General features: G+C 45.5%; 10 protein-coding genes across 15 annotated transcripts; 7 read left to right on the top strand and 3 right to left on the bottom strand.

Annotated features, from left to right (window-relative positions):
* The first annotated feature begins 1,284 nt into the window (after positions 1 to 1,284).
* Positions 1,285 to 31,242, top strand: LOC6586410 (protein trachealess). The gene is made up of 12 exons (XM_044009774.1): positions 1,285 to 2,021; positions 11,407 to 11,439; positions 11,622 to 11,669; positions 23,664 to 23,899; positions 26,458 to 26,525; positions 26,659 to 26,968; positions 27,107 to 27,228; positions 27,505 to 27,582; positions 28,723 to 28,916; positions 28,996 to 29,102; positions 29,164 to 29,311; positions 29,482 to 31,242. The coding sequence occupies exons 1-12, from the start codon at positions 1,702 to 1,704 to the stop codon at positions 30,938 to 30,940; spliced, it is 3,123 nt and encodes a 1,040-aa protein (XP_043865709.1). The 5' UTR covers positions 1,285 to 1,701; the 3' UTR covers positions 30,941 to 31,242.
* A 1,905-nt stretch (positions 31,243 to 33,147) lies between these two features.
* Positions 33,148 to 33,585, bottom strand: LOC6586411 (translation machinery-associated protein 7 homolog). Its single transcript, XM_002011988.4, has one exon. It carries the CDS (start codon positions 33,404 to 33,406, stop codon positions 33,233 to 33,235), a length of 174 nt encoding a protein of 57 aa, XP_002012024.1. The 5' UTR covers positions 33,407 to 33,585; the 3' UTR covers positions 33,148 to 33,232.
* A 106-nt stretch (positions 33,586 to 33,691) lies between these two features.
* Positions 33,692 to 44,381, top strand: LOC6586412 (tyrosine-protein phosphatase 1). The gene is made up of 10 exons (XM_015160335.3): positions 33,692 to 34,107; positions 39,205 to 39,583; positions 40,467 to 40,574; positions 40,654 to 40,746; positions 40,808 to 40,949; positions 41,035 to 41,899; positions 41,984 to 42,663; positions 42,722 to 43,340; positions 43,405 to 43,582; positions 43,653 to 44,381. Exons 2-10 carry the CDS (start codon positions 39,434 to 39,436, stop codon positions 43,740 to 43,742), a joined length of 2,925 nt encoding a protein of 974 aa, XP_015015821.1. The 5' UTR covers positions 33,692 to 34,107; positions 39,205 to 39,433; the 3' UTR covers positions 43,743 to 44,381.
* A 103-nt stretch (positions 44,382 to 44,484) lies between these two features.
* LOC6586413 (RING-box protein 1B) lies at positions 44,485 to 45,107 on the top strand. Its single transcript, XM_002011990.4, has one exon. It carries the CDS (start codon positions 44,645 to 44,647, stop codon positions 45,035 to 45,037), a length of 393 nt encoding a protein of 130 aa, XP_002012026.1. The 5' UTR covers positions 44,485 to 44,644; the 3' UTR covers positions 45,038 to 45,107.
* On the bottom strand, positions 45,043 to 47,839 carry LOC6586414 (cell division cycle 5-like protein). The gene is made up of 4 exons (XM_002011991.4): positions 47,693 to 47,839; positions 47,369 to 47,634; positions 45,870 to 47,314; positions 45,043 to 45,807 (listed from the first exon to the last, which is right to left on the bottom strand). Exons 1-4 carry the CDS (start codon positions 47,735 to 47,737, stop codon positions 45,110 to 45,112), a joined length of 2,454 nt encoding a protein of 817 aa, XP_002012027.1. The 5' UTR covers positions 47,738 to 47,839; the 3' UTR covers positions 45,043 to 45,109.
* A 484-nt stretch (positions 47,840 to 48,323) lies between these two features.
* Positions 48,324 to 52,359, top strand: LOC6586415. The gene is made up of 5 exons (XM_002011992.4): positions 48,324 to 48,510; positions 48,579 to 49,086; positions 49,145 to 51,429; positions 51,488 to 51,685; positions 51,751 to 52,359. The coding sequence occupies exons 1-5, from the start codon at positions 48,454 to 48,456 to the stop codon at positions 51,928 to 51,930; spliced, it is 3,228 nt and encodes a 1,075-aa protein (XP_002012028.1). The 5' UTR covers positions 48,324 to 48,453; the 3' UTR covers positions 51,931 to 52,359.
* Positions 52,360 to 52,648: 289 nt separating this feature from the next.
* On the bottom strand, positions 52,649 to 53,085 carry LOC6586416 (kappaPI-actitoxin-Avd3c). Its single transcript, XM_002011993.4, has 2 exons — positions 52,976 to 53,085; positions 52,649 to 52,913 (listed from the first exon to the last, which is right to left on the bottom strand). The coding sequence occupies exons 1-2, from the start codon at positions 53,058 to 53,060 to the stop codon at positions 52,708 to 52,710; spliced, it is 291 nt and encodes a 96-aa protein (XP_002012029.1). The 5' UTR covers positions 53,061 to 53,085; the 3' UTR covers positions 52,649 to 52,707.
* Positions 53,086 to 54,133: 1,048 nt separating this feature from the next.
* On the top strand, positions 54,134 to 54,841 carry LOC122757545. Its single transcript, XM_044009937.1, has one exon. The coding sequence runs from the start codon at positions 54,486 to 54,488 to the stop codon at positions 54,822 to 54,824; it is 339 nt and encodes a 112-aa protein (XP_043865872.1). The 5' UTR covers positions 54,134 to 54,485; the 3' UTR covers positions 54,825 to 54,841.
* A 418-nt stretch (positions 54,842 to 55,259) lies between these two features.
* LOC6586417 (odorant receptor 85c) lies at positions 55,260 to 56,699 on the top strand. The gene is made up of 3 exons (XM_032733295.2): positions 55,260 to 55,523; positions 55,594 to 55,798; positions 55,878 to 56,699. The coding sequence occupies exons 1-3, from the start codon at positions 55,294 to 55,296 to the stop codon at positions 56,091 to 56,093; spliced, it is 651 nt and encodes a 216-aa protein (XP_032589186.2). The 5' UTR covers positions 55,260 to 55,293; the 3' UTR covers positions 56,094 to 56,699.
* Positions 56,700 to 58,362: 1,663 nt separating this feature from the next.
* On the top strand, positions 58,363 to 62,169 carry LOC6586418 (G-protein coupled receptor Mth). 6 transcript variants are annotated; one of them, XM_015160338.3, is made up of 10 exons: positions 58,363 to 58,553; positions 59,276 to 59,843; positions 59,911 to 60,070; positions 60,227 to 60,409; positions 60,471 to 60,737; positions 60,812 to 60,894; positions 61,051 to 61,139; positions 61,204 to 61,398; positions 61,496 to 61,598; positions 61,913 to 62,005. In XM_015160338.3, the coding sequence occupies exons 2-9, from the start codon at positions 59,352 to 59,354 to the stop codon at positions 61,596 to 61,598; spliced, it is 1,572 nt and encodes a 523-aa protein (XP_015015824.1). In that variant the 5' UTR covers positions 58,363 to 58,553; positions 59,276 to 59,351; the 3' UTR covers positions 61,913 to 62,005. The 6 variants fall into 6 exon arrangements, with proteins under 6 accessions (XP_015015824.1, XP_043865871.1, XP_015015825.1 ...); XM_044009936.1 differs by having other exon boundaries at positions 61,916 to 61,993; XM_015160337.3 differs by having other exon boundaries at positions 58,366 to 58,468.
* Positions 62,170 to 68,295: the final 6,126 nt, after the last annotated feature.

Below are 68,295 nucleotides of genomic sequence, written 5' to 3' on the forward strand. Positions count from 1 at the left end.
AAGCTCACATACATTACTCGAGCTGAAATTCCCACATTCCCCAATTCACATGCCCCAATCCAGTATATATATAAGACCACTTACATTACTTCAGCTGAAATCCTAGACTGCCCCATGCTGAGCCGTAAACATTTCATAGCCGCAATAACAAAAGTGGCGCAAAAGCTCGCAAAGTCTCGGCCAATATTTTTATTAAGATATTGAACAATTGAACAAAGTTGCCATTAAATATCAATGCAATTCGCACGCCAGCTACAGCAACAGCAACAGCAACAACAACAGCAAACAACAGCAACAATTGCCATTGCCCAGGCACAAATGACTCCCTCAGTAGGTTTGCTTATCGCACGGAACACAACTCAATGTTGTTCCGAGCAGCGAAATCTCCAGAGGATGCCGCCAGCAGCAGCAGCAGCAGCGATTACCTGAGAGACTACAGAAAGAGAGAGAGAGTGAGAGAGAACGCATATGTGTAGAAAGCGGGAGGCAAGAGGTGAGAAGCTGCGAAGACGATTAAGCTGATGTTGTTGTTGTTGTTGCTGTTGTTTTTGCTGTTGTTTCGTATGGCCATAAACATGTGGCAAGTGTTGTTTTTGTTGGTGCTTTGGGGCCGCCGCTCAGCAACTGTTGTTGCTGTTGCTGATGCTGCTGCTGTTGCTGCTGTTGTTGTTGTTGTTGTTGTCGGGAGAGTGTCTGCCGATTTGTGCAACACTTTGATGGCAAAAACAGCAAAAGCGCAAAAACAATAAACAAAGCCAAAAAGGCAGTCAAGAGTGTCTCTGTGTGTGTGTGTGTGTCTGTGTGTGGATGCTGTTGCTGTTGCTGCTGCTGCTGCTGCCGCTGTCGACTTCGACGCAGCGGGGCCCGCCTGCGATTGCTCTCCAAAGCAGTTGGCTGCGCTCACTGGGGGCTCCACTCACACATGCACACACACACACACACACAGAGCAAAAAACCTGCTCCACCACCATTTGCAGCATGCAGCAGCAGCAGCAGCAGCAACAGCAGCAGCAGCAGCAGCAATAGTTGCAGCTGAGATGATGATGCTCATGATGATGATGTTGATGAAGAGAGGCTCAGAGACTGTGGCAGAGGCAGAGGCAGAGGCAGCCAACCACCAGCCAGCCAGCCAGCCAGCGAGTGAGCAAACGTCCAAGCGACCCAGCGACCATGTTTCCTGATGCGAGGCGATAGTTTATCGCCAATTTTCGTGCCGTGCAGAGGTGAACGCGGACCAAAAACGTGCGAAAGCCCAACGGAGCCGAGCTGGCAGCTGAGAGCGCGCGCTTATCCTTGCCAACGTCCACATTTATATCCCGTCCGCTTAGCCGTCGGATGTCCTTTAGCTATTTCGCTGCGATTTACTGCAAGTGTATTGTTGTTTGTGTGTGTGTGTGTGTCTACTCAGTGTATCGGCTTATCAGTGTGTGTGTGCGTGTTTGTTTTTGGCGAATTCGCCGTCGGTTCGGCTGCTCGTACGTAATTCCTTCGCCGTCGCCGTTGCCGTCGCCGCGGCCATGCGCGTTAACGGTAAATAATGGCCGCCATCTTGGCGTGCCACAGAGTGCGACATCAAATCAAAGATAAATAAAAGCTATATACCCACACACACGCACACTCGCTCGTACGCTCACAAATACATATATAGATAGATAGCTATATACATATATAGTATATCGAACGAGAGATTTATATAGTGCCATGGAGCACCATGGCAGCGGATTTGTCGCCTCGCCGTGGGCCGCGGTGCTCGGCCACCACTCGATGGCCTCCGACGCGGGCTTTGCGGCTGCAGCGGCTGCGGCGCATGTCCAGAATGTGGCGGCGGCCCATCACACGCATCCGATGCACGGCCATCCGCACTCGCATCCGCACTCGCATCCGCACCCACACCATCATCACTCGCATCCGCATCCACACACGCATTCGCACCATCATCATCATCATCTGGCGGCGGCGGCGGCAGCAGGAGGCGGCATGCCCATGGATTTGCATGTGCCCCAGGGATTTCCCTACTATAGGTAAATAACGGCGCAACATGGATACGCTATATACACTCACACACACACACACACACTTATATATATGGAGGTGTTTGTCGCCTGTTCTTTGTCTTGGGGGCGTTGCCATATTCAAATTATCCTGCCAATGAAATTTACCTGCATTGCACATGGCAAATGACGCCACTTAATGTCTATTCCATACGAACACATATATAATGGATGCTCTATATAATAACTCCCCAACTGCAGCCAAGTGCGCGCCAGCTGAGAGAGAGACAAATGAGCGCAAATTGCAATTAGATGAGCGTCAAATTGATGAGGGTAGCTGGCAAAGGCAACGACTGCGTGAAATACACCTGTGAGAAGTTTACTTAGCTGGGAGTGTTTACAGCCTGGGAGAGGGCAGACATGCGGAGTATGGGCTATAACTTGTATATGGGTATATAAATATATGCAATAATATGAATTAATTATTTTTGACATGAGGTTGATCGGAGCAGTGCTCGATCTATTGGGATAGTCATAAATACATTGATCGACGAAGAGAAATTTCCTCAAGCTTTCCCAATTAGTGGCTCAGCTAATGATCAATAGTTTCACAGACTCGAGTATTGGCGGAGTATTTTCTAGCTATAGCTTAAACCTTTCTCAATTTCATTAAGGTTAGGAGACGATTGAATAGACTGGAATCGATAGTAAGTTTAGTAAGCAACAAAAGTGGGCAAGATTTCTGATGTTCATGTCTCGATGTTAGAGGAAAGAAGGAAGGAGTCTTCATGATTAATAAAGGAGGTCTATTCCTCCTACTGTTCTGCCTTGCTTGGTAATTCAAGGGCTTCATTTTGACTGATAAGGCACTCTTCTTCTTATACATACATTCTTTGGCATATAACAAGTCAATAGACTAACCTTGCCTAATCTCAAGTCTAAGCTTAGCAGACTTTTGCGTACTCCCACATGCAGGGTATCTTCAAGTCAGTCATACTCTGCCAATCAGCCAGTCGAATCGATCAGTTTTGCAGTTTATAAATCATTTTAATTAACTCGAAGCATTCACTCAGCCTAACTGGCTGACGATATCGTGACTCTCCACTTATTTCACCCACAAACAATTCGCTCGAGAGCCACTCACGGCAATTGAGGCAACCACTAAGTGAACCACCCAATTCGAGCCACAAGAAATGAGCCCAAAAGAGATTTTCATTAAAAAAGTTGCCCAAAAATCATTTGGTTGCTGAGTTAACTTGGCTAAGCAGGAGGCGTTCGGGCAGGTCCGTTACAGAGGTGCCAACAAGGCTGAGACTCATAATTAAACTAATTGAATTTACGTGACAATAACACTTTCCACAACAGAACGGGACAGACGGAAAGAGAGTGGGTAGGGGGAGGGGGAGGGAGAGGGAGAGAGGCGGTTATTACTGGAGTGAGCGATTGTCACGATATGAGAAATCGAGCTGAGCTTTAGCAGCTGGTTCACAAGGTTCAAGCTAAGGTAATGCATGGTTATTTTCAATATCGAAAAATGAAATCGGCATCAAAGAACCTTTTGCCGCTAACAGAGAGAGAGAGAGAGAGAGAGAGAGAGAGAGGGAGACAGAGAGGGAGAGCTGATATTCCCACAACAATATGGCGTTGGCAATGTAATTCATGAACTGTGATTGGTGGCGCGTCCATTAACTCTTAAGCCCAGTGCCCAGAGAGCCGAAACGAAGCTGCACAACTCGACGAGATGAAAGACAGGGCAGACAATGTTGGCTACCAGTCGAACAGACGGACGGACGGGGGGACAGAGAGACAGAGAGACAGGGAGGGAGAGAGAGGCCAGCACTGGCTTGTAGTCCGTCCCCAACACACGGACAATCAGCGTCTATCAGCATTTTTCAATTATATCGGAATAGCGTTATCCGTGGCTGGATCGCGTCAGAACGCATAATTACTATAATCACCTGAGTTATTACCTTGGCGAATATTGGCGAAGACATACGAAAAGCAGCCAAAGTCATATTAAAAGCAACAAGCGCTCGACGGTCCACGGTCCACGGTCCACGGTCCACGGTCCAGGGTCCACGGCAGAGGGTCGAGGGGGGTAACAGAAATCTAAACTGTGATTGTTGTAGCTGCAGCCGCTCCCCACCTGTCCCCCTCCGGGGGGCTGCAGCGCCTGGCTCAATTTCAGCGCGAGTTTGGGCTTTTGGTCTTCTTTTCCCATTATTTTCATTTGGCTCTGTTGCTGTTGTATTTTCCTCCTTTTGCGCAATTCGTTAAAGCTGCACATTAAAAATTACACTCAGCGAAATGCAGGGCAACTGCCACAGCCACAGATATATTCATAAATATATAGATTTATATATATGTATATGTTCTAACTGGAAAATTGCTGCTACGTTTGTTTTTCATTAAAGCCGACTCCTCTTCGTGGCGGCAGCACGAACCGCATTTTCATTCCGCAAAGCGATCCGCACAATTTTCCACGGCGTTGCCCCCAAAAAAAGGCAGAAGAGATGAAAAAACTGCTTGGTCAGCGTCTTTGCGGTTTCGAGGTCGCCTTGCCACTAGACCCCACCACGGACCCCTCCCCAGATCCCCCACCCCCCAAGAGACCCCTCCTAACTGTAGTGAAAAACCATCATTTCCACAATTTATATTTCGAACGTGATTGGTGGAGCTGCAACTCATCCAGCAGTGGCAGCGGGGGGTCGGCGGGGCCATGGCATTGCGGCCATTAAGAAATTGCAGCAAAGCATAAAGAGCAAAATGAAACCGAACAAAAGAAACAACTCAACGCGAGAAAATGAAATAAAATGCGGCAGATTATGATTGCGATTATGTTGGAAGCTCGCGAAATGAGGTTTCCCGAGAGTGCAAAGGGGGCCACGGAGAGGGCATATTTATACACACATACAGATATATATATAGATATCTTTACATGGGAACAGCAGCAGCAATGGCCATCAACCTTACGGAGGGTCTGACCTTATGCACAGCGTAGCAAATCCATTCAGTGCAAGGAATTAAAAACCTATTTGTGAGCAAATATGCTTGAGGATCGGAGTTCCTTGAGCCAGAGAGAGACTAAAGGAAACTAAGGTGTTTATATTCAAAGGGAGCTCGCCTAGAAGAAATGCTGCCTGAGACCGTCTTGTCGTTATCAGAGATCCCTTTGCCAACTGTCTCTGCATTGCAATAACAGTCCAACAGATTTCACTCAGATTGCCTTCTTTCTTCCTTACTTTGAGTTAGGGATCAATCTCTCTCAATGCAACTTCTGGCTCCCGAGTCCCAACAAGTCCTTAAGCCTTAGTCTACGCCACTCGCTCTTTCGCCCTTTGTTAGCTCCTGCCGATCGCTGGCTGTAAGCCTTTGCTCAAAGGTGTTATGCTAGCCCCACCCCAAATGCATTACCCGCTACACTTGCAAAACTTCAAGTGCACAGCGACTCAGTTGCTCAGGGGCTCCAAGCTGGGGCACAGCCCACGTCACATTCAATTAAATTATGTAAATGAAGCGCAAGAGTTGCCCAAGATGCTGAGGAAGGCGAAGGCGAGAGCTGAAATTGACTTTGCCGCCAAAAGACCAAAGTCAAAGCCGAAAACGAGGCGGCAGAAAGAGAAGGCGGTAGAGGTAGAGGTGGCGGCAGAGGTGGAGGCAGAGGTAGGGGCAAGAGGCAAGAGTAGAGGCAGAGGTATGAGCACTCCACCCACTCCGCCAGAGGCTGGCAAAGGCTCGTCTTGCAGGTTGAACGCCAAGTGGAGTAAATTACAGCCTCAGCTTCGAGTGTTGTAGTTGTTGTTGTTGTTGTTGTTGGTGTTTGTGCTGCATGGCGGTTGTTGCTTGATGAGCTTGATGTTCACACAGCCGCCAGGCATAAAGCTATTACACGGGCACACACAGCCGAAAGAGATGGAGATGGAGATGAAGTGGGGAGGGGGAGATGGAGATGGAGATGGGGAGTCTGATGTCCTTGCTGCCGGCGAATTCAAAGTGAGCCAACAATTTCATCAACGCCAAGCGATGACGATGCCAACAACTGGCAAACAGAGCTGCCAAACCCCCTAGCCAGCAGCTCCTACTGCTGCTCCTCTTCCTCATTGTTGTTGTTGTTGTTGTTGTAGCTGTGGTTGTTGTCTTCTGGTAGCGCGTAAAATTAATTGAAATTCATGCCATGTTACAATAACAATGATTAAACGGCACACACACACACACAACACATGAGCCAATGCCAGTGCCAGGGCTGGCCCTTGGCTGCCTTTCGCACCACCTCCCACCTCCCACCACTTTACCAGCTCAGGTGCGACCAGCTGGCGAACAGTTGCAGTTTTTCTAACTGCAAACGGGGCCCAACGCACACACCCAGAGTGCAAAAGTACAAATCCCTGCTTGGAATACCAAATGCCTTGTGCTGTGATTAGCTCTGATTCATAAATCGATTGAACGCACAGCAGACAGACAAACAGAGAGAGAGAGAGAGAGAGAGAGAGAGAGAGAGAGGGGAGATATAGAGAGAGACTTACATCTGTCTGCTGCATCCTGGCCTTTGTCTGCCTTCAAAAGTCTCAGCAGCGATCAAATAATTGAGATAAATTTTGAGTACCGAAAAACAAGCCGCAAGTTTGAGGGAAAACAAGCTAAAAACGGAGCTCTGCATGGAAGGATGCGAACTTGGAATACTCTCAAGTCTTAGGGCTTAGCCAGATATCAGAAGGCAGCTGTAAAGGGGACACTTCAGCAATCATTCAATCAATAGCAATCAGCAAAAGCAGATGTAGATGCGGTAGACGAAGTCAGTCTCAATCATCAATCGGTAAATCGAATGATGGAAGTGAAATCTGATCCATCTTCAGTGTTTCAATCTAGCATTTATGTTATAGTATATATGTTGTTCAGTATCAATCAGCGTCAATCATCAATCAAGCTCTGTGTCAAAAGATACAAGGAAGCCCCATCGACTCCTGCTCAGCTAGGGTATCCGCTGAAGCAGAGTTGTGGGCAGAGCTTTACACTTTTCGTAAAACTTTGCCAACTTATAAATATGTATGAGAAGTTTCGAAATTGTTGGAATCCCTGCCGACAAGGCACAAAAAATAAAATAAAATAAAATAAGAAAAGAAGCACAACAAGAAGAACAACGCAAGGTCGGTAAGAAGACAGGCGGTCGATCGGCCGATCGGTCGATGATCGTTGAGAGTCGATCAGTCGAACAGTTCGTCAGTCAACAGACTTCGACTTCAAAAAGACCAAACGACCCACAGAGACAGCGGCAGAGCTGGAGGGGGAGACGGGCAGGAGCAGAGCCCTCCTTGCAGGAAGAGGCAACGGCAAAGGCAATCATTGATCAGCGGAATTTAGAGCGAAAATTTGATATTAAGGCCAAGAGATCGAACAGAAACGCAAGAAAAAACATCAACAACAACAAAAATTACTTTAAAGAGGAAGCAGCAAAATAATATATATGAGAGAGATAAAAAAATCAAGCACAGCCCAAGAAATTGTTAAAATAAAATTAAGCAGAAATAAACGCCCCGATATGAGCGCAGACTGTGACGAAGCCTCAATTTATTGTAGCTCTGCACAGCGCAAGATCTTCAATCTGCCACTTAGCACTTGCCCTCTCCCTCTCCCCCCCTCTCTCTCTCTCTCTGTTGACTATTCCCCAACTATTTTCAACTTTAATATAAATAATCGAGCACGGCTACCGCAGCCACAAAGTGGCTACGCGACATTACGACAGATCGCTGGCATCTCCAACTCTTTTGGGCACAATCAATAGTGCTAGATACAGCCAGGCGAGAGAGTGAGAGAGGAGGGGGTAGGTGGAGGTGGAGACGCGCGTGCTGATCAGTGTCCGACCGCAAATCGCTTTGGGCGCTTTGACAGCATCATTCAAAATTAAATGCGAGCTGTTGATCTGACTAGAAGACGATACGAGCAGCTGACAGTGGAGCAAATCGAAAGAAGTTGTAATAGAATTTAGATGTTGCAGTAAATGGGGGATTCACTTGAAAACTGCAGTAAAACATACGATATAGAGCGTATAGGGATATCATATGGTGTAAATGGAGTGAGTCCCCATTATAAGTATATTACATATACTAGAACTGCACGCAGAGGCCAGAAATACTATAGATATATACGACACGACATCTACAGCATCTCTGGTATCTCATACAACTGCTCTATTTAGGCATATGTAAAGCCTCTTTCAGGTATACCCACGCCCATTCCCCAGTGTATCAGAGGATGTCGTCTCTTCTCATAAAGACATTCTCGAAATATGAAACGGACTGGGCTGTCATCGTCTGTCTAGACGGACGCGCAGAGCACGGACAACAACTACTGGAATTGCTTTTTAAGTATGTAGAAACATTTCAGTAATCGCCTGTCCCCATCGGCGAGTGCATAAATGGGAGATGCCAAATGGGGAGGGGGCGGCCGCAGTGTTTGGGGGCGAGCGTCCAGTTAATTGGCCGCAGCATTTCGTAGCCTAGTTAAATGTGGAGATTACACACCTTATTATTATGAAATATGTTCCATAATTATGGGCACTTTCAGCAGGGCCAGCAGAGCCAGCAGAGCCAGCGAAGTCTGGGCCAACCTCTTAATAGTCACTCGCCGATAGGCCTTATGTAATTTGAGTTGTGTCCCTTCCACTTGGTGCAGCCCTCCGGGCAGCGCCATATATTGACAATGCGGCGTCTCTCGGCTTGGCGACAACGTCGCGACATTGCCAGAGCTGTCGATGAAGACGACGACGACGACGGCGACGTCGATGATGTTGACTCGTCTACAGATGCTCTACCGACCCCCCTTCTGCACTCTCTGATCGTTCTCTCTCTCCCGCTCGCTCGCCCTCACTCTGTTTGACTGACTCCTGTTTTGCTCATGCCAATTTATTTATGGTGCGGTACAAGTTTTTACGCACTCAAGTGCTCTGAGACTAATTGGGCACGAAACGCAATCAAAGTGACGACGACGACGTCGAGGCGGAGGAGGAGGAGGAGGAGGCAGAGACTCGCAGGCCTCGCCAGGAGACAGAGCCACGGACCGAGCTCTAAGTAAAACAAGCTAAAACAACAACAGCAGCAACAACAACAGCAACAACAACAACAACATCGCCTGGTTGCGAAACTCTCGTTCCTCGTATCGATTGACTTGAACTTTATAACGCTGATGAGGCTTTGATTTGTTGCCCAGGCCCTCGGCTCGGCCAACTGTTTAGCCACATACTCAATGCACTCCAGCTCCAGCTCCTGCTCCTTCTCCTGCTCCTGGCTTGTACTTGTGGCAAAATAGTTGGGCCATGTTCTACACAATTATCTGTTATTATCGAGACTTTTCAGTGGCTGCTCTGCACTTGGTTTTTTGTTGGCGACAATGACATCTCTTTGTTAGCGCTACTCCTGCTACTCCTGCTGCCTCCCCCTCGAGCTGTGGAGCTAGCGTTTAGGCCAATTCTTAAAAATAGCTGCCTCTAGAGATGCAATTGCAGCTATGCAATCGATCGATCGACCGATCGATCTCAGGATCTCTAAATCTCTTGAGCTGCTGAGCTGTTGAGGGAGAACACGTGTCTCTAGCAGCCATGGGTAAAGCGCTGCAGTTGACATTGTTTGACATGGTTTGAGACATTGGGGAAGAGGAAGCAGAGAGCTGTGCTTGCGGAGAGGCGACAAGAAGGCTAGCAAAGGCCTGTGATGCTATTTAGTAATGTTTGCTTATTGCAAAGAATCATTCTTTTATAGCTGTCTTATAGATGAAGATGAACACAATAAGTGAGAAAGAAGAAGTCTAACTGAATACTTTAGCTTGAATCCGTTGAATTTTGTTAGATTTTGGTTTTCCATTTCCTGTCAGGACTTACAGCTGTCTTATTAGCTTCCCTTCCAATGCCATATATATAGATGGATTGACAGACAGATAGGGAGGCATCTACAAAACTAGAGTGTATCTGTATATATGAATATATCCCGCTTTATGGCGGACCGATGAACAGAGGCATTGACAGCTTCAGACTCACGAATATATCTGAGTTATCTATGCCTCTGTTCATCTGCCTGTCTATATATCTAGTCATATATATTCCTCTCTAACTGTCTGAGCTGAGTCGATATAGCTATGTCCGTCTGTCCGTCTGTCCGTTCGGCAATCTTTCAGGAAATATTGCCCTATGGAAGGCAATTAGTTCATAATTGTTTCTGCTTATAGAACTTGACCTACGCCTCAAACTTGACCTAAGCCGAATACAGAGCCGACCAAGAGGATATACATAGAATACCAAAAGGGGGAAAACTTATGATTATTATTACAATTTGGATAATTGCCGTGGCGCGTCGCGGATCGAACCGTCGAATCTCTGTCGAACCTTCGCAGGAATCGAACTGTGCCAACGCTCGATGCGATCCATTCGAGGGTCAGGCCACAATTCGCTCAAGAGACAAGAAAAAAACGGGACAAGTTGAGAGGATCGCAATATTTTAGGAACTTGTGCCACACTCGATTCGTATTTTTTTCCATTTTCTGCTTTTTGGCTTTTGTGTTTTTGTGGGGCAATGATTTACGAGCTGTTCGCTGCTATGACGAAAATCGTCTGGCGCTGAGCCAGACAGAGAGAGTGACAGAGTGAGAGGGAGAGAGGGAAAGAGAGGAATATAGAGTGGGGCACAAATCAATAAATTTTATTTTTGGCCTGCTGCACTTGATTATAAAGCGCGGCTCTGATAATGCGCAGCTCTTTGCCAGAGCTGTGATCGCAATTTGCCGCTGATTGTTGTTTATTAGACGATTTCGATTTCCTGTTGACCTTGCCGATGGCCAAGCCAGCGGCTGAGAAATTGAGAAACTATTAAGAAGAAGCCATCGACTTTCGATTTCAGGGATAGTGAGGGAATTATATCTGACTCCTCTAGGTTTTTTGTTTTGCCAACTAATTTTTAAGTTAGTGAAAGTAAGCTAAGAGATAAGTGAATGTTGAGAGAGAGAGAGAGAGAGAGTGGGAGAGAGGGAAAGGGCGAGGGATTGATATATCGATATAGAACTGGGAAGAGACAGAAAGACCTTCAAAACGAGAGAATGCGAGAAAGATTGTAGAGAGAGAGAGAGAGAGAGAGAGAGAGAGATGACAGACACTGAGAGTAAGCAATTTAGGATTTTTACGAGACTGCAAAATGAGGTAGATAGAGGGAGGAAGAGTGCATTCTTTGACTGGGAATCGTATTATAAACTTGACAATTCCTTTGTAGTGCCGACTTTAGGCTAGAGAACTCTAAGCACAGCTCAGAGAGGTTTGTTAAGATCGCAACGAGATCTAAACTTGTTTTCACCTTTCTTTTAAAGATTTTCCAGAAGCCCGACCATGCCTACTTAGAGAGTTTAATGTGTTTTTCTCCTTTTCCTCTGTGCATTTCAGATATCGCGAGGATGCGCTTTGCTGGGGCGACAGGTGAGTTTTCTGCCACGCCGCGGGCCACATTTATCGGCTAATTTAATTTATTTAGAAAATGTCAACTTTTTCCCAACGCGCTCACTAATCGAATATTCAACGTTTCTGTTTCTGTGTCTGTTTCTGTATCTCTATGCTCCGTCTCTCTCTCACACACTATCTTCCTCTTTCTATGTTCGCAGAAAGTCCATGGAGGAGATCGGCGCTGCACAGTCCTCGGTGAATGCGCGGTAAGTGTTAATGTTACCGTAAACGATTCTCCAAGTCTCTGCCCCTACCTCTGCCCCCTGGCCAACCCCCTCCCCTCGCTGCCCTTGCCGACCAGACTCCTCGCTCAGCAGCGCCACTTGGCGACGCATTTGTTAGCATAAAATTATTGAATGCCAGCCAGAAGACGTCGCCAACATCGCCGCCAACGGACGTCAAAGGCGCATGTCGCATCTATGAGATACTCAAACTCGGACTGAGACTCGTCGTACTCCGACTCGGGCTTGCATCAGCAGCTTAGCGGGAACCGTTGCTGTCAGCATTAACGTGTTGATCTCCCAGCTGCAGGTGCGCCAGCTATGCGGCGCAGCTTGTGAACACTTCGCATCGAGGAGAAACTTCATAAAATCAGTGAGGAATCTCTATATGAGAAATCATTCAGAATGTCAAAAGCCATTTTCAGAGAGATTTTCTTAGCTTGCAAAAAAAAACCTTTATACATTCTATAAATTCCTAACCTATATGAGTTATAACTCTATAAAGTTAAAGCTAAGGCCTTGGACTCATATATATTTTTATAAGATCCGGGTATTATCTTTTAGGTTACACCAAGTATATCTTCGTAATACTAAGATTGACTATAGTCGTGTTATATGCAATCCGAAGTGCTGTCAGCCAATATTGTTTGCCTCTCTCCAGCTCACATATAAATTGTCAGCCAAATCGCTCGAGGATTTCACAATCTGTGGAGCGCCTGCCTAGCTATGGTAGGGTATTATGATGGCGAATAGACGGCAGCGCTCGCTTTGCTGCTGCTGTCAGTCGACGCTGCCGCTGCCGCAACTGCTGCTGCTGCTGCTGTTTGTCTGTTGTCTTGTTCTCGTTGTTATGACATTTTACATTTTTAATGGGAATTCTCACATAAAAAGTACAAATATCAGACTAATTGGATTTATCTCGAGGCTGTCGCGCGTTGTCACACTCTTTTTGCCGTGGATGGCTAGTTGCCGGAAGATGTTGCACGCATCAAACGACTCAGCTCGACTCCCGTCTGCAGGTTTCTAGCCGGGCTGCCAGCTCGCTGGCAATTAGCACAGCTCTGAGCGGGCGGGACCAGGAGCTGGGCACCCAGTCGGAGGCATTCCCAATTCCAGCCCCAAAGCCACATTTCCAATGAATCGATCAGCAACAACAGCAACAATGACAACGACAATGAACAGCGAACAGCGAACAGCGAACAACGAGCGATGACAACAATGCCGCAATGAGGCAAAGTTGCATTGCTTAAATTGATTTCTGCAATTAATCGAACAACGCAAATGACAACTGAAAGTCGAGGGCAGAGCACAGCGAACAAAAATAAAAACAAAACTTTTACCCCCCCTCTCCACGCTTCTCTGCAGTACTCGAATCTGCACTTCACTCCGAAGGGGGGAGGGCGCGAGTGGCCTTTGCTTCCTTAAACTGTGCTGTTGCTGCTCCTGCTCATCCTTCGATTTCGCTTCGCTTTTGCGTCGAGCTGTCACGGTCATGAAGCTGGCTCTGGGCTATTGACTCTGCGCCCACACTGATTCGCAAGCTGATTTTTATTGGAAAACTAAAAGTCATTCTCAGGAATTATAAATACCTATGATGATGCCAATACTGAAGCTGCTGATAATGAGAATGAGAATGGAAAAAGAGTTAAAATGATAATGAGACCCAATAATGATAATGATAATGTCAAAAAAAGATAGTGACAATGGGAATGTCAAAGATAATGACGTCAACTGCAATAGTAATGTCAATGATAATGGGAATCTTCAATATAACATGAATAGTAGGTACAATGATAATGATAATGATAGTTTGTCTGATCACTCTTAAGTTACAAGATACTAAATTCCCTCCCTCTATTGAAGTAATAGAGCTATTATGATATTCCCCAGATTAACTTGATCTGGTTTTCTTCAATTCAGTATTGCCTTACCCAATAGACTGGCTTCTATTTCTCTCTGTAAGATCTCTCGCTCTCCTTTCACTCCACTTCCTTCCACTTCAGTCTCATGCCCCTCATTTTTTGTCAACTCTTTTTCGATCGACTTCAGCCCAGTGTGCGGCCGCAATTGACAGGGCCCGCTGCTCATCATCAGCGCCAACGCCGTGGGCATTGCCAGGCTGAGCGCGCTCTGCTGCACTAGATCTTTGCAGAGCTCCGCTGGCTTTCGGTAGGTGCAAGAATATTAATTATTAATTCCGATCACAACTGCGCACTTTGTGTCGCCGCTGTCGACGGCGCTGCGACGGTTCGGCATGCGAATTATTTGCTAAATACCAGAAAAGTGAACGAGAAATGAACAGATCGGAGCACAGCAGAGACTGAAGTAGGAGAGGGAGAGGGAGAGGGGGGATCTCAGATGTGGATCACTTGTTGACTTTAGTTTATTTTTGGCTTGAAAAAAAAAGGCAAACATAATTTATGGCTCGGCTAACGGGGAGTTTGACAAAAAGGCAACAACAGAGTCAATGATCGCTGATCAGCATTCGATTGATCAATCCATCAGCTAATACATTGCATATAATACAGATATAAAATAGCAATTAGAGGTGATTACTCTGTTTTTTGAGAATATCATAAAGTGAGGAATGCGATCAATTGACGTTTGACTGGAAAAAAAATACAAAATAAAGATATTAGAGCAAGAATTTTAATGATCAATAAATGTTTCTCTTTATTTATGTACTTGTTTGTTAAAGTGATCGTATAATTTGGGTACATTTGTGTATATTGTTAATTATGATTTGATACTCGACGAATCCTCGTCAAAGAGCAAGCCACATTCTGAGCATTTGCCTTGATCGTCGGACTCACAATCTTCAAATGATCTTCGCAGTTCATCAAATCAGAGATCGCAGAATCGTATTTAATATTAAGTAAATATATGTACTCATAGTTAGATTTATAACAGAACTCATCCTCCACAAGGGCTGAGCTCACTGCTGCTTGCACTTCAAGCGATTCATCTTGGCAAACTTCTCATCATAATCAGAAGCAATATATAATGTATATAGATTTATAGCAACTCAGATCTAGATTTATAGCAACTCTGATGCTACCCAAGACCAGGTCTCCAACGCTGCTCCGATCCTTCCACTTCAGCTAATTCATTTCAAGTGATCTTCAAGATCTCGTCGCAGTTCATCATTTTGTTAAATAAAAAAATTATTACGCCCCAGAGGCAAAGATTTTGTGGTAGATCAGAGGGGCTCACACACATCCATATATATATATTTATATATATATTTCATCGGAAGCACGCACAGTGTGATTAAAATCTGACTCTCAGCTCCCGAGCTGAGCACTGTCTCCAATTTCCCATCTCTCCCTCTCTCTCTCTCTCTCTCTTTCTCTCACTCACTCGATCTCTTTTTATTGCTTAATTGTTTGTTTGGGTTTGTGTTTTGTTTTCTGCTTCGTTACGTTTTTGTTTTTGTGAATTATGAATCGTTTTGTGTTTCGATTGTGTAACAGGGCCCAAGAACAGTTATGCTACCTTTCACAGCGCCATAAAATCCTCGCCTGCCAGATCCTACACGCTGATAGCGCGCATTTCTCTGCTACTCGAAGTCACAGAAGTAAAAAAAAAAAAACAAAACAAAAACGAATCATCTCGTTGCGTTATTTTATCACCTGTGTCACTTTTATTGCTTGCTCCTGGGGGACGAGCATCTTGACAGATCAGCGATCGCGCTTAGTTTATTGCTTCCTCTAAGCCACTGGGTCCTCAGCTGCAACTGCAAGTGGAACTCAACTGGAACTGGAACTGGAACTAGAACGGCTGACTGCATCCTTTGACTACTCGAGTATTGACTGAACCATTCTTTTCGATGGGCTTATCGGTGTTCAATTAATAGGTGCGAGCTGAGTGTAAAACTTGAACTGAACTTTAATCTACGACAGAACTGTCTTCTGTTCGATTCATCATTTGGGAATGCATTGTTTATCGATGGGCTTAAGGCTATATAATTATCGATTGGTCAAGTTAGCTCTAGCTGAAACTGTTTTCACAACAGCCTTTTCACTTCGATTCTCAATTAATCGACGCTTGCCTAATCGATAACTTTGGCACCTCAACTTTGCTCTAAAACTATTCACATACATCACATTAACAGAATTTGATACGGTTATTCATTACATCGTCTGTCGAGTGATCAACGATCGATAACTTTATCGATCACGCCCCATACAAGTATGGAAAAAGCCGCGTTCTTCGTTTGTTTTTGTTTTGATTTTCGCAAAAGCGAAGCAAAATCAAAACAATGCGCCGTCGATACGCTGCCCCGTTGGCTATTTGAAATGGATGCCTCGTGTGTCCGAGAAAACGTGATGGATAACTGGCGAGTGGCGCCTCTCTTGACCAATCCACTTGGCTTGACGCTCTTCCTGTGTGCGACTGTGCCGACTGCCGACTGATTAGAGGGAAGCACTTGCATACGTGCCACGGCCACAGCGTCGAACCGGCCGGCCCCATTCATAAAGTCATGCAACAATTGGCTCCTGACTGGCATACACATTTCTCTCTCTCCCTCTCTCTCTCTCTCTCTCTCGCTCTCGTGTGTGTGCGATATATATTTTTGAAAAACCAAAACAGCAACTGAAACCGAAACCGAAACCAAAACCGAAACCGAAACCAAAATGAAAAACTCAAACTCATGTCCAATAGGTCCATCAACAGCCGCAGCACGCACTCGGGCAAGCACGCACCTTTATATATGGCCATGCCACCGGCTCACTCACCAGCTCTTACTCAGCCACTCGCTCGGCTCCAAAGTGGGGGCACGCATCGCTGCACGTCCACGTCCACGTCCACGTCCATGGCCATTGTCCTCGAGGCGTCCGCACGCATCAATTTCCGACCTACAACAGCAGAGCAGAGCAGCAGCAGCCGCAGCAGCAGCAGCTCCAATTGACAATTGTCTGGATGTTCTTTTGGTCTGGCCGCTGTCTGCACGTGGATTTTGGAAGCGGAAACGCAGCCACGTTCACGATTCGATTTTTATGGCGAGCGGGCTGAATTCGTGGGCGAGGCAGAGTTTTAGTTCCTCATTCATTGTCTACGCCTTCACCCAAACACAAGCACACACACACACACGCACGCATAGAGCCACCCCCCACCTGCCCCCTCGCTTCAAGTGCAGCGCCACTTGGCACGTTTCCTTTTTAAAATTCACAATTGCCGCTAGCGACGCGTAATTGTGGGAGAATTCGCTACGCCAACTTGTCTGCCATTGACTCCATCTCACTCTCACTCTCCCCCACTGGCGCCCCTCTCCGTCTCGCGCTCGCAAGAAATCGATCACGTTTCTACACATGTTTCACTTACGTTACGTTGCGCTTACGTAACGAGGATGTGGGAATAGAGCCAGACAGTCATTGGCTGCTCCAATTAGAGCTGGCCAAAACAATCGATAACCAGTCAGAGATGGGAGAAAGTGCCACCACTTAGCGAATAGACTCTCTTAACTAACTATGCCAATATCAACGGAGATTGGCATAATTTCATAAATTGCTTAATGATTTCCTTTAACCTAGACAAATATTAAAACAATTTAATTTAATTTTCTTTTCTTGATTTGAAGAGAAAAACAATTATAGAAATAAGTTTAATCATAGGTTTATATATCTACGTTTAATGAGTGATATATCCTGAGTAGTCTATATGTTGTTCTGTAAAGCTTGTTTACCAAACACACTTTAAACACTCCTCTTCACACTGTGCACCGTGAACTGACCGAACTGCTGGTGGAACAAAATGGCCGACGACCGAGACTTTGGTATTTCGTGTTAGCCCATTGATGAAATTAAACAATTTCTGGGATTGCTTGAAAATTATTATAAACGCATAAAAAGCAGGCGCAAAAGTAAGGCCCCAGCCGTCCGCTGCCTGCTGTGCGAGAGCGGAATAATAAGAGGTTCGGCAGCCCCCAACAATTCTCTGGGCAAGCAGAAAATCCTGGCTACCTGTGTGTGTGCGTCGTGTATCGTGCCCCACCCGCAGACGCACACACACACTCGCACGCTGGAAGGGCAGCTCCTGGCAGCGAGGCTCTACCTCAGTCGGGCTGCCTGCGCCACCATTGGCATTTTGTCATTGGCATTTTGGTCACATACACAAACACACATAAAAAGAAAAGAAAAGGAAACGACGACGAAGAAGAAGAAGACGCGAACGACAGACAACATAACAAACTCCCACACGAGCGCACGCAGCAGCAGTGGGCGTGAGCGAGAGACAAACAGCCGAAAGAGCCGCTAAACAAATTCCCAAATGTGTAAAGAAGTAAACTAATTGCTGCGCGTGACGCAGCCCCAACGAAAACTGGGGATACCAGCAAAGCAGTATATAAAAGAGTGAGAAAGAGCCAACGTGTCGCACTGTAATCCACAGCCAGTGGCAGCGCCTGCGTGCGAGCGAGCGAGCAAGCGAAACCAGTTTTAGTTTACAATACAACGTCTGCACGTACACACACACACACAGAGACACTCACACACAGTGAAGAACACATAACAGACAGCTGCGCTGCTTTGCTTAGTGGATATGGCGGGCTCTCGCTCGCACGCATTGCTGTGCTCATTTGGTATGCGCGCTATGTTGATTCCGATTCGACGGCAGTCACGTCCCGCCCATTTGCACGCACACACACACACACCGAGTACTGGCACTACACCCACACAGTGGCGCTGGCTGTAGAGCGACGGCGAAGCGAGAGAGCTTGCGGCGAATTGGAGCGTGAGGCTGCTTAAAATGCTACTGGTGCGCCCTGTACATGACCAGGCGCTGTGTCAGGTGCACACACACACACACACAGGCGCCGCTGCTCGCTCACGTTCGTTGGTCGCTCGTTGCTCCGTCGCTCGTTGCTCGTCGTGGCTGCTTCGTGTCGAGTCAAAGATGTCACCCCCAAAAAATGGTCTAGCTGTGTGCGTGACTCTCTCTTGCACTCAGTGTGCGTGCCTCACTGTGAGCCTGTGCATGTGTGTGTGTGTGTGTGTGTGAGGGGGTCTATGGCAGCGCTGCCTTTTTTTGCCTTACTTTGGTTTTGTTCGTGACGTGAACGTGACTCTGAATTATTCTGCACGTATTCGTCGCCCGCAACGGACGTACTACGTAAACACAACTCTCGTAACGCGCGCTCAGCAGTTGTCTCTAGTTTCAGCTATTGCTGCTGCTGCTACGTCTGCTTCTGATTCTGATTCTGCCTCGTCTTCGCCGTCGTCGTCGTCGTCGTCGTCGTCGTGGTCGTCGTTGTCTTCTTCTTCGTCATCATCATATAACTTTTACGTTACTTTCAACGCCGTTTTGCTGCAGTTTTCACGTACGCTGCCCGGCCGTGCAACTGTAGCCGTATCCGTATCCGTGTCGGTGTACTTGTGTGTAGGCGTGTGAGCCTGTCTGTATTTGTGTGTGTGTATGTGTGGCAGCTACCCTGTGCGTGCGTAATTGGCGCCCATTTGTTTGCAGGCCGCAACGCGTCGACAGCCCCCAATACCAATCGCAATCGTAGTCCAGCCTTTCAGTTGGATGCTGCTAACGCGTCTGACGTGCCGAACGCGTGTGACGTGCGAATTAACTGGCCGCCAAGTCGATTGCACGCTAATTTGAATGCCAATCGAAGGCAGACAGACGGAAAGTCAGAGGGACGGAGAGACTGAGAGACGGAGAGACACTCGACGTTAGTTTTACGTGCGTGTTGCGACGTGCGGGTCGAAGGATAATTGAAGGAAGCAACCGACACGTACGCGTGCTCCGCCAGACAACACAGACAAAGGATGCGTCGTTGACCTGCTGCCCGAAAAGTGTGTCAAAAATAAATAGAAAAGAAAAGCCCCAAGTGCAATAGTCCCCATCTCCATCTCCATCTCTATCCATATATCGCAAACATGTGCCAGTGCTAGTTAAGAGAAACACTAAGAGTCAAGTGCAAAGGGGCCAGAGGCAAGAGTGAAGCTGAACTCAAGTGCTATAATGTTGCCCTACCAGGCCGTGGCCATGGACTACGCTGGCTACCAGCGCCAGCCGACGCCCGGCCACCCCGGCGGCCACATGGTCGGCTCCCTGGGCATGCCCGCCGTGCCGTTCACCCACTCCTGGATGGTGCCCACGCAGGACCTGTGCGGCATGTCGCCCTACAACAAAATGCCCAACCAGCATCAGCCGGGCGCGCCCGGCATGCACGGACAACAGCAACCCATCGAACCAGGGTTAGTTGACACCGGGTAAATTGACCAAATTATACAAATATACCAACTATATACCCTATGGACAGTGGAACAGAGTGCCTTGAGTGGAAAAGTCTTGTGAAACGAATGCAACGAGTTCTCTGATTTCCTGCTAAAGCTACAGTTCTCGATGAGACTGGGACTCTAGACGTGAATGTAGTGCTGCTGGCACTTCAAGTCAAGAAATCATAGGGAAATAGAGTGATATACCTTTTCCACAATTATTTTCCCTATTGAGTTTAACAACTTCATCTGTCTCACAGACTCAATATTTTATATAAGGAATCTTTGGCTTGCTCTGAATGAGAGAAATAACTTGATCAATATTCCATGCATAAACAAATATTCCAATCCTATCCACATTTATTTATTTATTTACCATCTAAGCCTAAAGAACTTCTGTATTTTTATTCAGACTATTCACAGCCATTAGCAACTCTGCCGTTCTCATATATGCATTGCTATATAACTGATAAGATATCATGTATAAACACACTCTGATCAAAGTATTTATTTATTTTAGTTTCGTTTTCGTATAGCTGCATTTATCGATCAAGTATGAAATATAGCTCAATCTTCTCTTGATACTGTTGCCAATCAAATTCAATCCCAATCACATTTTCAAAATTCACTTCAAATGGGCTATTATCAGGGTCTTCTGTGGCCACGCTCCAATTTGAGGCCACTCCAGATGCATTTTTATGGCTCTTTCGAATAGTTTTATTTGTTGGCTTTGCTTTTGTGTTTTCCACGAATTCTGATTACATAATGGCAGTTGATAGCTGACTAACATTTACAGCTATTCACGCTGTGTTTGGCAACAAACAAAAAAAACACATAAAGTGATAAAGACATAACGGCACTTCTCACAGCCCCTAAACAATGAAGCGAGACATTCTTATCCTTCACTTTTCCTTTTCTTCTCTGCTCTGTGCATGTGTATGTGTGAAAGGTAACCCCGAAAAGGAAAACGAAAGCAAAGAAAATGCAGTCCAGCGCAGTTTTCCCACCCTTATCGCGATCCTCGACTTGATTTTTGCCAAATTTGTGTTGGCAACCGCAGCAGCTAGGATCTTGTAATCCGCTTAGCTGCCTAAGCTCGCCTTAAAGTCTTAATCAAATGACAATATTTGGAGTTGCCAAAGTAAATCGATTAATCGATCTTTCCCAGCCAATCAAGTGGAAACGAAGGCCCAAATCAGCGGAGCCTGAAGCGATTTTATATGGCGAGCTTGCTTGCATATTCTAAGTCAGTTCCCGACTCTCAATGGAACATCGGGTGCAGTTGTAGCATGGCTATGTCTGCCCATATATATAAATCTAAGTTCACCTGTTCAGCTCACATATGAAACGGCTTTTAGCATATCTATCAGGCTGGAAAGGACAAGCTTTCAAAGCTCACACATACTAAGACAACCCTCGGCCCATCTCTCTCCCTCTCTCACTGTTTCTCTCTCCCTTTTCTCATTTCGCTAATGACATGCAATTTACACGCCAAATTATAGCCGCGCAGCTCCCTCATTTTCATTTTTTCTTATTTTTCCCGTTTTGCGAATTCGAATCGCAAGAAATCATTTATCAAGGCATTTTCCTCCAGCCCTGACAAATTGCAAAGACATTTAATTTCGTCCGCCTTAGTGCGGAGGCAATTTAAAGGTTATTATGTTATTTGATATTGAAGTCAGGCAAGATTAATGAGCCAGGTTCTCACACTCTTTGGCCAATTGCGAATTGGCTGGTTCCATTTCTAGTTAAGTTCTTTGAACTGCAAGTTTTTCGGGAAAGAAAGAAACATCAGGTACTCTTAGGCTTTGAGCTTAACATTTCAAAACAAGCTCAGATTTAACAAACTAATTAAAAAAAACCCAAAGACGCTGCTGAGGTTAAAAACTGGCTTGGCCCGTGGCAGACGCATGTTGTACGGGTTTCTGTTCGAAGCGCTCTTTACGCCGTTTTCATTTTAATTATCAACAAAAATATTTTTATAGCCCCAGCGAGGCAGTGCCCCCAACGATAAGCATCATCCACAGCGGCTTCTTTTTTTTCTGCCTTTTGGTTTCAACAAACTTACACGAAACTTACCTCTCGAGCTCTGTGTATGTGTGTGTGTGTGAGTGTGTGTGTGATGAGCGCATTTACAGATGCCCCACAGACATTAAAATAAATGTAAAAGCCCACAAAATGTACGAAATGTACAGCAACTGAAAGACGGACCAACAACAACCACAGATCTGGCTAAAGCGAGGCAGCCCACAGAAGAAGAAGAGCAAGAAAACGGGACTGTGCTCATGTGGAGGCTTCAAATACTCTACAAAAGGTGGCCAAGATTCAAGGAACAGTGTTGAAATGTTGTAATTAATGCGTAGTAATTAGTATTGATTGAGAATGGAGCTCTTAAATGTGTGAATATCTAGAATGCTGTATGTGTGTGTGTGTGTTAACTTCTGTTGAAAATATCTGTATAGAAAACAGTTGAGTTTAAATATTGAAAGTATTGCAGTGCTTAATAATGATGTTAACAATTTATGTAATTATTCCATGCATAGATCTGCATAATTTGTAAAAATCTCGAAGGAAAACCTAAGAGACGAAGCGTAACCAAATATAATACATCTTAGTAGCAGAGCTTATTGTCCCCTATCATAAAATAAAATGAAACATTTGGATCTCGGGCGTAATACCCTCGTGTTAAGGGGTACATATGCAATAGCTTCTCCTTTAGGCTCTATATCTATATCAAGTGAAGACCAGTGCAATATCGTAGTCATACTGGCAAATGATCTACATGACAGACCGACGGTTGGACCGAGCTATGTCCAGCCAGGTCGTCTTCATGCAGATTCAGAATATTCATGCCGGCTGCTAATGCATTTTCAGAAGCCCATTATACCCCGATTGCCCATCTTCAATGGGTTCCGGGTATGGAAAGGCTGGCACCAAGCCTCGCTTGAATGCCCATAAGCTCGCTCCTATGCTAGGGAATGAAATTTCACTCAAACACGAAAAACAAAAACAAAAGCAAAAACAGAAAAACGAAACGCGACGCGACGACAAGGAAAGATGACAACAAACTTAAATTATGAACGCTTTAAAGCCAAGTTTCTGGCGAAGATGATGGGCCAAACGATATGAGAAGCAGCAGCGGCTGGCTTTGAGTGCTCGGAGTGCTCGGAGTGCCATGAGTCGGCTGTGGGCTGCCCGTTTACCCAGTTGCTGAATGGAAAACTGAGTGCAGCTCAAAGAGATCGAATCGAGTATCTGACGAGCGGCATCTGCCACAAGAGGAGGCAGCTTTTGTTGCCACTAAACACACAGCGCTAAAGATAGAGACACATCTCTCTCTCCCTCTCTCTGGGGGGAGATGCATTCAACAATGGAAAATCTGTTGCGCATAGAAAACGAGGCAATTTTTCTTCAGCTAGAACAGTAGAAACCAAAGAGCGGCAAGATCGTGAGAGTCTGGTCCGTTGAAAGACTGACAAATGGCTGGCAATTTGTTTTCGGACTCTGACACCATTCCATCAGCCAAACAAATTGCCAACAGTTGACACAGCGACGACAGGTGTGAGTGAGAGGGAGGGGAAGAGGGAGAGGGAGAGGGAGCGGGAGTGTGTCTACCTGGAGGATGTACCCTGCCTGGCCTAGACGCAGCTTCCCATTCGTCAGTGTCTACTTAACACCCGCCTAATATATCAATATTTATTGCCTTGGCTTTGTTGGGCTTGTCTTAATCTTCTGTTTCCCTTTTCACTTGCAGCATTCTGGAGCTGCGCAAGGAGAAGTCGAGGGACGCGGCCAGATCGCGGCGCGGCAAGGAGAACTACGAGTTCTATGAGCTGGCCAAAATGCTGCCGCTGCCTGCAGCCATAACCAGCCAGCTGGACAAGGCCTCCATAATAAGACTGACCATTAGCTATTTGAAACTGAGAGACTTTTCCGGGCACGGCGATCCGCCATGGACCCGAGAGGCGTCCAGCAGCAGCAAGCTAAAAAGTGAGTATCGAATCCATCTGTTGTCTAACTTTAGTTTACTCTTCGCACCAAACATGATTCTATTCGTTTACCATATCAAATTCCCTGCCAAACTCGACTCAGATCGCGAGCGTGCACTCTTTTTGCGCCACTAGTGTAAGTGAAATTTCATGCATGGCTCATTTGCATACGCGACTGTACGGCAGCGTGGGCGGCCATTTTGTGCGCCATTGCTGCGGCGAAGAAATAGGTAGAGGGAGAGAGTGGGAGAGAGAGAGGGAGAGTGCGAGAGCGATAAAAACCGAAAGCAGGAAACGCATTTGCCTACATTTTACAGTGGCATCGCCTCGCAACGGCACAGTGAAATCACAGATTTGTCAACTTTTCTATGCCAAAAACCGAAAACAAAACCAAAAATTGAAAATAAAATAAAATTACAAACAATATGCGCGCGCACCTTAAAATAAACAACAACAAATGCCGAAGCCAAACAATTTATTGGCTTTATATTTTTGTTTTGGGCTTTTGAGGGGCTTTTTGGGGGCCGTCAGTTATTCATTTGCATAAAATATCGCTATTAAGCGCAATTTATATTTTATTTACTGCGCATGCGCAGCCATTTTGATCTCCCTCTCGCTCTCGCTCTCCCTCTCTCTCACTCTGCCTATTTGATATGTTGATTTGTTTTTACTGCCATGACTGTGTGTCATAGCTGTCATTGTGGAATTCCAGAAGGCCAAGCCAATCCGCCGGGCCACTCCGATTGGACAGCGACTGAGCTCATTATAGCCAAAGAGCCTATAAGCAATTATACGAATCTGGGCAGTCGTTAAAGTACTTCGAAAATAGATGACGAACCCTAATGGAGACAAGTCATGCCAGCTTTCACCTGGACTGCCGTTTGCTCCATCAAAGTGCCTGAAATATGTTGCTATCAAACTAGATTTATAATCTTATAGTTAGATAAACTTGATTTGGTTCTTGAGCGTGAAACAGAAATAAAAAGTACCTACAATTATTTTGATACCCATTTAAGCTGAAAGAGTGCTTTAGTCAATGAACCTCCATATATTTGAAATAATGAAAAGGAAAGTAGTATATCCTAAAAGTCGATCCTAAATATCCTGAATGTTTCATACAGAGCTCTAAGCAGTAAATATAAGGCTGGACTCTCATAGTCATATGCTATGCCAATATATATATAAATAAATATATATATATATATAAATTTTATATTTGTATTCAATTGAAATTGTGCTTCATGCTGAAATGTTTTTCCAACTTGTCTGCAATTCTCATTGAATTCTCGCATCATCATTTGATTGCCCACTCGGAGCACTCTTGGCAGAGCCGAGTGTCATAAATATGTGAGCTCTTGCAATATTTCCTCAGCTGTGGCCCATGCGAAGCATATTTATTTAATTCAATTATAGAATTTTACGATTATGGGCGGTCAAGCCAGCCCACCGACCGACAGACCGACAGACCAACAGACCGTCCGACCACAAGCAACCCCCTCAGACTGCTGCCAGGTCATAATTCGCACAAGTGCAAATCGCTTTAGTCCAATGCCAATTCCCTTGCGCTTTGAGCCTGCCCATCCCTCCCTCCCTCTGCTCTTCCCGTCTCCACGCGGCTGCTGTGAATCCCCAGCGATTTCTTGGCCTCGCCTCGAGTTGCCCAGTTGGCAAACAGTTTCCGCTTCCGCTGTCCATATGTGTCTCTCTCGCTCTCTGTCTCCCTCTCTCTCTCTCTCTCTCTCTATCTTGTGTGGGTGTTGAGGCCCACCATAACAGCTTTGCCTTTAATGACCTTACCCCGCCCCGCTTTCATAATATTTTTATACATACATACATATATATATATATACATATATTTCGTTTCGTTCCGTTCCGTTTTTTGTCTGTGGGTCAAATTGAAGTGGTTTTTATTGCCCGCAGCTTGTTGCTCTGCCTTCTGGGCTTTAGTTGCGCATAATAATACAATTGAACTAACGCCCGTCCCCCTTCCCCTCCCTCTCTCTCTCTCTCTCTCTGTTTTCACTTGTGGCCCCTTTTTGGCCATACATAACGCCCCATTGATTTTGGATTATTTTTTAGTGCCTTGTCTACCTTTTCGACTCGATTTGCAGCCAGCTGCCATTGCCGTCGTTGCCGTCGTTGTCCCCCCCCTCGTTCAGGCACCTCGCTTATGCCTTTGACGTGACAATAACTGAATGTTGACGTGGCCAGCATAGCATGACGTGGCAATGACCACTGTTGGCCACTTCGATTGGCAAACAACCCAAGCTAAGAGCCATGAATAGGGCTTTATTCAGTCGGAGTTTGCTTGAATCAGGTTCAAGTTAGCTTAAAGCGAGACCAGCTTAAGCTTGGCTATATTCCTCTATCTTATCTATGTCTATCACTTATAAATAAGTATATATTATCTATAACTCTATAACAATCTGCATGCCATATACCCTGTAAGTGTATACGTCACTCGCACACCTTGTTTTAGCACCTTTTGAATGTTGCTTTTGCCTCTAGCCAATTGCTAACCGCTCTGCCACTTGGCATGCGTTTCGTTCTCCATTGCAGGTGCAGCCATACGACGCAGTCCCGCGGTTGATTTGTTCGAGCAACATCAGGGCACCCACATACTACAGGTAAGCGAAAGAGCGAGAGGCGAGAGAATGAGAAAGAGAGAAAGATATATATGAGTTGCTATGCGGGCAGCCATCTTTGGCGTTAACTTTATGCAAATTTGGCTAACTGAATTTCATTTTCTCTCTGCCGCAGTCACTGGATGGCTTCGCTTTGGCGGTGGCAGCGGATGGACGCTTCCTGTACATATCGGAAACGGTGTCCATCTATTTGGGCCTCTCGCAGGTGGAGATGACGGGCAGCAGCATATTCGACTACATCCACCAGGCGGACCATGCGGAGATCGCCGACCAGCTGGGCCTGAGCCTCACCAGTGGCGGCGCCGGCGGCGGCGGCAGTGTGGGAGCTGGCGGCGGCGGTGGCAGCGGTGCCGCTGGCCTGGCCTCACCCACGTCGGGCGCCTCAGACGACGGCAGCGGCACACACGGTACGAACAATCCAGACGGTGAGTCGAGTCCGAGTTGCTACCAAGAACCTGGGTATCCCGGGCGTCCGGCTAGCCAACTAGCCTAACCAGTTAGAGCCCAACTAACCGCAGCCCAGTTGGACCTTAGCTAAACTCCGCTCTATCTTCCTCTTGCAGTTGCCGCCTCCATGACGCAGGCCTCGACGAGCGGCTACAAGGGCTACGATCGCAGCTTCTGCGTGCGAATGAAGTCGACCCTGACCAAGCGCGGATGCCACTTCAAGTCCTCCGGCTACCGGGTAAGCCTCAAGCACTGACTCTCAACTCAACTCAACTCAACTCCGAGTCCTGTAGCATAGTGTAGTAGTCCTTAGTTTGGTTCCCTTTTGAGTTTGTTTTTGGTTTCGTAGCTTTCTTTCTAACACTTAGCGAATTCGTTTGTCCGGTTCGTGACGTGCTGGGGCAGTAGACTAACCGATCTTTGGTTGAACGTACAATACACACATATATACATACATATATAGAGCTGTCTGTTAGCCATTTTTTACCATCACCATCCCAATGCTTATCTACAGGCGAGCGATGCAACCAGCAATTGCAGCGGTAGCAATACAAATGGTAAAAATGTTAAGAATCCGGCCTCGAACTATTCGGTACGTATCAATTGAAATCAGTACAACAAAATGCAGAGCAACTAAAACAAATTTCTAAACAACCTAAAATTTAAATATTAAAAAATTAAAAATCAAAAGAAGCAAAATTTAATTTAGTTTATGATTTGACGACGCCTCTCGAGGCGCCATTTATCAATCAGTTTTTCAATTTTCGGCCACATTTCGTTTGAGCAGGCAATGCAAAACTGATTTTAGATTGATCAGCATCGAATATAGCCACTATACTATACTGATATCGGTCATCCCATATATCTATGCTATATACACTACGCACAGTCAAGAGCCAAGAGGAGATAGCCCACAGTCATTCTGATATTGCATTGAACAACAGCGAATATAGCTGCTTTAGTAAACTATATATCATCACATAAATATACATACAAATATGCTATATAGGACTATTCATAATAATTCTATCACATCATTTTATATGTACGTATTGTCAATAAATTTCCAATATATCACATTACTCAACTGTCTGTTCAGGAAATTCCAATATATTTTATATGCTAGAATATACACATAATACAAATATATCTGTTATATATACTCAACTTTCAACAGTCACATACACTATATACTATATTATTTACCATATGCTTATAGCAGATGACAGCAATGCAGCATATGGCAATGCGCATTCAATATGCCTTGAACACTTCTATCCATCTACAATATGAAAATATGTATATCTTACTGTTTATATCTGTGGTAGCATACGCAACAATCACCAGCCAACAAACACATTCAGCCAGCACTTATGTATAGCTTTCAGCTTCTTGTCACTCAATCCAATTCGAAACATCAAGCGACCAATGCAGTCTGCATACATAACTGTCAGCTTCTTGTCACTAAGTGCAATCAAAAACATCATCAATCATCGCATTCAGTCGTCAACTGTATATAATAGCATTCAGCTCTGTGCCACGATAGTCTTCTGAAAGCTCGCTGCTACACTTCACTTTCAAGCAGTTTGCTGAACGTGAGCAGTTCTTCCCCTCTCACTGCTGCTTTCTCGCTCTATCTGTCTCTCTCTATCTTAGCTCTTAAGCAGCTAGTCTTTGACCTATTTTCACTAACTCTTCGATGGTCTGTCTTGTTTTTTTGCTGCTGTTGCAGGTGGTGCTGCTGCTCTGCAAGCTGCGTCCGCAGTACACCTTCTCGCACACGCGCAAGGCGCAGCCTCCGCTGCTGGGCATGGTCGCCCTGGCCATTGCGCTGCCGCCGCCCTCGGTGCACGAGATACGCTTGGAGTGCGACATGTTTGTGACGCGCGTCAACTTCGATCTGCGCGTGGCGCACTGCGAGCCTAGGTGAGTGGGGTCAGTCTACCTGGGCCAATGGCCTTTACTGATATCCCTTCTCTCTCTCTCTCTCTCCTTTCTGCTGCAGAGTATCTGACCTGCTGGACTACACGCCCGAGGATCTTGTCAACAAGAGTCTCTACTGCCTCTGCCATGCCGAGGATGCGAATCGCCTGCGCAAGAGCCACACAGATCGTAAGTTCCTCTGAGCCCCGCCCATCGATCGCAGCTCATTGCAATGTGAATTCCCTTTCAGTGATCGAGAAGGGGCAGGTCCTGACTGGCTACTACAGACTGATGAACAAGAACGGCGGCTACACCTGGCTCCAGACCTGCGCCACAGTCGTCTGCAGCACCAAAAATGCCGACGAGCAGAACATCATTTGCGTCAACTACGTTATAAGGTGGGTGAATCCTGAGTACAAGTGGGAATAGGATAAGGAATTGATCCCAGGGAAAGTCCCAAGATATCTTAGAGATACTTAAGGGAGCCCCGAACGTCTCTAATGAATGGTATAAATAGAGTCTATCACAACCGACTAACCCGATCGTCATTTCTCCTTTGTCCCCTCAGCAATCGTGAGTATGAGAATCTGATCTTGGACTGCTGCCAGCTGGAGCCGAGTGTGGACAGCATCAAGCACGAGGAGGGGCTGGGCAACGACAAGAGCAGCGGCTCGCCTGGCGGCGATGCCTCGGGCGAGGGCAATCCCCACTTGAGTGGCGACATGAAGCTGGGGCTCGGCTCGCCCAAGACCGATGCAGAGGGCCACACGCAGCGGGGCAGGGGGCGGAATGCGGCGCATGGCAGCAACCTGAACAGCAGCCTGGCGCTGATCAAGGACTCGCCGACGCCGCTGGGCGTCGAGGTGGACGGCGTGCTGCCTGTGACGGTGTCTGCCACGCCCACGCCCACACCGACGCCCACGGGCAGCGCGCCGAGCAGCAAGCGCAAGCGCAAGAGCAAAGCAGCGCAGCAGGCGGAGGAGCAGCAAGCGGATCAGCAACAGGTGGGCCAGGTGGGCCAGCTGCAGGCAGAGCAGCAGCAGCAGCAGCCGCTGAGCAAGCTGCCCGCCCTGGAGCAGCAGCGAGAGCCGCGCAGCCGCCTGCCCTCCATGGTGGAGGACGTGCAGCCAGCTGCCTCGGCCGACTCGGCTGTCAAGGATCTGGAGCACGCCATGTCCAAGCACCTGCCCTCGCCCAGCAACAACAACAACAACAACAACAACAACCAGCCCAGCACAGACTTCAGCACAGACGCGCTGATCAAGCAGCAGCAGCAGCAGCAGGCGCAGCAGCAGCTCCACGCCGCAGATGCCAACGAGAAGAGCAGCACGATCCAGTGGATCGGCACGCCCTACCAGCAGCCCGCCCCGATGCCGGCCACGGCGCTGCTGCGCCAGCTGTACGCGAATCGCGAGAGCGTGATACGCGCCACAGCCAGGCAGACGCCCACTGGGGTGGGCGTGCCCGGCGTCTTCTACGGCGAGCAGCAGGGCGGGCCGCTGCCCACGCCGCCGGGCAGCGAGTCCTCCTATGAGAACCAGTATCTGCAGCTGCACTCGGCGGCGGCAGCTGCCTCCGTGCCGCATCCCGTGGGCCAGAAGAGCGGCAACTCGGCGGACGCCTTCACCAACCTGGTGTCGACCTACGGCGGCTACCACAGCTCCATTGACTACCACAACGCCATGACGCCGCCCAGCTCCGTGTCGCCGCGCGACTCCAACAACTCGGCCAAGCTGCCCTCGGCGGCCGCGCCTCCCGGCCTCCTGGTGGGCTCCAATGCCGGCTACGACTACGCCGACCCCTTGCGCGGCCAATACGCCACGCCCGTGGACGGCTCGGCGGGCGCCACGTTGCCCCTGAAGCCGCAGGCCTACACGGCGGGCATGCACCCGCACGCCACGACCACGACGGAGGGCGGCGTCACCTACAGCAACCTGGACCAGCCGCAATACTTCGCGCCCCACTCGAGCTTCCACCTGTACCACAAGGGCAGCCCGGCGAGTGCCTGGTACTCCACGCCCTCCTAGGCGAGGCGCGACTGCCAGCAGCAGCAGCAGCAGCAGGAGGAGGAGGAGCTGCAGCAGCACCAGCAGCAGGCACAGCGCTGGGACTTTGTTGGCGCCCTGGGCAAAGTGGCGCGAATGTTCTTCAATGCGCGCAAGGGCAGCCACAACTGAGCCACTGCACCACTCGCACCACCAAGTGCCAGCAGCTGCTGCGAGGAAAAGAGAAGGCGTGAAAAGTTTGCAAGCAAATTTTAAGCCAAGCTTCAAGCTGTAAATAAAAAGAAAACATTTCAAAAATTAAAAAAAAAAATAATAATAATAATGATAATAATCTTGAAAAGGAATGCTTAAGCAAATTTTATAAAATAATGTTTTGAATATTCTTTTATTCAAAAATTTTAAATTAAATTAAAATATGAAGCAATATTTTATAAGTTTTGCTTAAGCATTTCTTAATTTAAAATAAATATTATTTGAATGTCTAAGCAATATTTAATAATTAAAATATTTAAACAACAAATTGTACATAAAACCTTAAAGAATTAAAAATTAATTACTAAAAACTAAATACAAATCTAAAGAAATTGTATTTTATTAAATATTTGAGTCAGATGCCTAAGCAATGCAAGCAAATATTTAATAAAAAATAAATAAATTATAAAAAAAAATAATCTAAAATAGTATATATGATTGAATACTGAAAATTGTTTAGCAATTTTTTAATTAAATATTTTGGCAAATGTTAAAACATTCAATGTTGTTAAATAATGTGTAAGCTTGTATATTAATTACAAAATAAATATATTAATTAAGTTTAAATTAAACACAAAAACAACTCACACGAGAAAACCCATTGAAATTCCATAAAAAAATACTCGGCATATATGCAATTAATTAAATTTAAATTTAAAACATAAACTTATATATTAATTACGAAATAAAACTCTTGCATAAGACTTGGATAGTGTGCCAGCAACAACAACTACAACAACAACAATATATATTTAAAAATAAACACAATATTAATCTAAAAATTAAATCAAAATGCTTATTCAACTAATGGTAATTGTTATTAATTATTTAAATTAAATTGTACATTTTCACCAGCTCGAATATCACATAAAAATCAATTTATATAAATATAAATATTAATATTAATAATAAAAATTAATAAATAATAATATTAAAATTAATACTTCACATTTTTACAACATATCAAATGCTTCCTCTTCTAGATTACGATTATAATTATAATTAAAAAAAAAACATTTTTGAAATAATTCCTTCAATTTTCTGAATTGATTTAGTTTAAAAATAATAATTAAATACCTCTAAGAGTTCTGCTTAAGTTTGATTTGTGTTATGTTTTTTGCCTACACTTAAAAAAATACAAAATATCTATATATTTGTATAATACTTAAAGCGAAACTATAAAATTTTTAGCTTTTAAAAAATGTAATTTAAATTTTGTATAAAAACAATTCAAATACGTTTTCCATAAAAGGCTTAAATATTAAATATGATGATAAACACACGAGCTTGATTATTTCTTGTCTAATGAGTTGACAGAGTTACACTCAGCGAAAAGACTTATCGACTCAGGCTTTACTTAGAGTCTCGTAAGTACTGAGTGTTCTTGGATTATCTACATATGAGATCCATAAGATCTTTCTCTATATATCTCTCTCTTTCGCCTCTTTCAGAAGTCTCTTTTGCTCATTTACAGCTCCACTTCAATAAGCGAAACACTCGCTATTTCTGTCTCTGTCCATCTTACTCTGCCTCTATTTTCTGTCTTTCTCTCTCTCTCCCCCTCCCTCTCTCGCTCTCTCTCTCTCTCACTCTTACTCTTCCTCTAATAGTCTCTTTTTTATCTCTAGTTGCACTATCGAAGCGTCTCTTCTCCCAGCATCTACCGCAGTGTAAGGCTTCATCAACTACAAATCGCTTTATCGTTTGATTAATACAATAAATTGACACACACATGTCCCACTCTGACATGAGGACATCGGGACAGCAGGACATAAGCACGACAGACAGCTCGCAATGTCCATTAGCTCACTCGATTAACATAAAAAACGCATCAAATGCGAATTTGCCGCATTTGTTGCGCTCGCCAATGCCCGTGTCCAGCAAAGGTTTTTTGTGTGGCCTTAGGGCTGTCACATTTTTGTGATGGTTTTTTAAGCGAGCAACCCCGACCTCTGCACAGTAATAGAAGCAATTAATCATCATTCAACTGGGCAAAACGTAAGCCAACTCAATTTTATTGCAGAACAGGACATCGAATATCCTGCGTGTGGATGATATATGCTACTTAGATGCCTTCTTGCCGCCCTTCGGGGCTGCCTTTTGTTTGGCTGCATCGAGAGCCTTCTGCTGCTCCTTCTGCTTCTGCTTGTAGGCCAAATCCTGTTCGTCCATCTCTTTGGCCTCCTTTTTGGGGGCTTTTAAGGGCTTCTTCTTGCCCCCTTCACGACTCGCCATCGCTTAACAGCTACTATTTCAATTTCAATTTATTTTAAAATTATTTTCAATTTCTCTTCTCCTATTTCTGCCAACGTAGAGTATGTAATGTTTGCTGTGTTATATAAAATTTGAAAATTAAATCACGCGCGTATATTTCACATCAGTCAGCTTCGGTCAGTGAGCAAGCAATCAGTAACTATTTAGAGTTTCTCACCGATAGACACATACAAACATCGTGATGGCTGTCGTATTATTGTAACAACATCGATACATCGATACGTTGTTCGCCCGCATTTAACATCACTAGTTCGTCGCTGCTCGCCTTGGTTTGTTCGGTTTCGGAAAGAAAATTCAATTCTATTTTATTTTGTTAATTTTGTTCATTATTGAAAGCATAACTGCTTGCGGTTTCGTTACGTGTTCCATATGTAAACCCTAGCTCGCATAGTCAAACAAACACAGTACCATAACTTTATTTTCGTTTTGCGGCTTCGTTGAGCCGTTCCATTTTTTCCTGCTTTGTTTTCCTTTCGACTCGCAGTCCGTGTGCGTGAGCGACCGATCAATGTGTATGTGCGTGTGTGCATGTGCGTCAATATTTGTGTAAAGTTGCGAAGGAGCCTTACAAATAAATGTGTTCTTCATATTTGCTGAATTTGTTGCTATGTAAAAAGAGTACACACCATCATACGCCGTACCTAAGTGCTACGAGTAAAAAGGTGAGCTGCAGTTCCTGCCCAAAGCGGCTCATTTAACTCTTTTTCTTGTGTTGCTACCTCTGTGTCCGTGTGTGTGTGTGTGAGTGCGCTTATCTGCAGCCGCAGGCAGAATCAACGCGGCACTGCGCGCTGCTTGTTGCCTTTGATTATTATGATTTTACTCTCTTCGCGATGTTCACTCTCACTCACACACACACAAACGCACACATGTAAGCACAGCTCAAGATGCCGCCTACTCAACGAAACGCAGTGTCGCAGCGTCTGTCTGATTTGCTTGAAAATCACAGTTTTGAAAAGAGCGACAGAGAGAGTCAGAGGGAGAGAATGTACTTGCACTCACACACACTCACACTAATGCATTCTACATTAATTCCAGAAATGAATGCATACAGTCTGTATTTCTGTGTATTTGGGTGTGTGTGTGTAATTAATCATGGTATTGTGTTTACAAATCGTTTAATTAATTGAACTAGTTTGTTCTTTTTCTTGTTGCCACAGCTCTCACTCTCTGCTCTGCCTCTTCCACTCTCACGCTCTGACTCTTGCAGCGCATTAGGCTCAGCACAGTTTCGCCGCAAATGGGATTAGTTGACTTTAAGCCGTCGCAGGCATTAGCAAACTGTTTAGTCGACAAATTTCGTTTATTTTTTCGTTTAACGGTAAAAGCAAAAAGTGTAAAACAATCATTAAGAATATAAGAAGAAGCGAAGCGTAAACAACTAGACAGCTCTTCAGCTGTGTCTGTGTGTGTGTGCTCTCTGCTTGGCTGTGAGTCAACGTGTGTGTGTGTGTGTGTGTGTGTGCGTGTGCAGCCCGGGGGCTGGTTGGCTCTGGGGGCTACCGTTGCATGAACACACAAAAATAGCATAAGAGCATCTCGTTGTCGGGGTGCGTGTGCCGTGCCGTTCGTTTGGTCGTTCGTCAGAAGCAATAAAAATTAAAAAGCAAACAGCGATAAGCATTGCCCCTGCCCTGCCCTGCCCCCTTTTGCTGTAGCCCTGCGCACACATGGCAACCCTGGCGCATAACGGTAAAGCGCATAAAACCAAACAAATGCAAATGGACGGACAGACAGCAGCTGCAAGCAGCAACATTATTGATGCCTCTCTGGCACGGCAAATTCAATTGAGTCCCCCCTCTCCTTCTCCTTCTCTCACTCTCTCTTATCAGCTGCCCGCACGTGGGGTTGCTCAACAGACGAAGCTTTCGAAGGGCTGTCCACCTTCGACCGCGTTGACTTTGATAAGGATTCCCAGGCAGTCGAAAATATTAAATATTTAGATTTTGATTTTTGATGGAAGCGTTACATAGTTAGTGACATAATGAAAATACCTTTCGCCGACTCTTTGAGTGATGTGTCCTAATTGAAATTGAGTGGCAGGCAGGCGCGGCCCCAATCCCAGCCCCAGCCCTAGCGCCAGGCCCCCTTTCTTCTCATTTTCACCTCTCCGCTTGTGTGTTTTACCGCTTCAAATTACGTTGCTAGCAGGTTCAACGGCTGCGTCTCCCATTACGCACAGGGCAGACCGCACAGTGTGCGGCTTTCGGTTCCGTTTCTAGTGCCAGTTCCAGTTCCAGTGCCAGCTCTGTCCAAGCCACCGTCCGCCGTGTGACCTCTCTGACTATTTCTGCCCCGTTTCCATTGGCCAATCGGCTTGACTCATCTGCAGTCGCACTTTATCTGCAGATCTACGTGACTTGAGCAGCTCAGCTGACATCGAAGCTCAGTTTAAAGCGCTGTCCAGTACTTAACCGGTTCAACGTTCTTCCTCTCCCTCCCTCCCTCCCTCTCTTTCTGTATCACTCGCACGCTCTCTTTACTATCCACTTCCCAGCATCAGGCAAGCAAATTGGATTTGCTTACGTTGCCATTTCCTCCGTTTGCTCAGCGGGTCACGCGAACAAAGCCAAAGCAGAAGTCGCACAGTGGCTCACGGGCTGCCAAACGAGTCACTTTCGATGTCAAATAGTCGTAATTGCAATAGCTCTGCGAAATTAGTCATATATGTGACTAAGCTCGGCTCTGAGAGCAGCTGCCGCTATTTACTGCCGCAGCAAATTGCCTTTGTCCCACTGTGCGCGAACAACGGAAGCTGCTAGCAGCAGCATTTGCCAAACTGCTCGAACGAAAGCAACTTAAATCTGCATTAAAATACGTGCACACACACACATTTGAATACCTAACATAATAAACAGAAACTTTGCAATTCGAGCGAGAGAAAAGTGGGAGAAGCTTTGCCCAAAAACTCGGTCAACGAACCAAAAATTTGTATTTGTTTCCCTCTCATTATTATTGTGTTGTCAGGCGAATAAATTTGATATACATATCCATATACATACGTGTGTGTTTGTGTGTGTGTGTGTGAGGAAGTGTTTGTGCTTTTGTTTATGCACTTTAAACAATACAACTGTTTAACCAGAAATATTCCTGTTAATGTTGCTCGTGTGCCATCTTTGTTGTTGCTGTTGTTGTTGTTGTTGCTGTTGCTGTTGTTGTTCATTTCATTTAATTTTCAATTAATGGCAACAGCCGAGAATAATAATAAAGCAATACGCAATTCAAACAAACAATGTGATCACCTGAATACCCCTACTCCGTCCCACCCCCTCCGCCAGCATACCCATTTGCCATACAGAGAGAGGGTAACTACGAAAAGCCGTCATAACCACAACGAGAATCGAGTCGAGTTGAATCGAGTCGAGTCGAGTCGAATAGCGTCTATAAGGCTTCCCGTTCATATATGGCCCGTTGGCCGATGTCGTTTTGTCGCCAATTCCCTGAAATGGGGCGATGGTGGGGCCTTGTGGGCGTCACCAGCGCAAATGACGCAATCTCGTTTCTGCTTTCTTTACATACCCTGTAATCCGTAGAAGGGCAGCGCAGCCGGCAATGGAGCGAAGTGGAAGTGATTTATGTAGATTCCGAGTTTTCGATTGCTGGTCGATTATCGATGGGGACATCTCTTGACTTAATTTGATCAACAGTCTCTTGGTGAGAGCAGCTTTAAGACTTTCTTTTATTGTGTCTTGAATTGATTACCAAGACAAATAGCAAATAACATAACAAATTGAAACACTGCTCACAGGGTATCTAGTAGTCGCTCAATCCACGCCTTCAACCTGTTGCACGCAATCTACAAAATAAAAATTATCGACCCATTACCAAACGGTTGAACGGGCTGCGCCTTGTGTGCCTAACAAATTTGCATTCATTTGCTGATAACGAAACGGAATTAAGAGTAAACCCCAACCCCCAGCCGCCGCCCTCTGGCTGAACGCTCTCCTCTTGCACCTGCCTAATCAGCTTAACCTACTGAGCCAGCCATGTGGAAGGCATTAATTGGCTTCATGTTGGTAGCCTAAATAGCTTGCATAATGGGCTAATGGCACAGCTCGATAGCTCGATATAAAACAGATCTAGTTAATTGTTGACCGAGGTCAGAGAACAGATGGTCGAACCCTTTATAGGAAGAAGCTATCATGTCAAGGTGTTGGGCTGTAATCTGAGCCAGTTCTGCTGTAGTAATTCAATACAACATTTATTTCAATATAAATGCATATAAATTAATAAAGTTAGATACGATGCAGATTGTAGAGACTTATATATATATATATAAATATATATATATATATATATAAATTTAGCTTAGGGTATTTAAAAGTCGTGCAGCTGAAGCTTTGGTTCACACTCCCTTTTTGACGCTTTGCATATTGCCATTGTTTACTTTGTGAGGTGTACTACTCAGGTGTGTGCGTGTGTGTGTTAGTGTGTGTGTGTGTGTGCGGGTGTAAGAGGGAAACACTTGAGCACTTCAGCTGACAAGCAGTTTGGCCCAGAGGTCTTTTTACTGTGCCTAAGACAGCAATCGGCGCATATTTTCACGCGCTGACAAGCAACGCACACACATGCATTCACGCATACACACACACACACACACACGCACAGCGTAGACAAAGTCGTTGACAAGTGTAGCGAATGACTAATATCGTCTTTGTCTACGTCTTCGGACTTCCTTTCGACTTGGTCGCAATTGATTCAATAGAATATATGTTATAGGCATATGAGTGTGTGTGTGTGTGGGAGTGCATTTGTGTGGGTGTGTGTGCATGTGTAGCTGTTCTGTTTATCTTTCCTTTTGATTGATGCACCTTGTAATTGGCTTATGAGCTTTTCCCCATGATATATGAACTAGTTATAAATACATACATACATATATCGAACTGATTTTGCCTTTCCATTTGCTTCTCTCTGGCCCACATCTCTCTGGCCACAGCCTTAGTATGAATGCTAATTTAAGTAGAGGAAACGAATTTCGGAACGAGTCAGAGTTCAAAATTGATTGGGAATTTCTTATCGGCTGTGGGGCTTTCACTTGTATATTTATTGTGCTAGTACTAAATACCCAAACCCACCACATACACATACCCACACACTCACACACACACACACACACATACCAAGGCAGACTTCGATTGCTATTTAAGTAGTATGCCATTAGTTATAAAAGCAAATACCAATACAAGTATTTTGTACATGTGACAGATAAAAATATTTATGTGCTCTCTCCCTCTCTATATCATTATCTCTCTCACTCTGCCGTTCTCTGCCTTTCTGTGTGTGTTCTATATTAATACACAATTTCCGGCTGGCAGGCCCAGCCAAAAGAAAGAAAGCAATAAAAACTGGGCGAAAAAGTCAAGTGCGAACGTAATTGAAAATGTTTCCATATTACGCAGAGAGCCAACTAAATGCGTCTCTTTCAATTAGAGTTCAATATAAGGGAGCATGAAATGTGTTAACATATGTTATGCTATGTTAATAGCACTGTTAACTGTTTTATTTGGGCAACGAAGTTAACAGTGCTATGAAGATAGCTCTACTGTTTCCCAAGGATTACAGAATGCTAACAGCTCCCATCAGAAAACACTGTTAATATATATAACATAGCATTTATCTGTTAAGTTAACAGAGCGACAAGCACTTGTTTCCTTTCTATTAAATACGAATTGTTGCATCTTGTTTCTTATAATTATTATAGCCCGGTTGTGCGAACCTCTTATCAAATCTAATAAGCCAATCAATCTCTCTCTTTGCAGCACAGTTGAGGAGGAGAAAGAAGTATTAGTTCGAACATCCATCCAAAGTCTTAGCCATAACGTGAACGACACGTCCAAACAAAGGTCGAAAGTCTTGCCATTATTTATTGAATAAACAAACTGCCAGCCACAAGAGGAGCCTTCAGCAGTTGCTAAAGCAGCCACGCCCACACACGCACACGCAGGGAGTAACGTTTAGCCTTGATTAGAAGCAGAATGGAGCGGGGCCATGTTTGAACGCTTCCGCTTGAGCAACCTGAGCAAGAGCTATCGACAACGCGGCGCATCCTCAGACCTGGCGCGCGACAAGAAGCAACAGCGGCAGCAATGCGTCACCGTCCTGTTCCTAGATGACATCACGCACACCTTTCGGATCGACGTGAGTACGCGTACAGCGAAGGCTCGAGCACGCCCACTTGCCCCCTAGACGCGCTCTGCATTCGGATTGCCTCTTAGTTCTAGCTCGAGCAGAACAAGTCGCAGCTGGTTCGCCTTAGCGAGCTTTCACTGTGCGCCTGTAGCCTTAACACCCACTTGAGCTCCCCCGCGCACTTCACGAGCTGCTCTTCAGCTGTTCGCATAATAATTGTAAATTGCGAATTGTGTAAAGAAATCAACGAACTCTTGGGCATAGAAAGTCGACTTTTATATATTAGCCATTGTTTTTCTGCCCCACCTCCTGCCTTTTCTCTTTCCATGTGCACTTGAAAATCGAAATATGAAAAGTGCTTCGCATCTTTATTCGAAACTCGCTTTCATTTCGGGGGGAGAGACGAAAGACAGACAGACAGACAGTCGGATAGACAGACACGCACTTGTCGAAGAGGCATTCGCATTGTTTTCTTAATTACGAAAACACTCGAGACTGGAAAATGAAGCTAAAGTCGTCGTGCCTAACTTAAGATCTGTTTGTTCCGAATCGCAGTTAAATTAACGTCAGCTTACAGTTAGCCATTTCAAGTCAACTAAACTGGGTAAACGGTGAAATTTATGCGTGTGGAACGATGCGAAGCGATATATACATGTGTATATATTTATATATATGATTATTGTTGAAGTTTTCCATTATTCCCAAGTATTCAAAAATATTGCAATGAAAGGTTTCCTCTTATACCCACTGAACTGTCAGAAGTCTCCATTTTCGAGACAAGGCAATTACTCCATATGAGAACCTAATGTTTAGGCTCTCCATACATATATATATCAGTCTTTATATGTTTACTTATCACTTCTCTAATTAACTTATAATTTTAAACCTTCAGAAACGTGCAAAAGGCTCTGAGCTGCTGGATCAGGTCTTTCACTATCTCGAGCTATCCGAAAGGGATTACTTTGGTCTATTGTTTCCACAGAAGCCCGGTGACGTTGTGGTAAGTGGGACACTCGATTGGTCAATCCAGTCAGCCAGTCAGCCAGTCAGTCAGTCAATCAATCAATTTCATTTTGCAGAGATGGGTCGACGCGCAGAAGCAGTTCAAGAAGCAATGCAGCAGCCTCTCGCTCGACAACGATGCCGTTCCATTATTAGAGTTTAGAGTTAAGGTGAGCCAATCTATATAGGGTAAAAGGGCCTTCAACTGATATGGTGTCTGCTTGTCGACAGTTCTTTGTAAGCGATCCCAGTCGGCTGCAGGAGGAGTTCACACGCTACCAGTTCTATCTGCAGATCAAGCGAAACATTCTGCTGGGCCATTTGCCGTGCTCCAGCAACACCCAGTGCCTGCTTGCCAGCTACACGGTGCAGTGTGAGTAACTCGCATCCATAGTCTGTCTAGGGCCACGACTAATCTGCGACTGTGTTTGGGTTTGGGTTTGGGTTTGGGTCCACAGCTGAGCTGGGCGACTTCAATGCCGTGGAGCATCAGACGGGCTACCTGAGCGGACTGCAGCTGCTGGCGGAGCAAACGCCCGAGGCGGAGCGGAAGATCTGTGAGCTGCATAAGCTGCATCGCGGCCAGCTGCCCGCAGATGCTGAGTACAATTATCTGGAGCACAGCAAGCGCCTGGAGCTCTATGGCATCGACTTGCATAAGGCCACCGACTCCAATGGCAAGGAGCTGCAGCTGGGCGTGTCGGCCATCGGGCTGCTCGTCTTCCAGCACGGGCTGCGCATCAACACCTTCTCGTGGAGCAAGATGGTGAAGGTGTCGTTCAAGCGCAAGGATTTCTTCATACAGCTGCGCCGCGAGCCCAGCGAGAGCTACGACACGCTGCTCGGCTTCGGCATGAGCAGTCACAAGCACGCGAAGGCCTTGTGGAAGTCCTGCGTGGAGCACCACAGCTTCTTCCGGCTGAAGCGGCCGCATCGACTGTCGCGCTTCCTCAACATCAGCCTGGGCAGCAAATTCTACTACTCGGGCCGCACCGAACTCCAGGCCGTGCAGGAGTCCAAGCAGCGCGGCCGCATCCACAAGGTCTTTGTCCGCTCGCCCAGCAAGCGTCTCCTGGCTGGCAATGCACTGGCTGCCACCTGCGGCGGCAGCTCGGCCGACGGCACGCCGCAGCTGCTGCACAACGGCACCGCCAGCGGCTCCGACAGCGCCGCCTCGCACAACGGCAAACCGTCCGCATCCACCATACTGACCATCACGAAAACGAGCCGTCCACATGACACGTCCAAGGTTACGTCCAAGCAGGCCGACGCAATGCCGCGCAAGGCCTGGGAGCAGCACAGCGACGAATACGACATACAGCTGTGAGTCTAGCTGAGAGTGCTGAGCATAGCTAGAGCCAATCAGAGATTGATCTAAATGTGTTTGTTTGTTTGTTTGCTTTGCAGCGATGTTGGCTTCATAGAGCAGTGCACGAGGCGCTTCGAGTCGGGCACGCCCTCGCCCATGCCGCCCGCCTACTGCTCGGGGCAGCACAGTCCCGTACTTCTGCCCACGACCATTGCGGATGCAGTGGGTCAGCCGGACAGTGGCAGCGATCTGATCACCATGCGCTTGCTGGCCGACGAGCAGGGCCGCTACGGCTTCAATGTGAAGGGCGGCGTGGACCTTAGTCTGCCCGTGCAGGTGTCCAAGGTGGTGCCGCACACGCCCGCCGATCGCTGCACGCCGCGCGTCTGCGAGGGCGACGAGGTGATCATGATCAACGGCCGGGAAGTGCACGGGCTGCGCCACGAGCAGGTGGTGGCCATGATACGGGAGTGCAGGCATCAGTCAAGCGGCGAGCTGCTGCTGACGGTGCGACCGAAGCGCTCGGCTCCACTGCTGCTCGAGGAGGAGCCGCTCTACCAGTATGTGCCCGAGTCGGATGAGATCGGCTCGCACTCCAATCTGCTGGATGGCGACGCGCTCTTCACCCAGAGCCTGCTGCTGCTCAGCGATGGGCTTGCGTCGGGCGCTCTGCTTGCTCAATACGAACTGATGTACCGCAAGAATCCCGACCTGGCCATCACGGAGGCGCGGAAGCCGGCGAATGCGGCCAAGAATCGCTACCGGGATATATCGCCCTGTAAGTTCTAAACCAAGTCTATGGGTATCATCGACTCACCCAAGTCTCTCCCGTTTAGATGACTGCACGCGCGTCTCTCTGGTCAACTCGCTGACTGGCGACTACATCAATGCCAACTATGTGAATATGGAAATCCCGGGGGGTGGGGTGAATCGCTACATAGCGACGCAGGGCCCGCTGGCCAGCACGACAACGGACTTCTGGCGCATGGTGCAGCAGGAGAGCAGCCACCTCCTGGTCATGCTCACCACCGTAATGGAGGCGGGTCGCCAGAAATGCCATCAATATTGGCCCGTGACGGGCGAAGAGCTGCAGCTGGGCGACGGCTTCTCGGTGCGCTGTCTGAGCGAGAAGCCGGACGAGACGGGCAGCTTTGTCTTCCGTGAGTTTGTGCTGCGGGATAAGCACGAGCAGCGCCACATTCATCACATGCAGTATCTCGCCTGGCCGGATCACTGCGTGCCCTCCGACCCCAACCTGTTTCTCGAGTTCACGGAGCGTGTGCGCGCTGCACGCAACCGCACGCTGCTCCAGGAGATTGAGGAGAGCCTGAAGCAGGTGCGTCTGCTCGACGCGGACGCTGACGAGAATGGGGGACTGATGAGCGAGCGCAAGTGCGCAGCGAGCAATGGAGCAACGCCCGAGGACGAGACGCCCGTATCCACCAGCGTGCACCAGTGAGTTGCAGATCTAGATCTAGCCTAGCCAGAGCAAAAGTTAATTCGGTTTCTCCCCTCGCAGATGCATTAGCGCCGCTAATCCGCCCGTGATTGTGCACTGCTCGGCCGGCATTGGACGCACTGGCGTGCTCATACTAATGGACACGGCCCTGGCGCTGATGGAGGCGCGCGAGCCTGTCTATCCGCTGGACATAGTGCGCACCATGCGCGATCAGCGCGCCTGCATGGTACAGAATGTGGTATGTCTATCGAGTCAATCCCATCACATGCAGCTAATCTACAGCTCTCTCTCCTCCACATCCCCTCCAGAGTCAATATCGCTTTGTTTGTGAATGCATTTGTGCTGCCTACATGAAGATCTCGCGCAGCAGCGCGGCCATCAACGACGAAGACGACTAAGGAAACTGCTCCACAACTTATACTAGCGGACAATCTGAATACCAATTCTTCCTCCCTATATATATCCCGCCTTGCATGGCGCTAAGGATTCTTCTCAATCTATATATATATATACTTATCAATCAATCTTATTGTTAGTAAACCCGTAGGCATGCATACATACACCCGCATAAGTATCTATGCTATATATCACTACGTTAATTCTTATCATTATTATTGTCTATATATTTATAAAGTGCGTGTGTGTATGTATGTATAATCAGCTCTGTATATCGTACATCTAATATGTCCATCTATATATACTACTTGGGCAATAATCCACGCAAGTGCTACTGAAACAACTCGTATGAAAAACAATTCTAAATTTTTACAAAACACAAAGCGAGAACAAAACTACCTAATTCACGTATACAAAAGAGAAGCGAATTAAATGAATTGCATATTTATTTATACAGAGAATAACAGAGAAGAATATAAACAATCTATATATATATATAAATATGTGAAAACAACAGCAACAACAAAAACAAATGAGAAGTAAAAACTGTTAGTATTTTAGCACCAAATTTAATTCATATACATATATGTATTTATGCTGAAAATCAGACCTAAATAAATATTACGATTAAACACCTGGAAGAGTTGGAAATAATTATGTTAAGACATGCACTTGCGAGTTAAAAATGTAAAACTTACCTCACCCAGTTAACGCCTCCTGCTATCGATCGATTAGTTGCCCAGATGTAACTAAATCAGGGGACCGATCTCTGCTGAAGCCTGCTTTGATGAGCTCCAGCAAATGAAAGCCCCGGAAATATTTGCTATCAAAAAAAAAAAAAAATATTCGCAGCAAACACAAAACCTTAAAATCTACTGTAAAAAATTAAAATATAAAAAGTCCAATGGAAACCTGTAACAAAAATGGATCCACGGCCGAGGAAGTGGAGGTGGAGGAGACGGAAGACTTTCACGATCTGGAGGAATTCAACGAGGACAACGTGGCCAGTGGCAGCGGGCAGAAGAAGGACGAGCGCTTCGTAGTCAAGAAGTGGGTTGCGCACGCGCATTGGTGCTGGGACGTGGCTGTGGACAACTGCGCCATTTGCCGGAATCACATCATGAACCTGTGCATCGAGTGCCAGGCGGATCCGAATGCGAACAAGGATGAGTGCACCGTGGCCTGGGGCGAGTGCAATCACGCGTTCCACTATCACTGCATCGCCCGCTGGCTAAAGACGCGCCACGTCTGTCCGCTGGACAACAAGGAGTGGGTCTACCAAAAATACGGCCACTAGTCTGATTAGTTAGCATTATTTGTATTTAAGTTGATTCTTTCGCGATAAGATTAAAATTCTATGTATCTAAGTCTATGTCTGCGCCTCCGGCTCCAAGCCGAGCAGCTGCTGGGCTGTGGGTCGGTTGCCCGTTAGATGCTCCAGCTGCTGGAAGAGTGCGTCGCGCTGCTCGGCCAGATTGGCATACTTCTGCTGCAGCTCCTTCTCGCGCTCCATTTGCCGGCGCACGTCCTCCTGCAGCGCCTCGAGGCGTCGCGGCACAGCGATCGCCTCCTGCTCGCCGAGGAAGCGAAACGTGGACAGCGAGAGCGAGTTCTGCTCGATCTGTGCGTAGGTGTCCTGCAGCTGCTTGATGAGCACCTGGGCGCGTGCCTGATAGCCGCCGGTGAGTATCTTCAGCTTCTTCTCGATCTTGCCACAGCGCTTCGCCTCTTTGGCCATGTGACGGCGATTCTGCTCGAGGCGCTTCTCCGCGGACTCCAGGCGATCCTTTTTGCTGGCCAGATTGGCGCGCGTGTAGCGATGCTGGGATGGCAGGTAGAGCACCTGTCCCAAGCACTCCTGCCACACCTGCCCATAGACGTCAAGTGGCAGCTCGCCATGGGACATGCGCTCCTTCACCACCTCCATTTCGTCGGCCAGCATCTGCTTGGCCTCGGCCAGCTCCTCTTGCGATATTTCCTCATACGGATTGGCCTTAAAGTAGCTCTGCAGCTGCTCGAGCTTGTGCTGCGACTGACCAGGCACTGGATCACGCACAGAGTCGTAAACTGAGAGAGAGAAGGAAGTAGGTAAACTCTAAAAGTTATGAGAGGTGTTCGGGGTTACTCACGCTGCATGGTGATCATCTCGTGCTTAATTAACTCCTCGGCCTGCTGCTGCTCAGTGAGGTTTTGCTTCTCGGACTGTGGACGCAGAATCTTCGTGTTCACCTCCGTCGGCCGTGGCAGGTTGCGCTGTATGACCTGGGAGCGCTTGGCCAACTCTCGCTTGCGCTGCGCCTCCTGCTCGGCCAGCATGCGCGCATCCACATCTGCCTGGTCCTCAATCGCTGGCTCCGTGCTGGTCTCCATGGTCTCGCTGTCCTCCTGCTCCGGCACCACGATTTCGTAGTCATTGCGCGGCGTGGGCAGAGCAGCCAGTCCCTCACGCAGCGAGGACTTCAGCTGCTTCTGGTAGTTCTTGTAGACAGCAGGAGTCTCGGTCACGGCCATGCTCTCCTCTGCATTGATGCTCAGCTTGTCGCGCACAAAGGCGGGCGTGGCGCTGCTGCCGCCAGCCGCGCCATTCTTCAGAATGGGCACCATGGCGCCCGAGGCGGGCGTTAGGAAGCCCGCAGGCGTCGCTGCTCCGCCCTCGCGCTGGGTACGGAAGGGCGTGGCAATGACCGTGTTCGGAGTGGCAACAGACGCCGCCTTGGGCAGCGCGCCCGAGAAGTCGGATTCGTGCAGCGGCGTGTTGAGACCTCCCTTTAGAGGCGTCTCTGTGTGTGTGAGCGCCATCATGTTCTGCGCCTCCTGCATTATGCGGTCCGTGTAGGGCGCAGGGGTGCGAGGCGTGGCTGCCACCTGCGGCGTTATGGAATAGTCCGCCAGCAGAGCATCTGTCGTCTCAATGCCACTCTCGCCGGCTATCTCCTTGGCCATCTCGCTGGCCCGACCCAGCTTGACCACCTGCTGCAGCTCCATGTCGGAAATTTGAGGCGTCGGCAGCACGAGCTTCGAGCGCTTGCGCTCCGGCTCTTGGCTCTGCATCATGGCCGACGGCACCTCGTTTTCTTTGCGCTGCTTTAGCTTCTGCTTGTCGCGCTTACGCTCGCGCTCCTCCTTCTCGGAGCGCAGCTCACCATCCAAGTCCTGCTGGCGCATTTTGTTAAAGTCCGGTTCCTGCTTCTGCAGATGCTCTTCAGACGTGTCGTAGAAGCCAATGGCAGGTCGCTTCTCAAAGGGTATTTCCGCATTGTAGTCGATGCCTTTGATGCGCTTCCTGTTGCCGCTGCCAATTCCCGCAGCGCGCAACTCGCGACGCTTTTGGAGCGTGGCCAAACGGCGCGCCTCCTCCAGCTGCTTCTCGCGCGCTTTGCGCTTGGCCTTCTTGCCCTGCGTGTTTGCCAGGCGGGCGCGTGCCTCGGACAACATTTCTAGTTCATCTTCATCCATGTCTTTGGGATCTGGTCGTGCGGGCTTGGTCTCTGGGTTGGGATCAATCTCACCCGGCTTCAGTTTGCGAGGATCGTCCATGGTGTCCTCGCCATCCTCCTTGCGCTGCGCCTGGTCGCTGCAACAGAAGTTATTTATAATACGGATGCAACATCTGGTAGGGCACACTTACAGCAGATACTCGTAGCGCTCCAGGCATTGTGCAGCAGTGCGTCCAATAATTGGCGCAATTGTGCGCCACTGAGTGGGCATCAGTTTGGCCAAATGAAGCAACTTCTCGTCCTCTTCGCGCGACCATTCGGTCTTCTTGATACTCGGATCAAGCCACTCGTACCAGCGCGCCTTGCACTGTTTGGCTGACTTGCGATGCAGCAACGAGGCAATGCGACTCCATTGATTTTTGCCATATTTCATGACAGCCGCCTTCAAGATCTCATCCTACAAAGAAAACTCTTGAGTCACACTGATTCATTTCATTTCTCAGCGCATTGCTTACCTCTGTGTTGCGCCAGACGCCGCCTTTGATCATAATACGCGGCATTTTGTTGTTTTACTTATTTTATAATGGCTATTAAATTAAAATAGAAATTATTCTGCAAACTTTGTCGGCGGCCGCTAGCGATGTGAAATATAGTTCAAACGTTTGAGTTTCCTTGCATGCTGTGTACTGCCAACTATCGATATTTTGATATCTTTAGCAAAAATACTAAAACGTAGATGAGGTCCGCACACACAGTAACTACATGTGACGTCACAACTAACAACTTGAATGTAATTAATGTAATGTAGGATCTTCCTGTTCCAAAAATAGTTGTCACTTGTGCTACAACAATATGGATTTCACTGAAATGAATAAATTCAATTGCAAAGCTATTCAAATCTTCACTAGAATCAAAATATATATATAATTAAAATTATAGGTTATTCATTAGTATGCAAGATGTGTTTCCGATTTATTAGATGCTGATTAGTAATAATTCGGCATAGAATTCAGCTTCAATATAGCTAGCTAATTATTTCAATTCCGAAAGTGAATTAAAACGATTCCTATCGCAGACATATTATCGTGGTATTTCGATAGACTTAGTATTTTTCTATGAGTATCGATGCATTTGTTTTTGTTTTTGTTGCAGTTGTAGTTATCAGATGTTTTGATATGATATCAGATCAGTTACTGCCACAGATTTTGGTCGACTGAAATGTAATGCGAAGTTTGCAAAAATGCAGCTATAAACAATTACATATGAACATTGCAATATGAACGCGGATGCGGATGTGGCTTTCACGAGCTTTTACAGCACCGTGGGAAGCCAGGTGAGCCACGCGTTTGGTTGTATGTGTGTGTTCGTCGATCTGACTTGGGTTTCTTTATTTTGTTGCAGTTGCAGCATGCCGACCTGTCGCTGTCCACGCCCATACACTCGCTGGAGCCCGATAACTTCAGCGGCTTCTTTGACGACGAGTCCGCACTGCTAAGCATTCCATTACCCATAGCAACTGGAGCAGCTGCAGCGAGCAGCCACAAGAGCAGCTCCGCTGGCATTGTCGATTCGCCCTGCATTCCATTCGTACAAATCCATACGACCGACTTGCAGCAGCAGCCTCAGCCGAGTCGCAGCTATCGCAATGGCTTTCGCCGAAAGACAGCGGAGATTAAGTCTGAGGCCGAGCTGATCAAATCGGAGCTGGCCGAGGCGGCGGCCAAGGAGCGCACCAATGCCACGCCCACACCGCCAACAGCAAAGGCAATAGCCAGCGAGAGCTGCCAGTCGGATTTGCCGTTGAACAAATGTCCCAGTTGTCCGTTCCTGAGTCTCTGTCCGCTAAAGACGCAAACGCACATCAGCAGCTGCTTTGGCATAGATGCACAGCATCGACTGCTCTGCCCAGGTCAAGCTCTTCAGCACACATATCTCATATACATATATATAACAGTTTGCTCTTGCAGGCTGTGCGAATGTGTTCTATAGCATAGAAGTGCTAAACCTGCATCTTAGCGCTGACCATCAGCTGGAGCCGCAGGAGATAGCCGCCCTTGCCAAGGCGAATGACTCGTCAGCCAAAAAGCCCCCTCAGCCCATGTCGCAGCCCAAGAGTCGCATCTACATCAAGAATGTCAATTGCCTGCGTGAGCCACAGCTGCCCGACTTTCTGCCCCCAGATGACAATATACTGGATCTACTAGACGATGTGGAGGAAGCTAGCAACTGCTCCAATCCACAACACCAGCAGCAGCAGCAGCAGCCGCAGCAGAGTCAAGTGCTACAGGAGCAGCCCAGTTCAGCTGTACAAAAGATATCTATCAAGAGTGTCGATGTTCTCAGGGAGCCAGCGCTGTTGCCCTTTGATTTTCCCATGCCCAGCAATGAGGCCCAGCAGCAGCAGCAGCAGCAGGAGGTGGAGCAGCTGCCTCCTCTGATGATCAACAACAATCTGCTGGAGAAGCCGCGCCAGCCGAAGATCTACATAAGGAATGTGGACATATTGAAGGAGCCCATGCTGCTGCCAGGCATGGGCTTCGGCAATGCGACCGCCTCGACTGTCGCCAGTCCTGCGGAGGTCTTCAACGCGGAGACACTGCTGACACCAACGGGTGGGCCGCTGCCTGGCTTTGAGCCACTGACCAGCATGTGCCCTGATGCCTTCAGCTTTGACTCTGTACTGAGTGGTGCGAGCGGTGCGGGCCACAGCGCCAGCAGCGGCAGCAGCCACAATTTTAGCGCTCTGGATCTGGACTTCAGCGTGGACTTTGAGCAGAGCGTGCAATTGGCTACGGAGTCCGATCATTCACTGACCAGCGAGCAGCAGCAGCAGCAGCAGCAGCTAACGGAACTGGCTCCTCAGGAAGAGCTCAACCGTGAGCTGGATAACTATTTGCCCCCAGCAGTGCCAGCAGCAACAGCAACAGCAACAGCAGCAGGAACAGCAACAGCTACAGCAACGGCAACAGCAACAGTTGCAGCAACTACCACAGCAACAACAACAACAGCAACCACGTCGAAGCAGAAGATCTTCATCAAGAACGTGGACATCCTGAAGGCGCCTCAGCGTGGCACGCTCCATCTGCGCACCGTGGACGAGCTGAATCTGATGAATCGCAACGAGGTGGAGCACTTGATTGTGCCGAACCGTGAGCCGCTGCCCCTGGAGCTGCCACTGAATGCACCGGCTGTGGCCTTGGAGCCTTCGCTTGTGGACTTGCCGCCGCCTCCTGCACCGCTGAGCTATGACGATGGCTACGATTTGGCCGAGGACCTGGAGTGCTGGCCCTGGATGGATGACGAAGTGGAAGAAGCGGACCCGCAACCCGCGCAGCTGCAACTGGAGCCGCCGCACAACGACCCTCTGGTCAAGGACTTCCCGCAGCTCTATGCGCCGCCAGCCGCCACTTCGGGGCCTGTGCCGCCCCTGGTGCCAGTCACCGGCTCGATTGACGGCGCCGCAAGTGCTGCAGACAGTCTGAGTGGACTGCCAGTGCCGCCGCTGGTGCCTCTGCCCAGCGAGAAGCCCGCTCGCATCTACGTGGCCAACAATTTGCTGCCCACCACTGCTGCCGGGACTGCCGCTGTGGAGCAGCCTCCAGTTGGCGGAACCTCTGTGCGCGGTCGGCCCTATGGCGCCAAACAGGGGGCGGGTCAGTCGAAGCGTCGATTGGGCCAGGGCGCAGCGGCTCAGCAGCAGGAGCCGAGTGGCAAGAAGTGCACCGTCGAGGGCTGCATGTTCCGCTTCAAGTCGCCGGCGACGCTCGAGTACCACGGGCGGTGCCACAATGGAGCCCTGGGCTCTGCCCAGCCCATGATCTGCCCGGAGTGCAAGTCGACGCAGTTCAGCAACTGGAACTGCTTGCACACGCATCTGTGGCGGACGCACGCCATCGACATGGAGCTCTACTGCTGCCAGCTGTGCAACTTCAAGACGCCGATCTACTCACGGCTAGTGAACACCCACGCGAAGATCCACTCCGAGGAGCGCAACTACAAGTGCGAGCAGTGCGGCAAGGGCTTCAAGAACACCAAGCAGCTGAAGAACCATCGGCGGCTGCATCGCACCCAGGGCTTGGGCATGGGTAAGCCCGCCAGCGAGGAGCAGCAGCAGAAGCAGTCGCAGCTGCAGCCAATCCTGCCCGTGCTGCATCGGTGCGAGGATTGCGGAGCTGCTTTCAAGCACCGGAAGACACTGCGCGAGCATCTGTGCAAGCAGCGCAACGAGCAGCCGCAGTGCCCCACCTGTCAGGTAAGCGAGCTGCCATTAGACTGCTCCCACTCCACTCACTCCTGCTTCACTCCTGCAGCGCGTGTTCAGCTCGAAGAGCAGCTTGAAGCTGCACATGCGCAGCCACCAGGCGGACAAGCGGTTCAAGTGCGACAAGTGCGACTACGAGGCGAACGACCACAACGCCTTTCGCCGTCACATGGCCACGCACCGGGAGCAGAAGCGCTATGCCTGTCCGCACTGCGACTTCCGTGCCATCCAGAGCACTGCCTATCGGGTAGGCGCCTCAGCAGTCACCATGGAATGCCCAAATTCACAGCAGATTCTCTCTGTCTCTTCCAGATACACCTGCAAAAGGTGCACCCGGAGCTGGAGCTGTCCGCTATTATCCACAAGTGCAATGCGTGCAAGTTCTCGAGCATCAATCACGGCCTGCTGCTGGTCCACCAGGCCAAACATCATCCCGTCGAGCCATCAACTGCGCAGTCGAATTCCAAGATCAAAGTGAAAAGCAGCCTCTAGCTCGCACATTCCGCAGATGCTCAAAATCCATCGACCTAGACGTCTTATCAAGAACCATATATCAAAATATGTACACTAAGTGCGGGCGCGTAGCTAGTAGAACTTTTATACCAAATTATATATATATACATATATCTGTATGCTAGGTGCATGCATGTTTGTGCACGTAGTGTGCGACGAACCAATGTTAGTTATGTCCAGAAACTGTTGTTAAGTCTGTTCAAGTGAGACGATCCTCGTTTGTGATCTGTGCATGTTTTACATTTACAACCATTTTTATATAGTTCTAAACAGATTCAATTGTATGTTTTATATATACATATATATATATTGTAAGTCATTATTTGGTGTTGTTACTGTAAGTGCGTATATCGTATATCGAACGAAGCAAAGAAAATACAATTCAAATTTCTTATTGTTTTCGAGTCATATCTGATGTTCGCACTGCCCATGGGCTCTATAAATACCCCCCGGTAAAGCGATTCAGATACGCTATGGCAATCTGCGAATCGAGCCAATAAATAATTTCGGTGATTAATTCTTCTGTTTGCGAGGCAGAAATTTGGCAGCAACAGAATTATATTATTGCTTGGACGACTTTTAAAACCGGATGAAATATCTGGGGAACATAATCTCTTATAAATTAAGAGCAAACGAACATCAAGTCCGATATCTCGAATAGTTCCCCATCACAAAACACAGAAAGAAAATCAGTCAATTGTTATGCAGATCATTTAATTGTATTTCATTTCGATTCCTTTTCTATTAGTAAGTCATTCAGTTGCGCCTTCGGCATCTGCTGCGGCAGGCTGCGCGGGTGCAGTAGCGGTTCCTGTTGCCGCCACAGCCCTTGTAGGCCATCTTCTTGCAGGACCGGGACCTGCTGTCATACCACCACATGTTGTCATTCGCGTTCCTGGCGCACGAGCGAGTATTGCCCCTGCCCTCGTCCTTGCCTCCAACACAGTTCCTCAACCGAGAAGCTAAGGAAGTCAAATTCCAGTCAGTTATGGATTGATGACGATGGCTGAATCGATTTACTTACGCAACATTCCCTTGCAAGTGCGTCGTTGAGCCTCAAGCGTGGCCACATACAGGCAGAGACAAGCCAGGAGCAGAATGAATTTCATGTTGATTCAAGTTGAATGTTGAACTGATTTAACACTAGAAACTAGAACTCTTATATACCAGAAAGGAACAATGCACCCAGAGTTTCTGGAAAGCTGTTTTGGCAATTGAATGCAAAGTGAAAACAAAAGCCCTAAACTAAATCCGTACTTATTATGGCATATTTCATACTATTCAGGGCTATTCCTTATGGTAGAGCACGTGCTGGATGGGAAATTGTGATCTGAATAGAACTTGAATATTGCCAAAGGAATGATCCACTTATTTTGTATCATGTATGTATGTAGTATATATAATATCGGTATAAGATATGTATCCATAATACTGTCAAATATTCCAATCTATTACCTTATGTACAGAGGAATCAAATGTGATAATTGATGGTTGTATGTCAATAGTTTTTATTGCATTTTCAAGACCAGCAAGATCACCATCACGGCATATACGGACCAAATAGAACATTCATTAAAGTTGTAACTGGAATTATAAATTATAGACTACAGCTTGAATGAAATAAATCTATAAATATCGACAATATGATCCACATGCGCCCACCTGTGTTCCTTACCAAAACAGAGGAGATCTGCTTCAATAACATACTTATTGAATGATCATGTTGACGATGGTGATGAACAAGATGATTTTGATGGAATCTTGAAAATGGAATTCATATCATTAATATATAGATGTATGATATTGGACGAGATCATAATTACGAATTCGTATTATTCTATATATGATACCAGATGGATATTTTATATTTATTTATAGCCCAAGTAATATATATTTATAAATTATAAAGAATATTCTTTCACAAATATGACATAATATTGTATGTGAATACGCATAAAGAAGTTCGCATTTAGTATAAGGGCTTTTGTTCTCACTTTGCATTCAATTGGCAAAACAGATTTCCACAAACTCCAGGTGCCTTGTTCCTTTTTGGCATATATGAGCTGGTGTAGCTAGTGCTATGAAAGCAGAACCCGATCCTGCAAGAAGATGTCCTACAAGGGCTGTGGCGGCAACAGGAATCGCTATAACGACCGGAGCTCCTGCCTCATGAATTGCACCTGAATGACATACTAAGCGAATGGATTAAATTGAACTCCATTGCAATTTAGATGGGTTTTATTTCAAAGGCTTTGATCGGATTCGAGGCAACCGACAGACGGCATACGACATACGACAGACGGTGCCAGATTAAAGCATTTACCTTGTGCAGAGACAGTTGGCCAGTAATTTAGGCTGTTAAGGCTAGAATTACATTGTTAGTGTTATGATAGTAATTAGGTGGTCGAACACTTGAAATGATTGCTCATTTCAATGGGGGCTGGCGTCAAGTGCACGCAATGCCCCTCACACTACGCACGTCCAAGGATATATAAGGCCATGGTGGACTACATTGATTTGATTCCAACTGTGAAATGAAGAAATTGCTGCGGCTTATTCAACGTGTTTTGCCCTCGAATGCGGCTGAGGGCAGAATCGGCTCCATCGAGCTGAACTTGTGGCTGGCCCACTTGGTAGGTCTGCCCTTGGTGGGGCTGAAGCCGGAGACACCTCTGCAGAAGCTGTGCATCATTGCAGTCGGATATCCCGTTGTGCTTGCCGTTTGGTATTATGTCTACCTGGAGCTATACGACCTCTGCCTCAATTGGCATGACCTGGACGCAATGACACAGAACCTCGTCCTCTCCTTTACGCACGTGGCCTTTCTGATAAAGGTAAGTGTTCCATTAAATGATCAATTGGCAGTACCATAAGAATATTTACATTATACTATCTGCTGTTATCTCTTTCTTACTGAATTCCTTAAGGAATACCTCAAGAGCTGTGCTGCATTTATCTTTGTTATCTACATATTCCCTCTCTTTCATTCTGTTACTCTCAATGTGAGATTTTGATTGACTGGCATATCATGTGCTTTCAGTTCTGCAACATCTGCTATCACTACGGAACCCTTAAGAGCATTTTACAGAAGCTGTCTGAGATCACCCGTCGCTGCGTGCTCTCCGAGCGGCAACTGGAGGCGTTTCAGAGAGCTGAGCTGAAGAACAAATTGGCGAATCTGGCTTACTTTCACCTCGTGCTGCTGCCAGGTATTCTGAGTGTGGTCTACATACTGATCGGTGATCTATCTGGAATGGTACACGAGTGGTTCAAGCAATTGACATGATCTACCTTGCAGCACCCGAAGAGTTTGCAGGAAATCGTTTTCCGTATCGGGCCCAAATGCCCCACTTCCTGCCGCGCATCGTGCAGTCGCTCTACAAGAGCTTCGGTGTTTCGCTCCTGGCGCTGGAGACGACCACCATTGACTTCCTCAACATCTTGGTGATGGGGCAGATATGCATGCACCTCCAGGTGCTCAGCTTGGCCTTCGAGAAGCTGCACGACAGCAGCGCCGTCGACGCCTACAGCTGGCTGGTTGCCACAGTCAAATACCATTGCGAGTTGATTCTGTAAGCAGAGAGACGATCTCTATATATGCATATATATATGCAGTTATTTATAGCTATATATTCCGAACAGTCTGCGCCAGCAAGTGGAGCGCATCTTCAATCTGGCTGTGATGCTGCAGTTCGTTAGCTCCGTTGTCATTGTGGCCATGACCGCCTTCCAGGTCATCGTGATCGGCGACGGCTCGAAGAGCTCCATGATAATGAACCTGATGCTCTGCTGCGTGCTCTGTCAACTGTTTCTGTACTGCTACTTTGGCAACGAGGTGTACGAGCACGTGAGTCTTATCCACAGAAATAAGCATATATATATATTTATCTCTCCCCCCTTCTCTCTTTCTATACTTTGCCTTGCAGAGCAAATCCCTCTCCAGCGCTGCCTTTGGCTGCAATTGGTATTCACTCGACCGGAGGTGCAAGAAGACCTTGTTGATTTTCATGGTAAACGCGGATCGTCTATTTCTGTTTACGGCTGGCGGCTTTATGGGTCTCACCTTGCCCAGTTTCACTTATATCATAAGCAAGTCCTATTCCCTTGTGGCGGTGCTCAGGCAAATGTACAGCAGGTCTTAGAGGAGCTAATGGAGAGAAGAGGATTGGAGAGGGGTGGGCAGAGAGGGAGTGGCATTTCAAGCACCTATAGAATATAATCACATAATTATGGAACCATTAAAATGTCATTAGCTAATCAAATTGAATATTCTATGCACGCAATGGGTTAAAGGTGTTAAAAGGTGTCATTACATCATTATATCACAGCCCTATTCCTTATAAGTATATAAATAGAAACGAAGTATATGATATGTTCCAGAAATATGAACAAGGAACTCGTTAGCTTTGATCAATATATGTATAATATATCGAAGAGTACGCTGTGTGCCATTCCATCGGGGCAGAGAGAACTTGGTGTAGATGCTCGAATCGGAGAATCGAACTGGAGCTAAAAGACGCAAAGAATCCGCAGACGAAGCAGAATCGAGCGACGCAGACTCGATGATTGGAGTGGATTTAATGAAGATTTAATGAGTGCTTGCGGAGTGCAGCTTATACACACATACAAACACACATACATATGTACAAGCATGTATAGACATATGTATATGTAAAACTGAATCAACTAATTATGTTTGTTTTTTATATTTCCACGATATTGTGCAGATGGGGTATAGAGTTCGTTTATTGCGGAATTCCATTAAAATCAATTGAAATTATATTTGATGCCAGATTTTCCTTTCAATTCATTTCTATTATTCAGGAATATATTCAAATGAATGAAAAGCGCGCGAAATGAGCAACTGTATTGTTTGATATTTTGGTTTTCTTTGTTTGTTTTTTTTTTATGAACGTTATTTTAGATGAATGTAGTATATGCTATATAGATATTTTATAGATCCCATATGGGCAACAGAAGGAAAAATAGTCGTTTGCTTGAATTTATTTTAAAATTCTGCATGATTATGCATTGAAACTAAGAGCACATATAAATAATCAAAGACCAGCTGAGAGAATAGACAAATTGTTATTCTGACAGAGCACACAAGGAAATAGAAGCGTGGGAGAGAGAGAGAGAGAGAGCAGATGAGGGTCTGCTCCAGTTTGGCAACAGACCCAAACTTAGCGTCAAATGCAAAGCAAAGTGGTTTAGTAGTGGCGGTTGAAGAGCAACAGTTAACCATAAAATCAACTGCTTAAAGCTTGAACGCCCACAAGAGAATGAAAAAGAGAGAGAGCGAGTGAGTGTATTGGGCATAAGTTTCGCAGCCGTTTTCAGTATATGAATACCGTCATAAGCCACCAGAGGCGAACGCCACAGGCCTCTCGAGGCTCGCGAAGAACAATGACATCGGCTGAGGCCCAACAGCGAAACAATAAACATGAATTGTAATGTTCTGTATATCTATATATGTACAAATATATACAATGTATGTACTCTTTGATTATATTTATATAATTTTAAATTTCAAGCACGCGCCAAGCGCGAAGAGTTTGTTATTTACTTTGGCAAAGCCTTTCTCACTGACAGCCACAATCCACTCTCCTCCCTCTCTTTCACTAAGCTCATCTTTATATGTATATGCAAACATTAATTTACTCAGCGCGTTGATTCCCATTTTATCTCTTTGAAAACGAATCATTCTTACAAGTCTTACAAATTGAGAACGAGCATCTTATAAGTCTTAAAAATTTGAAAATTAAATATCGACTTTCGATTAATGAATGTTAGCAACAAAGCTCTAGTCGGTCCTACCGCAACCCAAACTACCATTTTAAGTATATTCAAAACAATTGGTATAATCACAACAGAATTCAAGCAATAAATTATTTGTAGTCCGGTCAACGTTGTATGAAAACAAAAATAATGACAAAACAAAACTTTCGCTTTCTGTTATTTGTTTACTTACCTCCTCCTAAAGCGAGATAGAGGATGAGAATAAAGAAACAAGAAAGCTTAGTCGAACAACATCGAACAATATTATGGTATATAAGCTAACTTTTATGTATATCGAATAACTATATACAAAACAAGTATCTATAGGAACTATATAATTTATAATAGTTACAGAATTCAATTAGTATTAACTATGCTTCTGTATACATTTATATGATGACTGTATGTATGTATATAACTTACAGAGCTCCCCTCGATAGAGAGCAACAGCAATCGCACGCAAAGTGCGTGACTCGCGACGCTCTATGCTTGGGGAGACGTTGCGGCTGCGTGAGTGCTGGCAGAGAATTGCGGACAGTCTCCGCTTGCAGAGAGCTGAGAAACAAAAGAGTGCAACTGGCGTCATTTCAAGGCAAAGATCAATGTTCGCGCGGCGGCTGGCGCTTTAATTCGCAATTCAGTCTAGAATTCGATGCCGACGAAGAGAAACGTCGCGCGCCTGGTCGAAGTAAATGCGATTAGTTAAACTGACGTCACTTATTGGTCACATTTGTTGTATGTATGTATGTATATGACGCGCTCTCAACGATCGAATGTATGGCAGACAACTCAGCCGGTAAAAAGCAGACGCAGCGTCGAGAGAAGTGCGTATACAAACTAGGACTGTCGAATATTTTTAAAATACCGTTTCGATGATATTTTAAGTTTTGAAAAATATCAATATGATATTTGATATGCAACTTAAAAAAAATTCGATATATCAATATAAAATTTTGTTTAATCAAATTAATAATCCGTTCCAAAAAACAAAAATAATAAGAATTATTATTTTTATCGGTACTCAAAAATAAAAAAAGACGCATTCTGTGATATGAGTTTCTGTACCAAAAGTATTCCTGGAGTCAAGCATCAGAAATTGCATTGTCTCAGAAAGAGAACAAAAGAAATGAGTTCATCTGAACAAATATGTTTGTGATAGACTTCTGGCTGACTTAACCATATGTTCATTCGCTAAACAAAATAATCTTATAAGCAGCACAAGAGAGCTCTGATAAATACGCATGAGCGACATTATTCCCTGAGACGATAAGTTTCGTTGCTAAGAATTCGCAAACTTCTAAAGCACTCGCTCTAAAGAGAGAGCAGTGACGATACCGAAAGTTTGCAAATATTCAAATTCAAGATATACAAAATTCCGAATAGACAAAAATACCTCCATGTTGTAGCTTTTATCCATACAAATTAGTTTACCATTTGGAATGTGCGAAACTCTGGGCTTATCTGCAAATAAACTCATTTATTTCTATATGTAGGAGTAGTTTAGCAATTTTTCTAGGAATTGATGGAGGTTATTTAATTTTCGCAGAAACCAAAGCTGTTGATTGAGCACGGCTGTTGGAGAAAACTATCGACTATTCGTGGAAGCATAGCGCGTATTGAGAATGCGTCTAATGGGTCTACTGATAATGCTGGCAACCGCCGGGATAGCAGCTGCCGAAATACCGGGATGCGATTACTTCGACACAGTGGATCTGTCGCAGAGCGAGCGGCTGCCGAATGGCTCGTATCAGTATGAGAAGCTGATCATACCGGCAAGTCTGGTTGGCGAATATGACTACGAGATACTGGAGAAGGGCCACAGGGAGTCTGTGGCCAGGCATCTCAGAGGCTGTGCCTGCCACCTGGGCACCTGCATTCGGTTCTGTTGCCATCGGAATCTGTTCCTCGTTGACGGCGAACGCAAGTGCGACGGGGACACATCGAAAGCGATCGAGTTCGATCCCATTATCAACATCACGCTGAACGATGGCACCCAGGTGAGAAGACACGTTTTGCGGGACTTTATCATACAACAGGATCTGCCCGTCCCATGCGCCTCACACTTATATCTGGATGCGGAAAACGACGAGAGTCATCAGTGGACCCTCTTTGAGGTTTGAGAGAAACTGAAATCAAAATACTCTGCTCACTGTACCCATTCTTTTCCCGCCCCATTCACAGAACGGAGTGCTACGTCGTCAGTTCGATGATGCTGAGTTGTCTAAGCAAGCGTATTGCCTGCAGCCCCATAAGATCGGAACGGAGGACAGCGACGAGCAGTACACTCTGGTGCCCCACAACTGTGCAATCGAGCCCCCGAGTCAATGGTTAATTAATACTCGTAAGCCTAACGCCGAGAGAGCTCGAACGAGCTGATCTAAATGGTAGCTCACTGACAGATCTGATAGAGCTGTCGATCAGTTGTCGCTCAGAGACCTTGACCTGCCCACAGATTGAAGGAGGCCCTAACATTTCTCTGATCTTTGAATCTTTGCAGTGCGTATGATTTCGATCGTATGTTTGTTTCTCACAATCTGCGTTTACCTCTACTTGCCAAAGCTGCGAAATCTGCACGGGCTGTGCTTCACATGCTACATGATCTGCCTGATGATGTCATTCGCATTGCTCCTAGGCGATTCCTGGAAGGAGGGCTGGTCGAAGAGTCTCTGTCAGGTGAATGGTGGGTAGAGCCCTTTAGCACCAGGCGAATGGGGCAGTCCTCAATAGACTTCACATTTCAGGTTATCTCGGCTACTTTTTCGTCATGGCCAGCTTCCTGTGGCTAACCGTGATCAGCTATGACCTGTGGAAGAGCTTCCGCACCAACAGCTGGCACGTTCCCCGACACACGTTCAACTACCGCTTCCTGCTGTACAGTCTCTACGCATGGGGTGTTGCGACCCTGCTTACCATTATTGTGATAATAGTCGATATGTCGTGGGATGGCGAAGACGAGGAACAACTTCTCTGGATACCAGGAGTTGCTGTCTACAATTGCTGGGTGAAGGGTACGATTTAACGAACGACTAGTTTCTCGAATCTGAAGCTGTTATCGAAATATCCCTTCTTGAAATATTCTCAGCTCATGATTGGTCCGCAGCGCTCTATTTCCATGGACCGATGGCACTGCAAATCATTTTCAACATCGTCATGTTTGTACTCACTGTAAGTCAGACCAAGTTTAATTATTCTTAGACTCAGAATATCATGACGGGACATTTTTATGTTCCCTAGCTTTCTTAGACAGCCAATTCGACCGGAAAAAGTCCTTCTGCTGGTAATTTAAGAGGATAATGCTTTTGTCTGTTTTTTTTCTTGTAGTCCATTCGCATTCTGAAAGTGCAAAAAGAACTGAAAGACGTTGCGGTACGCGGAGAGCCTCAGCAGCGACTCGATTCGAATAAGCGCACGTAAGGCGATTGATATATGCATAATTTTAATCGATAAATATCGGCGCCACTTCTATCCACGCAGGTATACTCTGTTCGTGCGCCTCTTCGTTATCATGGGCGTTACCTGGACTTTCGAAATAGTCGTATACCTAGTGCAGAACAATGGGCCAGTGTTCTCGGTATTGCAGGTCTTCGATTACATCAATAGTGCACAGGGCGTCATAATATTCATAATGTTTGTGTTGAAGCGAAGTGTTCTGAAGCTCATCTCAAATCGGTAAGTATTCAGAGAAAGCGAGAGAGCGTAAGATATATGAGAGTGAGATACGTCTTCTGTCACATTTATAACTGGGCTCATTATTCTATGGTAAAAGAATTCAAGGCATTGAAGACGATGCCAGCGACACTGAAGAGGAAATTGCTCTCCAAGATCGGAATGGAGGTGCCAATAAGATCGGTCCGCAAATCTTGAATTAGGTAAAAGAAAACAAAAATGTTTCAATTGGATTCTTAAATAACATGTTGGTGTTTCTTTTTTACTTAAAATTCGTTTGCACTAATTTGATTGTTTGCTTGTTCACCCTATGTATTTTCCCTTGTGTTTTCTTTTGTGACTCGTTTCATTCGCACTTAGATTGGTTGCACTGTGAAACTGTACTGGTGATGTGTCTATGGTGTATTGTATGTCTGCATGACCTTTAGGATTAAGTAACACCCGCACAAAACAACTGAAACCTAACAAAAATTTGTGTTTTCGATTCAGTATTTGATATAGAAGCATTTACTTTCAGAAGGCGCAACGCTGATCAATTTAATCGGCACACTTCGATTAGCATGGGTCATTCGTCGAAACTCGGATCAGCAGTCCCAAGTGCCCACAAGCAACTATAACTGAGGTATTAAACTTGGGTCGCTCAACTCAGTTAACGCACTGTATAAAAATTATTGAACTTACAACTCATATTAACAGTCAAGCCAGAATAAGCCACTAATCAATGTAATATTTTTGTATTCATATTCTGTTTAATATACTCGCGATTGTAGCGAATTCTCATTGCTTTGCTCTTTAAACTTGAATTGAACTTTTCACATCGCCGTTTGAAACTATTTTGAATACAAAACGACTAGCTCCATATATCGATAATTAGACTGTGTCTGTCTTCGTGAAGCTCTAAGCATAGGCGACATTCTGCTATCGATACTACGTGATATGTATATGTACTTAAAAGATTTCATATCATTTAGCCTGGTCAACGACATATTGAATAAATTAGTATATCTACTGGATGTCAAAACATTGATATTAAGCCAGTTTTGGTCGAGAACTTAGAACTTAGAGTTAATACATACTCTTGCTAATATCATGGTTGAATAAGGTAAATTGAAGTACGTGTTAATATTATGGCTGCACCTTTGGCTTAGAGTCACGCCCCTTACTGTTTGGCTAGACCAACTTAATTATAGGCCACAGAGTAAGACAATAATTAAATGGGTTTTCATTAATGAAAGCTCTTATTAAAATTGTTATAATAACTAATACGGGTTAGCATATACTCCTAAATACAATTTTCAGGTAAAAATTCGTTATTAATTGAATCTATGACACACCTAGCAACAATTATTTAAGCTAAAATTCAAATTGGAAGAAGCTTTGTATATTAGATATAGCGCTGTTAACTGACGAACTCTTATAATTAAGATTATATAGCAAACAGCTTTTGCGTGCAGTCTTAGCAGCGCGGCCACAGTTTTTGTGTGCTAACAGAAGTCTGTTCTGTTAGTTCACAGTCGCCACTAGTTAACAGTCGTCGCCTAATACGCTCAGTTGCAGCGAATTGGCCAAAGAAGAAGTTTGGTTGCGGTTAAATAAACAAGCCTACGCCAAAATTTTAATTAAAAGAAAAGTCCGTTGAGTTCAAACCATCAAAGTTTAAAGATAATCAAAGTTGAGCGCGTTGTTAAATTAAAGCGGATGCCTTTTTAATTGACCTGTTTAAATATTTGTGGCAAAGTGAGATCGCTTTAACGTTGACTCCGATAAATATTTGGACATCTGTGCGGAAATTAAGTTAATCGTCTGGCGCTCCAGCTGCAGAGAGAAGGAACGAGAGAGTGCCAAGGTCAGTCAGCGTCTTGTTTCTTGTCTTTCATCTGGCATCGGGCATTGTAATCTTCAATGGCAAAGAGCCTTGGATGCCGGGTTGACGATTATATTTTGTGCCCACAACTTTAAATTGATTTTTTTTTTGTGTTTTTGGCGGTTTCTTTAGCAATTGAATTGGATGTAGTCGCAGCTCAATGTTAAGCGTGAAACCAGTTTGCATAGCACTCTTTTTGCTTACTCTTCACTGCTCTACTCTTCCCCCTCTTCCTCTTTCTCTACTGTCACTCTTACTCTAAGCTAAATTCAGGAATACCCTGGAATATAAGGTGCAGCCACTATCTATTTATAGCTTATCCGGCTTGAAGGCTGGATGGCTGGATGGCTGGATGGATGGTGGTCGGTCGGCACGTTTCGCACACTTGATGGGCTTATTAATACATATATGAGCATACATAGCTATAAGTCTATATCTGACTGTACATACGTACATGCATTAAAGTGCGTTCAGTTGTTTTCAAAGCCATCAAAAATTAATTGGCGATTGGCATTTGCTTATACGTATGTTTGCGTTTGCAAACCTCTAAAACATATTTTGTAAAACAATATTAATTTCGCAATTATATATTGGGTGTTTCCACTGATTCGATTTCTCATCATCTATCGACATTTTCGATCGTCTTAGCACATTATATCATAAATAAATAATAATGGCTCTTGTCGTCTGTTTTCCATACAAAAAGCTGACTATAAACACGTACGATCCCTGCCACAAGGCGAATTTATTTCCCTATATTAGCCAAAGCTGCAGCCCTACGTGTCTTACGACGCTATGACTATAGCATATGAGAACATGCATACATACAACATGCATGTATGTATGTAAACATATGCATAACATTCGATATGCCCATTAGGAATCAGATGATGGTGTTATCTCTTAAACATAACTGCATTTGCCACTTCTTCTTCGTTCTGGCACTGATGACTGCTTGCTGCATGGAAGAGCGTAATACCTATGTACATATGCATATGCATAAGAGAAAAGAGAATTTCAGTAATGCTGATGCTGGCATCTGTCAACAATATTCAATTAAACTGATTTTGCTTTTAATATATAGCCATGCTTTAATTTATCTGTCGATTTATAGTATAATATATATGTCACTCATACTATAATTTATAGCAGCCTATTTTTCATCAAGCTAATCCAATAATAAGCATTGTATGCTAATTGATTTATGACTGGGCCCATTTAAATATATAAGGCAAAGCTATTATTCATCATATAATGCCACCCACTGTACACATGCGATTCACTTGTCGGACTTACAGTTATTGTTTTTACCTCTCCTATGACTCGTGCAGGGAGCGCGCTCCGAAAGCTTTCGTTCTTTGGTTCGCATAGAAAGCGAGCTTTTGCTGTCAGCTCTGGCTGGCTAATTGAATAATTAAATTGCCAGCAACAGGCCAATTAAAACGATAAATACACAACATTCAAAAACACTTTGAATCACAGCTTCAAAAAGTTGCCCTTAGGCCAAAGGCAGACAGAAAGAGAGACATAAAGAGAGAGAGAGAGAGAGAGAGAAAGAGAGAGACAATCAGCAGCAGGTTACGGTAGCTGGTTAACCACTTGACCACTCCAAGCATTCAAATTCATATTCATTGATCACTTGACAGTTTGTTTACATTTGCGGCTGGTGCGAGCTGCTGGCGAGCGTCTATCAATTGCCATTTGGCTTTTGTTTTATGCAGACGTGCGAACAAGGTGAATCTGAGGCGCAGACAAAGGCCCACCAACAAATCTAAATACGCTGCGCAGCCGCAGTTCTTGCTATACGTATGTATGTGTGCAATACTTGCATACACATTGATAGAGAAGCGAGAGGATTCTCTGGCTGCTAAGATAACATTGAACTGTAATTTATATTGCAGCTCGGCTCCCGAAATGCAAATTCTCTTATAATCTATCACACTCATTCAGATGTAGTACATATATAAGAGCTGAGGGATTCTTTCTGTTAAGATAACATTGTACTGTCATTAATACTTTGGCTCCCTAAATGCCAATTCTCTTCAGCCTCTACACATATAATACTGGAGGAATACAAACTACAGAAGATTATTTAAGTTGTCTATGTATATTTAAGTAAAACGAAGCTAGAATGCTTGAAGCAGCAGAGAGTGCTCCCATTGGTCGACTGTAGCGACCCCTACCTAGCGCTGGGCTCAACAGTTGAGCGCGACTTTGCGTTTGAGTGAAAGTCACCCCATATAAAAGGCAACCCAGGCCTGGTGGGGATCAGTCGTTCTTTGCTTGAAGGTGAAGTGAGGTGTGTGTAAATATTAAATATACGATCATCATTAAAGTCTTCAAGGGATACGAAATACTGGCTGCACTGCCATTAACTGCCGCTTACTGTTTACCTTTTTTCTTAACTACGCTGAGGAGGCGCTTTAACATCGCTTTAGCATTAACATTTATGGCTGGCACGTTAACAGCGACAGCGCTGATACGCTTAACAGACGGAAACTAACCGATGTCCATTCAGTTCGCTTCCATTTGTCGACCGTTGTGGAAGTGACGCGGAATCAATTAGACGTGGATCGCAAAATTAAAAATACAAACTTCATAACCGAGTTGCTGATAGCTCATTAATAATATCGTATGCGCTTTTTGCTTGCTTTAACAACTATGATAATAACAATAACCGGTTGACACGAACTAGAGGTTTGTGATGCTCGGGAATTCCCAGCGTATAAAGTGCCTATATAGATATGTGAATAAAAGAAATTCAAGAAATATAAAACAAGTGCATTGTGAAACATCTTTCATTTCGGATTTCATGTTGTACCTAAATGAACAAAAAGATTTCGCTGTACTTTTGACAGATATTCACAAGTGTGAACAAACACAAATTTCAAGTTTCAAGAACGAAAAAGAAAAAACAAAGTAAACAACAAAAAAACCCAAGCTTAAAATAAAAAGAACCGCGGATCAAAGACACATATCTGTTAAGCTTGCTTTGCATACCTAATGACAAGGGGCTACCGTGCTTAACATTATATACCTATATATACATACTTATATATATATATATATATATATATATATATATATGTATATCAAGCATATACATATTCATATCTCCTGAACTTCCAGTTAAATGCATTCAAAATGAAAATTATCTAGGGTCTTCACAGTGACAAGAGAAGTTCAAAACAATACCAAACAGTTTGATTGAAGCAAATAGTGTGTGCAGTGCCATACGAGAGCTATATACCACTTAGATATAGGTATACCGACATAGAGCTCAGCGGTAAGTGCAAATGGAGAGAAAGATAAGACTTTGAGTTGACTTCCTCAAGAGCTGATTGCAAATAGCGCGCAGCACAAATATTTTTGTTCCTCTGCCATTCAAGTGGGCGTTACCCATCCGATAATGCGTCTCGCATATAGATATATATTTGTGTGTATATATATATATATATATATATATATATATATAGAGACTTTTCCACGTGCTGTAAAACTCGTAAACTTTGTTTTAATGGCATTTACTTTGTTGTCATATTAATATTTTAATTTATGTGCTTTGCCGTTTTATTGCAATCAATTAGTTTGGATAACTATCAGAATACCCTGTAATTAAATATATATATATATATATATATATATATATATATATATATATATATATATACTTTTCCACGTGCTGTAAAACTCGTAAACTTTGTTTTAATGGCATTTGGTTTGTTGTCATATTAATATTTTAATTTATGTGCTTTGCTGTGTTATTGCAATCAATTAGTTTGGATAACTATCAGAATACCCTGTAATTAAATATTAAAGTATGTATAATACTAGACAGCTTAGGTAAGATAGAAATGTTTATTACTTTGTTTTGTGGAACTAAAAATTTTAACGTCTTCATTCCATCATTAGGACTGATTGATCATATACGTTCTATATACAGCATTTAAGATATGTCTTAGGATTCATAAACACAATGTACCCCATTCGAGCATTTCTTTTTTATTTAAATATAGATATTCCATTCGGAAATCTCTTCTAAATAGTGTATACTAATCCCTGCCAAATGTGGAAATAGCTTTTCTCTATATTTCTGTCTAATTATATATATATATATATAGGCTATATAATTTGCTTAATATTTATGGGCTAATTAGTTAGGATCTGGGTCGCTGGCTGACTCAGCTGCTTATAATCTGGTATATATAGTCACATTCCAGCTAAATCTGGCCGCTGCTCTTAAGTTCCCGATAATTTCTGTTAAGAGCATGACAAATAGTCGCTGTGCTTTGAAAGCTGTTTTCCCAACTCGAAACTCAGATTGTAACACCTGTTGCACTTTGAGTCATCCCACCACGCCAACACGCCACGCCCCCACAGAGGGCGACTCTTTAATGTGTTTACAATTGTTGCACATTTGCCTACGATTTGTTTAACATTTCATATTCTCTGTTTTACTTTTCATTCCGATTGTTTACACTTTGGGATTTTGTGCTTAGCAGTTTTAATAGGAATTTCTCTGGGATTTGGCCTGGAGGAGCGACACGACGTCGCTTTGTTTGTAAACACACTAATTCGGACAGGATTGCGAATATATTCAGAGAATGGATAAATCTATTAAGCATATCTAAAAGACTGCGAAGTGTCTAATGTTTGCTAGAATTGCAATTTACTTAGTGAGGCTTTCATTCTATTGCCATTTCAAAGTAGTGCGATAATTGATTTGTTGGCTCAAAAGACATATAATGAGGGATAGATTCATGAGCAACACACAGATCTCGCTGCTGGCGTTATTTTTAGCTCCTGAATAGGTCTCCACTTCACGATGTTTGCCGTCATTTGATATGGATTCAAATGCACTCTATCACTTTCAACTCAGCTAATAGAGGGACAGATATTATTCCAGATATCATTAAGCTTATATAAATTAGCTTCAAGAAAAAGTCTGTTTTTCAATCTCCATTATATGTCTGAATATGTAATGCTCACTCTGTTCTCCACCGACTTATCTTTTGGCAGCAATCAAAGTCTTTGCC

The sequence above is a fragment of the Drosophila mojavensis genome, unplaced genomic scaffold (assembly GCF_018153725.1).
Source record: "Drosophila mojavensis isolate 15081-1352.22 unplaced genomic scaffold, ASM1815372v1 contig_74, whole genome shotgun sequence".
Taxonomy (NCBI): Eukaryota; Metazoa; Arthropoda; class Insecta; order Diptera; family Drosophilidae; genus Drosophila; species Drosophila mojavensis.

Excerpts from the sequence above, each read along its gene's own strand:
- LOC6586412 (XM_015160335.3), top strand. The coding sequence starts at position 39,434 with ATGTTTGAACGCTTCCGCTTGAGCAACCTGAGCAAGAGCTATCGACAA. Across the intron at positions 40,575-40,653 it reads AGAAGCCCGGTGACGTTGTG|AGATGGGTCGACGCGCAGAA; the intron begins GTAAGTGGGACA and ends TTCATTTTGCAG. Across the intron at positions 41,900-41,983 it reads GACGAATACGACATACAGCT|CGATGTTGGCTTCATAGAGC; the intron begins GTGAGTCTAGCT and ends TTTGCTTTGCAG.
- LOC6586415 (XM_002011992.4), top strand. The coding sequence starts at position 48,454 with ATGAACGCGGATGCGGATGTGGCTTTCACGAGCTTTTACAGCACCGTG. Across the intron at positions 48,511-48,578 it reads ACAGCACCGTGGGAAGCCAG|TTGCAGCATGCCGACCTGTC; the intron begins GTGAGCCACGCG and ends ATTTTGTTGCAG. Across the intron at positions 49,087-49,144 it reads GCATCGACTGCTCTGCCCAG|GCTGTGCGAATGTGTTCTAT; the intron begins GTCAAGCTCTTC and ends TTGCTCTTGCAG.
- LOC122757545 (XM_044009937.1), top strand. The coding sequence starts at position 54,486 with ATGAAGAAATTGCTGCGGCTTATTCAACGTGTTTTGCCCTCGAATGCG.
- LOC6586417 (XM_032733295.2), top strand. The coding sequence starts at position 55,294 with ATGCCCCACTTCCTGCCGCGCATCGTGCAGTCGCTCTACAAGAGCTTC. Across the intron at positions 55,524-55,593 it reads TACCATTGCGAGTTGATTCT|TCTGCGCCAGCAAGTGGAGC; the intron begins GTAAGCAGAGAG and ends TATTCCGAACAG. Across the intron at positions 55,799-55,877 it reads GCAACGAGGTGTACGAGCAC|AGCAAATCCCTCTCCAGCGC; the intron begins GTGAGTCTTATC and ends TTTGCCTTGCAG.
- LOC6586410 (XM_044009774.1), top strand. The coding sequence starts at position 1,702 with ATGGAGCACCATGGCAGCGGATTTGTCGCCTCGCCGTGGGCCGCGGTG. Across the intron at positions 11,670-23,663 it reads CAGTCCTCGGTGAATGCGCG|CATTCTGGAGCTGCGCAAGG; the intron begins GTAAGTGTTAAT and ends TTTCACTTGCAG. Across the intron at positions 29,312-29,481 it reads TGCGTCAACTACGTTATAAG|CAATCGTGAGTATGAGAATC; the intron begins GTGGGTGAATCC and ends TTGTCCCCTCAG.
- LOC6586418 (XM_015160338.3), top strand. The coding sequence starts at position 59,352 with ATGCGTCTAATGGGTCTACTGATAATGCTGGCAACCGCCGGGATAGCA. Across the intron at positions 60,410-60,470 it reads GAGTCTCTGTCAGGTGAATG|GTTATCTCGGCTACTTTTTC; the intron begins GTGGGTAGAGCC and ends TTCACATTTCAG. Across the intron at positions 61,399-61,495 it reads CTGAAGCTCATCTCAAATCG|AATTCAAGGCATTGAAGACG; the intron begins GTAAGTATTCAG and ends CTATGGTAAAAG.
- LOC6586411 (XM_002011988.4), bottom strand. The coding sequence starts at position 33,406 with ATGGCGAGTCGTGAAGGGGGCAAGAAGAAGCCCTTAAAAGCCCCCAAA.
- LOC6586416 (XM_002011993.4), bottom strand. The coding sequence starts at position 53,060 with ATGAAATTCATTCTGCTCCTGGCTTGTCTCTGCCTGTATGTGGCCACG. Across the intron at positions 52,914-52,975 it reads CACTTGCAAGGGAATGTTGC|CTTCTCGGTTGAGGAACTGT; the intron begins GTAAGTAAATCG and ends TGACTTCCTTAG.
- LOC6586414 (XM_002011991.4), bottom strand. The coding sequence starts at position 47,737 with ATGCCGCGTATTATGATCAAAGGCGGCGTCTGGCGCAACACAGAG. Across the intron at positions 47,315-47,368 it reads GAGCGCTACGAGTATCTGCT|CGACCAGGCGCAGCGCAAGG; the intron begins GTAAGTGTGCCC and ends CTTCTGTTGCAG. Across the intron at positions 45,808-45,869 it reads CGAGATGATCACCATGCAGC|TTTACGACTCTGTGCGTGAT; the intron begins GTGAGTAACCCC and ends TCTCTCTCTCAG.
- LOC6586413 (XM_002011990.4), top strand. The coding sequence starts at position 44,645 with ATGGAAACCTGTAACAAAAATGGATCCACGGCCGAGGAAGTGGAGGTG.